This window comes from Centroberyx affinis, unplaced genomic scaffold (assembly GCF_046629955.1).
Source record: "Centroberyx affinis isolate AG114_WGS23_722 - 3 ecotype Tasmania unplaced genomic scaffold, CSIRO-AGI_Caff_v1 ptg000127l_1, whole genome shotgun sequence".
In the NCBI taxonomy this organism is placed as follows: Eukaryota; Metazoa; Chordata; class Actinopteri; order Beryciformes; family Berycidae; genus Centroberyx; species Centroberyx affinis.
Genome location: NW_027278828.1, coordinates 58076 through 130164, shown reverse-complemented (window position 1 = coordinate 130164; position 72089 = coordinate 58076). Strand labels below are relative to the sequence as shown.

Genomic DNA, 72089 nt, shown 5'->3' with positions numbered 1-72089 from the left:
AGAAAGGAATAAAGATGTAAGAGTCTCATTGAGTCAGACCTCTATCTCTCAATCCAGAACATCTTTGTGACAGCTTCAATAGTAGAGGAATATGCATGTGCATGTGCATGTGTGTGTGTGTGTGCATGTGCGTGCATGTGTGTGTGCGTGCATGTGCGTGTGCGTGCGTGTTTGTGACGGTGCAGATGGTGCGTGTGTGCGTGCATCAAGGTGCGCATCTATGAGTGTGAGGGGAAGAGAGACATTGAGTCTCATTGAGTCAGATCTCTGTCTCTCTATCCCGAATATTTTTGTGACAGCTTCAGTGGAAAAGAGTTGGAGAGATAAGAGTGGAAATGACAGACTTGGGTAACTTAGCTAATATGCCAACTCTTGACCCTCTGGTGCATGTGTGTGTGTGCGTGTGTGCGTGTGCATTTGCATGTGAATTCTTGTGGTGCAGTTGTTTTTTTCTGCATTATGCATTCGGGGCTCCTTCAGCTATCTTCCAACAATAAAAAATGTCCATTCAGCTGTTGATGTCTTTCTGAATACAACAGAATCTGATATTACATGGCATTCACTGACAGATACAATGATGTGACAAGAGCCACTATTCATTTCATTACATTATATAATATTACGTCATTTAGCAGATGCTTTTGTCCAAAGCAACTTACAATAAGTTAATTCCCTTACCTCCATAGTGGATAGGCCCTTTAGACCTATAAAGCTGTTGCAAAAGGTGTGTGTGTGTCTGTATGTGTGTGTGTATGTGTGTGTGTAAGTGTGTGTATGTGTGTGTGTAAGTGTGTGTATGTGTGTGAGGGCCTTCTCTATCTGTTCCTTCTGCCTTAAGCATGTACTGGTTCCCTAGGCCTACGACGTGTTCTCTCTCTCTCTTTCTGTCTGCTTCTCTCTCCCTCTCTCCCTCTCTCCATTTCCCTCTGTCTATGTCCCCGCTGCCCCCAGCATGTGCCGGGCAGTAGGCCTGGCAGGATCTTCCTTGCTTTCCGTATCATTGATAATCGACCGGCTCGGGGAATGGAAGAGTGGAACGGCGGAGCGAATGCTACCCTGCCACTGCAGCTGCTCCTGGCTGCCACGGCAACTGGGGCGGAAAATCAGACTCATCGCATTGTCATAATCGCCGATGGATCACCGTTTCTCGCTTCTCGTCCTTTCTCCCTTTCTGCCCTCTTTTTTTGTCTGTCATGTTCTCTACGCTCTGATTTTCTTTTGATGTTTTTATTTGTCTCAGGTATGCTTTTCTCATGCTGAAGTGCCTTGTTTCTCCCCCTCTCTCTCTCTCCCTCTCTCTCTCCCTCTCTGTCTCTTTCCAGTGCGCTCCTATTTACCCTCCAGTGCTATATTAGAAGACCTGAAGGGACATGACCCCTCATCTATCTATTACATTATCATAAAAAAAATTGTAAGTGTAAGCGCATGTGTGGCTACATGTGTGGCTACATGTCTGCCAGTGGCGTACATATCAGCACCATCACATCTGGATTGCTGATTCTCTCCACATCCAGTCTAGCCTGTACCATTCCTACTGGTAGTCTGTCAGGACAATCTGAAGACAAACAGGTTATTTCCCTCTGGACTTGTCCTCCAGGCCACCTCATTCACCTGTAGGTCACATTGCCCCTCGAATGGAGAGTAGGAACTCACAGTCGCCCAGCACAGGGTGGCTCTTTAAAATACACAACCCACTGATTAACAGTGGATTTGTTTTGGGTTCCCCTTTGTGTTCCTCTTTCCATGTCTCTCTCTCTCTGCCCGCTCTCCCTATCTCTCTTCTTTTCCTCTATTTCTGCCTCCTAGGTCCCTCTCTTCCCCCCTCCCTTTCTCTCTCTCATTTTCTCTCTCTCTCTCTCTCTCTCTCTCTCTCTCTGTCTCAGTGGACCAGCCCAGGTGGAACCTCTTCAGCCCAGTAGATGCCAGAGGTTTTCCCTCAGGGAGGCTGCTCCTTATTAGAGATGCTGGTCACTTAGCCACACTGGATTGCTACTAGTGGATGAGGCTTTACACCTGCCTTCTCCTGTCACCCTCTGATTTAGTGAGTGTGTGGGTGTCTGTTTTGTGTGTGCATGTGTGTGTGTGCGTGTGTGTGTGTGTGTGTGTGTGTGTGTGTGTGTGTGTGTGTGTGTGTGTGTGTGCGCGTGCGTGTGTGTTTGTGTGTGTGTTTGTGTGTGTCACCCTGAAGACAAACCCCCTGGAGCAGCATCACAGAGGCTTTCATCATTGTACTTGGTAGGTAGATACATACATACATGCACACACACACACACACACACACACACACACAGCCACAGGCAAATGATCCTATTTCGATCCAGCTGGTTTACCTTTCTCTCACTGTTTGGATTGAAAAGGTCACTGAACACACACTGGAGCATGACTGTAAAATGGTAGTGGGGACAACAACAGGAGTTAGGAAGAGCATGGAGACATTGGTGTGTGTGTGTGTGTCTGTATGTGTGTGCTTGCCTGCATATGCGTCTGTGTGCCTGCATACAGATGTGTTTGCCTTTTGCATAGATAAAGCCATGGTCCGCTATTGTTGGCTGAACGCAATGGCAATTCAACAGTGAATGAGTGGCCCAAAGACACAAAAGACCTTGCATTATCATACACCCACATCCTGAGACAGAAACATGGCAAGTATTCAATGCATCGTAATCAGGAACGATTGCAGTGATTGTGGAAAAGCCCACAGAGGTAAAGTGGATCCCATGCTGTTCTCTGCTCCACTACGGATGGAAATATAAAAGAGGGAGGAAGCAAGGGAAAAAACGGAAGAGAGGGAAAGAGTGAGAGAAAAACAGACAGAGATAATAATAGTAACTTGGGTGTAAAGCAATGGGAGATTGAAAGAGAGAGTTTGGAAACAAAAGAAAAATGAAGACACCAGGAAGGATATCATTAATAGGAGGATGTTCTAAACAGAAAGGGGAGAGGCAAGAAAGAAAGAAAGAAAGAAAGAAAGAAAGAAAGACTTGCAGATACAGTGTATACTAACATCCTTACAAGTCTGTACAACTGTTTAAATTGTTAGTACAAACTCTTGTCTTCTGTTCCACCACCTCTCCCACAGACACAAGAAGTCAGACGATTCCTTCCCAAGACGAGGCTTTTCACACTTTGCACTGTTAATTCAATTTGTGAATTAAAGCACAAATTGCTCTAGCTGACCTCCCTTTACAACTGGTGACCTAAATGTGAACTCATTTTCTAAATTAACTTGGATTGGAAGTGAAATGAGACTACTTAGCAGAGTAGTCTGCAATTTTAAGACAATCCAATATCTACATCTACTCCCAGTGTTGGACAACAGGCGCCGACTGTCAAGTCTGTGTGCGCTGACGCAGGAGCGGTAGCGTTTGTTTGCATGTTAGACGGGCCGAGAGGGTGTGCTTATGTAATGGATGTGTGTGTGTGTGTGTGTGTGTGTGTGTGTGTGTGTGCGTGCGTGTGGATGATCTGTATTTGTTTGTGTGTGACAGAAAAACTGGTTTTCCCCCTGGGTAAGTCTTGGCAGTGGCAGCGCAGTGATCAGGTGCCGGAGTAAGACAGCGTTTGATGAGATACACAAAGGAAAATGGAAAAAAAAACAAAGTGGAAACAGTGGAAAAAGCCTCGCACAGAAGGGCCAAGTGGCAGATTATGCTTGTGACCTGCATGCATGGCATAAATGGGGGTGGAATGTGTGTGTGTGTATGTGTGTGTGAGTGTCGTATGTTTCCATGTTGAGTATGAATGAACTATCCTTGTGTCTGTGTGTGTGTTGTGTGTGGGTGCTGAATGATTCGCCTTGCAGTACTTCTTCCAGCTGCTGTTAGCTCAAACTTAATTAGGAGAGAGAGAGAGAGAGAGAGGGAGAGAGAGAGAGAGAGAGAGAGAGAAAGAGAGAGAGAGAGAGAGAGAGAGAAAACGAGAGTCCATCTCCTCCATCTCCTTCATGAGCTCAGCATGAGTTGTTTACGAGTCAACCAGCCGCTTATTTGATTGCCTGGATAAATGAGACAAAGCAAATGAATCGTAGCTCTCTCTCTCTCTCTTCCCTCTGTCTGACGGACTGAATGTCGACCTTTTGCTCCTCCAGAAATCCATTATTCACACTGGATCTGTTCCCTGCTGGTGTTCTTTTACACCATGACGCACTGTATTTCATCTTTCATTTACGCTAAATAAAATTTACTGTAAAACCTATTGTAGAGTCTAATCAGATTATTGGAAATCATACTGTATATTTTATCATTTATTGCTTGCTCTCTGTTACACCATGATATTCTGTGTTGGCTGGTAATACAAGTGAATGGAACAGGAGAGGAAACATATTGAAAATTTTCCAGCCAGTGTATGGAAACTCTTTTTGAGATCAATAGCTAGATCACCTCATCCGCTCGTAAAGCAGGTAATTAGATAGATTGTGCTACTGTAAGTGCTCATGCTTCCCACTTTACCTACAGTAAAGCCCTTTTATCGGTGAAAGGTGATAGCTTTGGAATTACAACACACACAAATAATTGCACAAACACATCCAATCTTGTGGGTTCACTTGTAAAAGTAGGCTCTAATCACATTGGGGTTCACACACACACACACACACAGTCAATCAATCTCTTGCATTATGGGCTCTATTCAAATTGGGTTTCATGTGGCCAATGTGGCGGAGTAAATCTTTCCTGTGTCATCTGGGATCCTTTTCCCACTTCAGTGCTGAGTAGCCTTACCACACTAGCATAGATTTATTCACCCAAGATTTTTGTGCTTATTGTCCCACCCTTAGTTTCCATTGCAAGAGGGAGATTACAGTATGGTGTGGTGTGGTGCAGCAAGACACAACATGTTATATTATGTTTTATTTTGTTTTGTTTTGTTTTGTTTTGTAGGCGCTAGGCAGGCACACACACACACACACACACACACACACACACACACACATAAACATACAGTACACACACATAAACACACACACACACACTATAGGCAAAACTTGTTTTTTCTGACACTAACCATACAGTACCACCAGTGTGTGTGTATGTGTGTGTGTGTGTGTGTGTGTGTGTGTGTGTGTGTGCGTAGTTGAGTGAGTGATGCATCAAATTACACTCTCTGACCAGTGATTTACGATAATGGGGAGATTCACAGCCCATAAACCTGTGTGATAGGCTTGTGAGAAGAGCCTCATAGGTCACTGCTTCCTGCGAGGCGATCTTTAGCCATTTATCATAAACTTAAGTGCCACAGACATCTTTGAGTGTTACTCATAAAGCAAAGAACTGAGCCTTGTAGCTCAACACATTTTTTTGCTTGTCACGTGAACTGTTGTGCAATAAGTTGAGCTGAACAGTTAATGAAGTCATGGCCGTGATTGATGTTGTTCATCAGGCTGGGTTAGATAGAGCTGTGAGCTTAGAGTCTTGAGTCTCGGTTTGTTTTTTTTCTTCTCTAGGCTTGGCCTGGGGTTTCAATTCAACAAAGGTTATATTGTTGATTGATGACTGACAAGATAATGAAACAAATTGTTACATGTAGCCTACTGCAGGTCACCTAGATGTGGATTGTTTTTAAAGATGGCAAATAAATGTCTAGCCAATTTTTGTTTGGAGTATACTTCATTTTCTCCATACAATGATAACAATACTAGATGAAATCTGGACTCACTTGGGTTATGGTATAGCACGTGTCATACCTTGCCACCCATTTGATAGGCATAGGCATGCCCAACTTTTTAATTTGTCATTAAGGTAGGCTGTTTGTGGATCACTTTAACCGCTTTAATTTGAGGTTCAACTTGTGTAACAGATGATCATGATAAAACGATCGGTGACAAGAATGTAAAACTCACCACTGAAAATCACTGAAATAATTAGGTATCTTAACAATTTGACTTAACAAAATAGTAACATGGTGTGTGCATTCATAATGTGCACTATAGGACACACCCACACACCCAAACACAGTAGGCTCCATACTCTTCTCCAAACTGCTTTTGTAGTCACCACTTTTTTACAGTCACTTTACAGTCTCACATGCACACACACAAACATCACACATGGCCTACACACACAGTCCAATTCTAGCCATTGAAAATTCTTATTGTTGTTTCTCCCTATAGGAGCCACAAAGGCCTACTCACACACACTCATCCTACATATGGAAAAATACATACCGTGTGTACACTTTCAAAATATACAAAAATGGCCAAAAATGCATTTGTACATGGAGATAATATTCATCCATATCAAAATATATTTGTAATTGTCAAGTATATGATGTCATGGGAAGAATGCATTCCATGTCATCTACATGTGTAAATATTTTTCCACCATTTTAAAAAAATATATATATTTCGAGACACTCTTAAGAATATGTGTATTTTCCCCCCCCAGGATGGAGGGCATCATTTCATTCTGTCCTCCACAGTCTCTTCCTCCCTCATTCTCTGACGGGCCAGCCTCCTCCGTCCCACCCTCACCGGCTCCAGCAACATCCATCTCTGCACCGGGACACACGACGGAGAGGCTGTGGGGAAACCGACAGAAGAGGGGGAAGGATAGTCATACAAGCTGTATCACGCGGTAAAAGCGGTCGTTGTTGTACAAAACCACTAACAACCCGCTGTCCTTCATTATTTAAAGTGTAGCCTGCATCACAGCGGATACTCCGGGGGTCCCACTTGGCTGTTAGTAACCTGCCAAGTGATGCATCCTGCAGGACTGTGCGTACAGTAAAATGATTTAATCTTCGTTGTGGACAAACCCATTCGGTCCCGTTGATGCGAACAGGGAGCATGAAGTTTGCGGTTGCGGTGTTGTGGTTCTCCTTGGCTCTCAGCAAGGCTACTATTGAAGGTAAGTGATGGATGGAAAAAACAAACAAACAAAAAAACGCTTTTTATCTTTAAACTGTTGGTGAAGCGATGTGACTGTCTGATTGCAGCTATATGATCAAAGCAAAGGACGATTTATCTTCTTGTTTAAAAATAATCTTATGAGAATGTGGGATTGTGTTGCGCTATGATAACAGCATCCATCACCACGTTACTACAGGCTCATTCATCTAATAGACTAATTGGCACTAGCTGTGCCCTAGGCTATATCCTAGCCTGTAGCCCTTTTAATAAGCTAGGAAATTTGAAAACAAGCGGACATATTACATAATTCAAATGTGATTGTACTTTTATGTACGAGGCAGCGACAAAACGATGGGGTCAAGTGAGCGGAGCACGTTAATGATTTATTAAAGGATGGGTGCGCAGCGCCCCCCTGGGGCTGTGGGACGGTTGGTGTTACCTAAGCATCTAATAAAAAACAAACAATAAAAAGGATTGGAAACGAATTCCCTCACGTGATAAAGCTGTAATTTAAAGTATTTGTTGTCTGTTTTGTCATGAAAAAATAAATACTCCGATTTGATGTTTGCATTTCTGAATAGACCTACAGAAAAGGGGAGATTTTGCCCAGCTCATATGTGAATGTGTGCGTGTGTATGTCTATGTCTGTTTCTCTCTCTCTCTCTCTCTCTCTGTGTGTGTGTGTGTGTGTGTGTGTGTTTGTGTGTGTGCGTGTGTTGACTTCATCTTACTGTAAAGCCTTTACACCACTCTACTCTTGAAATGGAGTGGCTCCTGGCTGCACATAAATCCTACTTGTCTGAGACTCTCCCTGTGTGTGCCCGTGTGTGTAAGAGAGAGAGAGAGAAAGAGAGAGAGAGAGAGAGAGAGAGAGAGAGAGAGAGAGAGAGAGAGAGTGAGGGGGACTGATGTGATGACAAGTTGATGGAAATGATTAATCCACCTCTCAGACCATTTAACTTCCAAGGCTGTCCCAGGATCAGAGCGGTGCCAAGTCCACACTTAAACCCATCAGGAATCAAATTTTAAACTGACACTGAGCTTGCTGCAAGGGGGTTGATATACTGAAGGCTACTGGAAGCAGTTTGGTATGAGATGGTTTGGATATGCACACTGTACATACACTTGTATTGTACACAGAGACACACACTTGCACACATTTGCACTTATACTCAGAGAAGAGGTAAAGGAAAGGATGTATGCTCATCTTTGACTATCACATTATATGACTGTGTGAATCAACTTGATTTTATGTGTGTGCATGCTCACACATACACACACACACACACACACACACACACACTCCTCAAGGGTATGATGAGCGATGGGTTAACCATTGTGAAAACTCTTGCCTCCCCCAGGGGCACCTGTCTTGTTGCATTGTGGGTTAACAAGAGCAGGGCCGCAGTTCAGATTATAAGGGCGGATAGCTGTAAAGCATCTCTCTTTCTCTCTCTCTCTCTCTCTCTCTCTCCCTCTCTCTCTCTCTCTCTCTCTCTCTTTCTATCTCTCTACATTTCATTCTTACATTCAGACCTTTGCCCTTTTTGCCAATGCACTGGAAGGAACCCATTAAGCATTATATTGATTGATAACAAAACTCCACTGAGATAGCAAAACTCCATTGAGAAGCATAAAGTTAAACCATTATTGGTTTACGATAGTGTATAAAGGAAAAATCTATTCTCTCTTTCTCTTCCATCCTATTGCTGTAATTCCCCCTCTCAGTGGTTCATCCCACCATGGCTCCACAGTGAACAGATGGTGGTGGGGTCAAGATGATCGTACCACTGCGTCACCCATGGGGCGTTTTAGATTGAGAAGGAGGTAGGGGTTTGTTTGGAAGCTGGGTCACCCCTGCGTCTGTATCAATCATTGACAAAGGCTTAGTCTCTCTCTCTGTCTCTCTCTCATACACACACACATGCACTGTCCTCTAATGTCCTCGTTATAGCATGCCAAGCAGACACACACTCACTCGCAAGCACACACAAACATACACACACACACACACACACAGACCACTGCATCCCAATTTCATCACAAAGGAGCAACCCCATCCCCCCAGCCAACACACTGCATAATCAATACTCTCCCCTTCACCTCACACACACACACACACACACACACACACACACAAACACAAACACACAGAGTCAATTACAGTCGAATCTAAGAGAAAGAGCAGGCTGTTGTAGAGGAAAAAACACACTTTGTATAGTTTGGTTGCTGTGTTTTTGTTGATGAGGATCTTTAGAAAGAGCTGCTATCTGTAGAGATTGTAGATACGACTCAGCTGAATGTACTGAAACCCATTTCAAGCATTTACAGACTGAGTGCTCTACAGGGGATCTGATGCAATGTGAGGTAATCTGTCTGAGTTAGAACGCATATTGTACTTTAAGTTCACATTCAAACATGGAAGAGGAAACCAAGGGAGAGAGAGAGAGGGACAGACAGAGAGAGAGAGAGAGAGGATGAAGGAGAGGGAGAGGCAAAATGAGGGTACATTCTTATGCATGCACACACACCCTAAAGCACTCTCCTCGTTCTCTCTGTCTCTCATGCACACAGTCACGCACAAGCGCACACAGACATGCACATTTGTCTCACCATACTTGTGAGGACCTACCATTGACTACATTCACACCCCGGTCTCTAATACTAACCCTTCACCCTAATGACAGCATGCCTAACATTAACCCATACCCTGACCAAATCCTAACCATAAACCATTTCTTAACAGGATAGAAGTACGAAATGAATATTCATTTTGGGGAAAAACATTGAAAGTCATCAGGCAATATTTGAAAAACATAAATGATTCTGTCCTCAAATATTAACTATTTTATAAGCAAATGTCTTAAAATGACTCCTAACTTCAATACTAACCCATAATGTACTTAACGTTCATGCCAGTAGTCAATATGGGAGAGTGGGTGTCATTTGTTTTTGGTTTTTTTTATAAATTGTGGATACCTAATTTTGGAACAAAACTCTATATAGAGAGATAGAGATTAAATTCCAGTATGATCTCTATTTATCACTCCATTCTGTCCACTGATTTATTGTTCTGTGTACTATTTATTATGACAGGCATCCTGGCGTCTCAGTTGGCAAAGACGCATATCATGCCATATAACTGTAGTGTCCTGGGATTGAATCCGGCCCAGGACCTTTGCTGCAGGTCTTCCCTAAGGGTTTTGCCCCTTTCTCCCCAATCTTTCCTTTCTCTCTCCACAACTATCAAATGAAGGCAAAACTGCCCCAAATAATAACGTATTATGACAGCAGCACATGGTGTATCATGTGGTGTGTGTCTGTATGTGTAGCATGTAGAATGAGAGGGAGTGGCTTGTACTGTATGGAGTCATGTCTGTGTTAAGAAACAAACAGGCTGGAAATTTGCTCTCTCTCTCTCTCTCTCTCTTCCTCTCTCTGTCGCTTGCTCTCTATCTGCTTTACTGTGTGTTTTCATTCCCCCCTTTCTTTCCTCTCCTCCGTTCCCCTTGCCCCAATTTATTTCTCCTTCCCTACCAACCTCTACCCTGCCTTCTCATTCTCCCTCTCTCAGACACTAGAGGGAATTGCTCTGGGTCACTCTGTCTCACTCTTCCTCTTATCAGCGCTCTCCATTCCTCTCCTCTATTCCCCCTCGCTCTCCGTTGTTTATTTGACAGGCTGTTGATTTTAACCTCTCTTTTTTCTGTATTTCAGCCTCTGCCTCTCTTACAATGTCACCACAGGCAGTGCCAATGCCAAATATCACTCTCTAATGCTGCTGAATGCTCAGAGCAGTGAGCTGATACAGCCGTTGAGTCACTATGGGCAGCTCTCGTGTGTAGCTCAAATACAAATACCACATAATGCTCTCAGCAGCCAGCGAATACCGCTGTCAGTGTTGGTTCTGCGTCTTGCAGAGCGACTGACAGTGAGTAAGAGGGTAGGGGTTCAGCGTCCTGTTCAAGGACAATTCGATGGCACACACAGCTGTCGATGAACACACTGGCTGTTGTGGGGATCGAGCATGTGACCTTTCAGCCACAGAACAGTCTCTCTGACCACTGGGCCGCCCCATTGTGTTTTTACTGAATACAACATGCCCCTTTGTCCGTTCTGGGGTTAAATCTTATGCACTCACACAGATTATGTTTTATTACACCACCTGATTGAATGCGCTTGAATGTTTTTCATTATCTTAAAGCCATTTTGATCTAAAAGCTTATGCTTAAATGCTTGGAATTTTTAGACAAATATAAATGGTGAAGTTGATGCCTATGTATGAATTTCTTTCCAAAGCCTTTGCCTTTCCATCAAGGCAAAGGGCAGCTACTTTAAATAATCTAAAATACAATATAGTTTTGATTTAACACTTTTTTTGGTCACTGCATAATTCCATTTGTTTTGTTTCATAGTTTTGATGTCTTTACTATTATTCTAAAATGTGAAAAATAGTAAAAATAAAGAAAAATGTGTGTCCAAACTTTTGACTGGTAATGCATATTGCTGTATTTTACTGAAATGGTCTATTTTCCACCTAGAAGTGAAGTCTAATTGAATTGAATTCAACATAATACAACTTTAGCTCTATAACTGTGGATAAGATCAGACTGTATTTTCCCTAATTGCCTACCTAAGGGATCAGATATCACCCAGCTGTCTGCACTTAAACAGAGGCTGGTGAAGTGAAAGAACAGTGCTTTTGTGGTACTGTCTACTGCTCAGTGTGAGCGTCACTCTTTAACTGACTACTGTGTCTCCTGCCTGGCTGCACACACCACTCTGAGCTCGGCTCGTCTCCCCTGGCAATTGTTCTGTCTAAGGTGATCATGTCAGCATGATCATTTCGTCAGCCCGCGGAGCCCAGATGCGTTCTCTCGGCTATAGCCAGCTGTCAGTCCAGAGTTGACGGTGTGTGTGTGTGTATCTGTCTAGTCTTTGTATGTGCCCTATTCTTAGGCACTGACTTAGTTTTTCCTCCCACCTGCTTGTGAGACTCTGGGGTGATGGTGAAGTTTACAGTGTGTGTGTGTGCATGTGTTTGTGTGTGTGTGTGTGTGTGTGTGTGTGTGACTGTGTCTTTGTATGCGCTTAAACATGTGACACTTGGAGGAGGGTGAAGTTTGTGTGCACGTCTGTGTGTGTCTGTGTACTTGCATAATACATGTGTGTGTGCTTGCCTAACTATACCTATGATCATATCTATACCTATGATCTCACTCTACCTACCACTCTGTCATTTTCTCTCCCAAACCTGCTCCTTCTCTCTCCTCCCTCATTCACCTCTCTCTCCCTTGTCTCTCCCTCCAGCTCCAGAAGAGTTTGTCTCCCTGGCGGAGATGGAGGATGCCTTGCTGAGGAACCTTTTCAAGGGATACCAGAAGTGGGTGCGGCCTGTCCAGCATGCCAACGATACCATCACTGTACGCTTCGGACTCAAAATCTCACAGCTGGTCGATGTGGTGAGGACACAACACACAGACACACAGGAGGCATATAGTATATGTGCCCCAAGTGTGCACAAATAGTAAATGGGTCTTGAGTCTGGATTTAAATCTGTCTGATGCCAGGAAACAAACAAAAGCTTATACAATGCTCCATCCTCATTGACCTATCAGATATATAACTCCCACAACTACACTACCTCTCCATGGAGAGGTGTACAGGTGGAAAAAAGAGAGAACAAGGGCTTAAGAGACCATGCAAGAGCGAAAGAGAAAGGAAAGGATAGGTGCCAGACAGAAGTGGGAGAGAGGAAATAATGTGAGGGTAGGAGGGAAGAAACGACGTGACTGACAATTGAGTGCTGTCCATGGTGCTGAACATCCTGCTCTATCTCACTGGACTGGTTGGCTGTAGTTTTCATTCACAAGGGAGGGAAGACAATTCAAGAGTGATAGAAGGAAGGTCAGAGAAAAAGTTGGATGGGAAACAGAGCAAATTTCCATTAAAAAGACAACAAAGTACTGCTGAATGAATAGTGATATGGCCACTTTTGTTGTTAATCCTCAGAAAAATCTAAATTTCTCTACAGATCATGAATTGAACACTGTTATTTGTGCGGCATAACTGCATAAAGATTTTTGCGAGGTTTTTGCTTCAGTCTCTGCTACTGCCGATAACAACATTAGATACACGATGGTATCTCTACAGTGACCAAATCCAAAGCGCCCTTGAGCAAAGCAGAGCAAGCCATAGAACCTCTAAATGCCTCCAGAAGCCTTAAACTGCATACAGTCTTGAGTTCTACCTGCTTAGAAGGCTCTCTGCAAAAATTAAAATGGCCTTATGTAACATGGATAATAAAATTCTATTATTTTCTACTGAGGATTGGGGGCTATTTTTAGGAACGACAGGGAAGAGGGAAGAAAATCCCAAGATGGTTGATGGAGATGGCGAAGAAAACATAGAGTACAGCAAGGATTGGTGGTTATTTCGAGAGAACAGGGAGAGACAGAGAGAGAGAGGGAGGGGATAGAATGGGTAGAGGTCTTGAGAGCTGGTTGTTAAGGGCGGTTAGCAGAAGGACTGTGGTAAAGAGGATACAGGGAGGACAGAAGTGTGATGAAGGGAGAGAAGGAGGAGGATGAGGCGCCAAGGGACTTAAAGCGGTGAAGACAGGCAGAGAGAGAGCGTGAGAGAGAGAGAGAGAGAGAGAGAGAGCGGTAAAGAGAGGAAGGAAGAGAGAGAGAGGTCCAAAGTGGTCTTTCTCAGCAGCAGAGGAAGTAATGAGGCCATCAGGCTGAGAGGAGACTGATAGCATTCATTATTTACACTAGGACACACACACACACACATACACACAAAAGACCACGCCCCCCCCAGCCCAACAGAGGACCACATTGTGACTACATCAGCATTTGATGTTCATACTCTTGTAATCTCAGCAATAAGGTATAGGAGAGTGCCATCTTGTGGTCATCTGACTAAACTACAGTGATATTTTCCAAACCCCACCTTGGGTCGCTTCTTATTTAGACAGGCGGGGATGCAATTAGGTTTGCCTAACACAAAATCTATCCCATAGATTTTCCCTCTACTCCAATTTTACTTACATCTCTGCCAGGCTTTCACTGCCCTTCAACTTGAAACCCGCTTTCGGTTTGTGCTGAAAACTTTTCTGACCTCTATGAATAGATACCTTTTGCTGCTCCTGCCCTCCACTCCTTCTCTTCCCCTTCCTCTTTTATTCCTCTCTGCCACCCCCTCTCCATGCCACTCTCATTTCAATATTTCATGTTAAGAGCATTAGGAAATGAGGCAACGGTACTCATGTGGTTAGAAACTAATAGGGAGATTACTTTTTCTACTGAATTTGGGCCCTGAAGAGTTACTTATGCTGCTCCCTCTCATTAATACTGTAGATGTGCCCTAAAGCAAGGCACTTAACCCCCAAGCTGCTCCAGTGTGCTTTATTAGTGGCAAGTAAGTGAAGCAATTAACCTAACCTGAAAAAAAACCTTCCTTTCTCTGTGTGCTTATTTCCTCATCAAGTCTTTGTCTCAAGCTTCTCCTTTCCTCCTCACCTCCTCATTAGCCTCTCTTATCATGCAATGCAAGAAAGCACCAGTAAAATGTAGAAATAGTGAACATCATTTATTCCCTTTCCTGCAGGATGAAAAGAACCAGTTGATGACTACTAATGTCTGGCTATGGCAGGTAAAGATGAACACCACTCGTAACATTTGGGTTTCTGAATTTTTAATCACTGAATTGTGCCCCTTTTTTTGCTCTATGAGTGAATTGGCTGCAATGTGGTATAACACAGTACACTCCAAAACAATATGACACAATGTGATGAGATGCAATATGATACTGTATATTATATGATGCAATGCGATACAATGTGACACATTATGGTACAATATGATTGCAGTGAGGGGCTGTTCAGATAGAGCTCACAAATCCCACAAAACCACAATGAGTCTGTCTTCAAATGCAAATTATTTGTCCATGTCCATTATTTGTCCATGTTCCAACATGTAAGTGTATGTAATAGGTACATTGCAAATTGTTCACAGTTTTTTCCAATACTTAGGTATTTCAAAGAGTGCACTTTCCATGATCAGACAAAAAGCCTAGTCTAAAAATAACATCAAATGGCATCAACAAATTCAAAAAATACAGCGCCATCCAAAAAAATCCACATTAGTCTCTCAGAAAATAAATAATTTTACACCAATTAACAAACTTTAAAAGCAATGAGGCATCATTAAATCATCATTAAATCAGTTTTGCCAATTGGGAGTAAAAATTAGTTTAGACTTAGATTTACGACTGCTTGTTTAAACTTACCAGAAGACATTTCCTTTCCTAGCTGTACAGTCTTTCACAATGTTACTATATGATCATATTACAATGTTATATATACAATGTAATAGAAGATTGGATAACATATCATGTAATGTCATTGTTTTCAAAGGAGTGGGTTGATGTGAAGCTGAAGTGGAACCCAGATGAATATGGAGGCATCACCTCCATCAGAGTGCCTTCAGAGACTATATGGCTGCCCGACATTGTCCTCTATGAAAAGTGAGTTATGCTCATCACGTATACCACTTACAGTATGCTGAGGTGGGGCTTAGTAACTTGTTGTTCAAGTTGTTCAAAACAAAATTTTGTTCTCTTCAACAATTTTCCCTATTCCTGTCTCTTCCACTTGATTCCTCCCCCTCTGTTTTTTTTCCCCCTTACCTTGACCAATAATCACACTTGTACTGGACTGCTCTTTATACCTCTTTCCTTATCATCTCCTCCTTTCCTTCCCGTCTTTTCTCCAGTGCGGACGGTCGCTTCGAAGGCTCCCTTATGACCAAAGCCATTGTGCGGTGGGACGGCACCATAACGTGGACCCCCCCTGCCAGCTACAAGTCCTCCTGCACCATGGACGTCACCTTCTTCCCCTTCGACCGGCAGAACTGCTCCATGAAGTTTGGCTCCTGGACCTACGATGGAAATATGGTGGACCTGGTCCTGGTGGATCACTACGTGGACCGCAAGGACTTCTTCGACAACGGCGAGTGGGAGATCCTCAACGCCACAGGAGTGAAGGGGAGCAGGAGGGACGGGGTGTACTGGTACCCATTTGTCACGTACTCCTTCATCCTCAAGAGGTTGCCCTTGTTCTACACCCTCTTCCTCATCATCCCCTGCCTGGGCCTGTCGTTTCTCACCGTGTTGGTGTTCTATTTACCGTCAGACGAAGGCGAGAAGCTGTCACTTTCCACCTCTGTGCTGGTGTCGCTCACTGTGTTCCTCCTGGTCATAGAGGAGATCATCCCGTCATCCTCCAAGGTGGGTTCGCTTTCAGAGGGATCACGTCAAAACCTACTGTATGTTCAACCCTAAGTTTCTATTAGGGCTGAAAGATATTGACAAAAAATCTAATTGTTTGACAGAATATTGCAATTGTGATTTAAACTATGATTCATATCATCAGTTTTCTTGTCATATTTTTTTTAGAACTTTAAAATTGTTTAAAGAAAAGTGATTTTGTTAAAAAAAAAAATAGATGTCAGTGTGCAGGATTTGCTGATTTTGACAAGAAAGATTGAAGATATGAAAGATTGATGAAAGGTTTTCACCAATATTGTACTTGATTCATGGACCAAAGATTACCTCGAGCTCTAAAATACCTTGTTTAGAAATCCATTTTGTACACCTCACTCTCTTAAGCAATTGATTGCAGCCTCTGCAATTTTGGAAATTGCAGAAGTTCATATTGCAATTTCTTTTTTTTTTAGATTAATTGTTCAACTCTAGTTTCTATATGGTTGTATCTTGTATATCTACTCTGCTTTGCCCTGTATTGATTTACCCTAACTCTAATCTTAACTCACCGCCTCTCTCGCCTTAATTAACAAAGACCATTCACATCCCAACTCCCCAGCCGCGGTTCTCTCATTCTACATGCAACCTACTATTAACTCAATTTAACAAGCTATTGACTGAGATACTTTCAGTTCAACATAGAACTCCACAGAAGGTGCTACGAAAGTCAATGAGTGATTTAGATTATTTTAACTAACTGCCAGAAATTGATCAAGACATTGTAACATCATGATCAATACTTTCTAAAGAGGCAGATGCTATTGACTTTTTACATGTTCGATGTGGAAAAGAAACGCCTCTGTTGCTATATGAGAGAAAACTACAAATATTGGGAAAAAGACAGTGAACTGTTTCTTCCCTGTTTCAGAAACCATTTAATTTTTCCCTCCCAGGTGATACCGCTAATCGGGGAGTACCTGCTCTTCATCATGATTTTCGTCACCTTCTCCATCATCGTCACTGTCTTCGTTATCAACGTCCACCACCGCTCCTCGGCCACATACCACCCCATGGCCCCCTGGGTAAAGAGCCTCTTCCTCCAGAGACTGCCCAGGTTGCTGTGTATGAGGGGGCACACTGACAGGTTGGTAAATATAGAGACAGTACATACAATACAGCTATTTATTGATTATGCATAGAAACTACAATTTAGAATTTTCTGTAGTGTCCAGTCATATCTTTTTTTACCGAATAATTAGATGTGCCCAGTAATAAGTCGTACGTTCAGTAATTCTTAATTTCTTCTTAATTTACTTAAAGTTACTGAAGAGGCAGCATTAGTTTACTGAAGTTGGAAGTACATGGGTGATGTTTTGCAGTTTTTGCAGCAAGAAAAATCCTCCTTGGTCTGACTCATATCATCATATCTTGCTATGTTCCCATTCTAATACCTCTCTTGGCCAGTCCTTTTTTCCAGTTTGCTGCTTTCACCAACTGGAATGAGCTGCAAAAGACTTTGAAACTGGACAATTGTATCTCCCTCGCTGCTTTTAAGGACTCGCAGAGATTTACACACACATATGCAACTGCATCCCAGCCCTTTAACTGCCCAGTCAAATATGTCTGTTCTGCCTGTGTGACTTGTAACTTTATCTGGTTGTTTGTTTGGTCTGTGGTTTAAGACAAGACACTAAATCTCTACCAGCTCCAAACTTCCACCCTGACCTCCCTGTGGAGGGAGGGGGGGTGAGTGGAAAGAGAATTTCCCTACAGGGATCTATAAAATAACACTTTACATTAAACCTGCAATAAGCAATATCAGACCTCATAACCAATCCTGAAACTCATGTGTGCTATGAGACATAATGATATAAACCAATATCCACACAATGGACCAGCTGTGTTGCCGTTTTCACCCCTTCTCTGAAGCTTGTTGTCTGTCTTCTGGTCCGGAACGAAGCTCCCCCCGTCCCATTCAGTAAACTAGCCAGGCACTCCCATTTTAAAACTAGCCAGGCACTTCCCTCGCTGTGTAAAAGCGGCTCGCACCCCCTCCCATTCCTGAAACATTTCTCGCAATAGCAGAATCGATGAAGCGAGGGAATAAACTTAGTAAACTTCACTTGTCATTGTTTGTGGCGACACTTCTCCGTATGTACGGTTAGCTTAGCTATTAGCCTTTATGCATGGTGCTTTGCAATGTTTGTCCTTGGTTGGCCTCTGTAGTGCAGTGGACGTATATGGCTTTTATTTACAAATTGTTGTAGTCTCTGTCACCCTCTAGTGGTTAAACATTTTTGCTTATTGCAGCTTTAATAGGTACAATATTGGTGTCTGCCTCTGAACAGAAGGACCATGCAGGTGTCTGTGAAATTATCTAATGTTTCAGTTTACTGAATACACAAATGTCCAAGAAAAACAGAATGTCCATCATTTATAGATACCACTACCCAGACATTGAGATGCGCAGCCCAGAGCTGAAGCCCCGTGGAGGTCTGGGGAGGAGAGGGGTACCTGGCCATGGTGCCGGCCAGCAGAGGGGACCCATGGGAGGGAAGGAGGATGAGAACCATGCCTGGCTGGCCATGCTGGAGAAAGCCACCAACTCAGTGCGCTACATCAGCCGACACATTAAAAAGGAGCACTTCATCCGAGAGGTAGGGGGAGGCCTTAGGGTGATGGGGAGAAAGAGGGAGGGGTTGGAATGAGAGTGTTTGGGTGGGTGCTGTACTGAATTCTCTTTGTGTATATTCAATTATTTTGATACTTTTACATATTCTTTCTAGTTACATTTTCACTCCCATTTTGTCTCCCATTCTCTCTACGAGCTTTTATCAAGATGTCAGAAAACATTTCTCTGTGCGTGTCCTGATGAGAGATGTTTTTACTTTTCACTTTGGAACAAAAACACTTGAGGCTGACATGGTTTCACAACAACACCTATGGACCTCTCTCTCTCTCTCTCTCTCTCTCTCTCTCTCACTCAGGTGGTTCAGGACTGGAAGTTTGTGGCTCAGGTGTTGGACAGAATCTTCCTGTGGGCCTTCCTCACAGTGTCAGTATTGGGAACCATCCTCATCTTCACTCCTGCCCTGCAGATGTACCTCAGCACACCACCGTGAACACACACAAGCACACAGAACAAGCGACTGACACACACACACACACACACACACATATGCACACGGATGGTCTCCAGCAGTTCTTCCTCAAGTCCAGTTTTTGTCTTTGACTATGATTTATTGATATAGCTGAAACATTTATATGATATATTTCTATCAAAAATACAAGCTCAAGCTCCAAACTCTCACTTACCTTCTTTGCAACATGCACTGACCACTGAAAACTGTAATGTTTTGGATGAAACATGTCACTTATTGTAAGAAACATGCACAGGAGTGCATAGAAGTGGAAGCAATAAGCAGCTTATAGTATGTCAGTATGGCATATGATTTGAATGTCCATATTGATATTTGTGATGATTTATAATTGTATCATTGTAATGATACATGCATATACGGTCAATGTATCCACTGAAGCAAGCCAGCATTATGCACAATATGAATCCATAAATAATCAGTTGTTGTATTGTTTCACATGCACCATATTGTCCGTCCAGCTGTATGTTGTATGTGCTGTAATGAAGATCATAATAAAAATAAATTGATCTAAAAAATCATTCTGCTAGTTCTGTTTTTGTTTTGTGGTTTTCTCAGGAGAATAATTTCTTAATGCTTTGCAAGGCAGTCGCTAGAGGACTAGAGTAGACCTTTTAGAGTAGAGTAGGCCAATAACTTTAATTTAGGGGTTCGGATGTGCTTTTGACTGTAATGTTACAGTATTGCCACTAGGTGGGAGCAAAGATTTTGTGTTTGCGGAGAAAAGCACAGTTCCATTGAAATACCTTATTTTGCTTGAAAACCTGCTTCACAGAAATAATCAAGAAAAAAAAAGTGACTCTCCTATATACTATGCCTATGTGCACAACAGATACAAATTTAAAATGATAAAGAGAGTCTACCTAAAAGAAATGCCATGGTAGATTTAAATATCTGGACAGAGTTACCTTTACTTGACTAGGTAAAATCACTTATGATGCATCCCTTTTCACAGCAGCAGCCTATAGGTAAACAGCTGCAGAAGGAGGGAAGGTTACACTCATTCACATCAGAGAAACAGTACAGATATTTACTGTTGGTCACTGAGCAGCTCCACTCAAGCTTCACTGAGTTATTTCCTTTGCTACAGGGCATATCAATAGTAGTTACAGTATTACGAGAGAAGACAGCAACACATTTGCTTCCTCCACCCACATTTTCCCAGCTGGCCGGCTCTGTGAATCCGAGCCGCCGACCTTCCGATTATTAACTCGCTTGTCTAGCCTTCAGGCTTTTGTCACCCGATCTAAAAAGTGTTACAAGTGGCAGTCCCCAGTGATATCATAGCATTTTCTGCTTTGCCCTAGTTTGGGGGGGGACACAAGTTTGTTCTCTGACTTATTAAAAATAGCTGGCATCCTGAAGTGAAAACCTCCCCACTGCTCCTCACGCACTTGAACAGTCTGACCTCACCCCACTCTTCTATTATTCACAGCTACAGATCTGACTCAGGCAGACAGGTGTGTATGTATGTGTGTGTGTGTGTGTGGAGAGAGAGAGAGTGAAAGACAGAGCGGCAAAGTGTGTGTGTGTGTGTGTGTGTGTGTGTGTGTGTGTGTCTGTGTGTGTGCGAGTGTATGTGTTTGGGTGTGAGTGCATGGGTATATGTGTGAGTGGGAGTCACAGACAGAGAGTGATGGGGTGTGAATGAGAGAGAGAGAGAGAGAGAGAGAGAGAGAGAGAGAGAGAGAGAGAGAGAGAGAGAGAGTCGGCACAAGTGTGTTCAGATGTTTGTGTATGTGTGCATTTACACACCTGCACCCATGCAGTTGCTGAATAGGTGTCCCCCCCATTTAATATTCCAATAAAATAAACAAGCTTTCAGGTCTTGAGTAGAGAAAAGTCCCTGACCAAATGTGTGAACAATTACATGCTTGACACCCCGACTGTTCTTTCCAGCAAAACGCATCTATATTTCATGTGCTTGCTTTCTGTAGTGCTGTCGCATGACCGGGCTGATGCATAAATATGTGAGTGTTTTCCTCTGGATTTGGATTTCAATGCACATGTATCCCAGCTATGGGTACTAGCCAGTAGTAATCTGTATGGAACCCATCTGCTCCACACAGCTGCAGTATTGTTACAATTACAGGGGAACTCCACTTGAATTGCAACATTTTTCTTATGCCACAGGGAAATTCGATTTGTTTTAGTGAACATTCACTGCTATTCCCTACAGATGGACAAATAAAGCTGTGAACTGGAACCAAAAATGTTCTTGAGATGCCATAGAAGAACCATTTTGGGTTCCACAAAGAACCTTTCAAGAACCTTTTAATATCCCAAGGAACCATATATGTTTTTTTGGGGGGGGACATTAAAAGGTTCTTAATTCTTAGTTATTGTGGGTGATGGCATGAATGTGGAAAATAACCAAACCTCCTAATAGTAGCCTATATATTGTGCATTTTGCAAAGGCAGATAAAAAAAACTAAAATGCAGGTGTCTAAGCAAAGAAGTGCAGAAATTATTCTTTAAATAACCTTGGTCTGAAAGGTCCTTTGTGGAACCAGAAATGGTTCTTCTATGGCATCACTCCGAAGAACCATTTTTGGTTCCAGTTCACACCCTTATTTTTTTCTGTGTGTACAGCCTGTATACACCCTGCCCTGCCAGTGAACCTGTCAGCTACCCCAATGTAGAGTCTTGACACGTTACACAGGTAAAGCTGACTGGTGAGCATGATTCAGTGTGTGAGTATTCTTTTGCCAGTGTTCGTTATTGACTTGGGATGTGCATAGTCTGTTTCCTGTCACACCGATGTACAGCTCCACCGTCAATGAACTAGAAAAGATTGAAAAGGTGATTGTGGGAACACTCGGGGGAATTTCTCGGTATATGGGAAGACTCAATTTTCTGGTTCACATCTGTTATCGCTGCTGTGAAACGAAGCTCATTTGGATGGAAAGGCGGAAAGAAACATTCTCCACATGGTCAGGCTCACATTCTTTGTTAATGAAGCAACTCCAGGTTGTATGTCTGGGTGATCTCACAGGGTGGGTGGTGGTTCTGTGGCTTTGGGAGACAGTTGATCATGCTTCTAATTGATCTGCCTGGGACCAGACCAATGTAATTATCTGAACATTGAGTGGGGTTTCCCTTTAAATCATTATATATGTAGGCAGATGCAAACTCATACTAACTCATACCTTGAGCAATAAGAAAAACCTCTGTGTGTGTGTGTGTGTGTGTGTGTGTGTGTTTTCCTCTGATGTAATCTGAGTGTAGTCTTCTAATCTCCCACTCACCATCTCTAAGTATTGTCAACTTGTTAGAGCTGCAATTATTTTCTCTCTCTCTCTCTCTCTCTCTCTCTCTCTCTCTCTCTCACACACACACACATACACACTTTCTCAGTTTGTGTGTTTGAATGGTTGAATGGCCAAGTTCCAATTTCGTAGTACTACTACAGGGGGGCCATCATCTTCGGAAAATAGGGGTTATTCTCAGCTTGAATTGAGATTGTTTATGGTCGTGTGTGTGTGTTCATTGTGTGTGTGCTCATTGTGTGTGTGTGTGTGTGTGTGTGTGTGCACGTTTGTGTGTGCGCGCATGTGTGTAAACATTGTCCCTTCCAGACAACTCATCTCCGACTGGAGCCTGCCTCGCTGCTAGTAGCGCTGTGAAAAGGTCATCGCAGGTCCTGAAAACACACTTTGTTGCTCTCCTGCTCTCCCTCAGTTTCTAAAGGTGTGGTGGACCCCCTTTCCAAAGAAAACCTGGCATGATTTGAACATGACCTTTCATGTTTGCTTTCAAGAGAGTAGACAGTGTAAGTGAAAAGTGTTGGTCAGACATTTAGACAAAAGAAAAAATTAAGAAATATGTGCAGCAGCTGGCACATCTGTGTAAATGGTGATGGATTTTAACACAAGGCTACAGTCCAAGTACTCCACTATTGTGGCAATATAGGGCTGTACTATTAACTGACAGAAAATATTGAATGCAAAGATCATTGCACTTATGGTAGATATGGTACGAAACAGAGTGAATCAAATCAGCAATGAGCAATATATTAGCAAAAAAAAAAAAAGGCTAATAATAACTTTAACGTTTTATCTTTTTACATCAGAAGAGCACCATTGTAGCTCCTCCAGGTGCTTGAATCAAAATGAACCAAAGGAACAAAGTCTCTCTTGGCCCATGAGGAGGTGATATAAATTTCATTAGAAAATGAGGAGAGGCCTCTTAAATTTTAATAGTCTTCACCCACATGGAATTAAATATTTTCTTTAAATGTTTTAATGTGCTATAATGTTCTTGACTGTGAGATGTAATTATATGTCCTTAAGGGGTTGACCCCTATGGTGCCTCCTACACCATGGTGATAGCAATTGTTTTGTAAAACTACTGACATCTAATTGTTCTGTAGCCATTTTAGATGCCACTGAATATATTTATTATTGACGTAATCCTGTAAACCTGGCCAAGGCTATTGCAGCAGAAACACATTGGTTTTTAATATTAAAGTTTTGTCAGTAACTGAATTCTTTCATTCTTTTCATAGGATAAAATTTGATTTCACATCATGCAATATGCTGAGGCGTATATAACTAAAGTAATGCAACGCAAGACAAGATAGAACGGTGAAAGCTCCTATGGAATGCATCTGCAATTCTCCATAAATCACATCACGTCCAACCTTAAGCAGAGATGATGTTTATGTGTGTGTATGATATTTATGGCATGGGCTTGAGGCTATTATGATATATGCTGATGTGTGTGTGGGGTGGGAGGGGTGGGGGGTCTCCTCTTGTTAGTTGGGCGAGGAGGACAGCCAAGCTCATCACTACCTCTCCCCAACGGCACTCAGATACACAACGTCCACTGGAACCACCTCACTTTGACTATCAACTGGAGGGTCAGACCTACACACACACATAGACACGTACACACACACACACACACAAACACACACACACACAAACACACATGGACACACAAGTGGCCGCACACATACTGTACACAGATTCGCAGACACAAGCATATGCATTAACACACATGAGCATGAACATGAGCACACACACACACACACACACACAAACAGACAGCATGCACACACACTCCACCAACCCCTTTCCCTGCAGGCCTAGCCAAAGGGACATTTAGTTAATGTGAGCTGATGGCAGCCTACATGTACAAGTCCAGGTCCAGACTAAAGAGTGAGAGAGAGAGAGAGAGAGAGAGAGAGAAGGGTACAGACTGAAGCTGAAGCGAGTGAGAGAAAGAAAAGGATAGATAGAGAGAGCAAGTGATGCAGGCGCTCTTGCAATGGTCAGAGGACATCACTGCATCTGATGCTCACAGACAGTCCTGCACGAGTACAGAACAGAGAACTAGGAAGAGAAAGGGAACAGAGAGAGAGAGAGAGAAGGGAAGAAAGACGTAGGGTAGAAGAAGGGGAAATACCAAAAGAGGACAAGACTGGAGGGAAGAACATCTGAGGATGAGTGTAGTGTAGTAGGTAGGGGCAGAAAGGTGGGAGGGGAAAAAAGAGGAGAAATGTACTGTAAGAGGAAGTGAATAAGTGACTGAGAGGGAGAGAGCGAGAGAGAGGGAGAGAGAGAGAGAGAGAGAGAGAGAGAGAGAGAGGGACAATGAGGAGATGTGTTGGAAAAGATAAAGGGATAGCAAGTGTAAGTCAGCTGGAACAGGTAAGGGAACGACGCGTCCCACCAACCAACAACTTGAAACATCACTTCCAATGCTGTCTCCACCAGAACATACACACACACACACACACACAGACACACACACACAAACACAGAGTAAAATTCCATCCCATCCCTTCCCAAGGTGTACTTCTCGTGTGCCCTGCAGACGTTTTTCCCTGAATCCCGCTGACTGCAGGAGCCACACTGAAGAGCAGCACAGGCTGGCTTGTTAGAGGTAATTATATTATGCAATATGCTTTAACAACTGGCCACACAGACCAAAATTTACCACACTGGAAGCATGCCATGCTAATTAAACATGAATTCGGTGGTGCGAGATAACATGAAATTGTGTTCATCTACCTTAGTTCATCTTCCGTGTAGTTGCCGTGAAGAATTGCTCATAACTAAAAATAGCAGTGTGTATGGATGATGTCCTTGGTTTTCAACGTTGGCCCGACCGATTGATGTCTTTTGCTGTTCTGAGATCAAGTTTGAACGTATCAAAATCATGAGTGGGACTCCAAGTTTCCCAGGAAAAACTAGCATTCTCAATCTCATGTAGAGGAGATCAATTCTATCAATTATGTTGCAATTCCTACTGATCACTGACAGAGGTCAACAGAGTTCATAGTTTACTTAATGCATCTTTAAAGCTACAATATGGAACTTTTCGACATTAAATTAACAGTAGCCTACATAAATAAACTCATGTGTGACCAGGTATGTAGGCCTACATGCGTAAATCCCACGCTTTCCCAAAACTGGCCTTTCAATGATGTTCGGGATGTTTTTGTGCGTATAGAGTTTTTAAACAGGCATCACTAACACTGATCACCTGAGGGGCTATAAGCTAAAAAGGGCAGATAACCAGTCTGGCCAGTTATCATTTAATGCAATGTTTTCATTCTCTCCATAAAATCATGAGACAATTGGCTCCTTCTCTTATCCAATGTTCTTCAAATGAAAAAAACAAAACAAAAATAAACTATTAGGGCTGGGCTGTAAACAGTTTTAAACCTAAGTCTACATCTATTTCACTTTTTATAACATCAACTGTATGCCACCTTTGGTCTCAATATGGGCCATATTGATAAAATAGCATGCCAAACTATCAATAAAGTGATTTGCAAAATGTCTCTTCATTTCAGCAACCTAGTGTTTCACCTGGAATTCTTACAGGCAAGAAGAGTTTAGTATGTACATTGACTATTATTGATTTAACAGTGAACTTCTGGATGAAGCTGGGAATTTCAATTACTGAATACCAACACCAACTATATTATATAAACCAAGTCACAATCTAGCGGAAAATGGAAAGATTTAATTGGAAAGACTTTCTTTCTAAACATGGAAACTACTCTGGCGGGGTCCTATTTAAAATTTCAAAGTTGTTTAATTTCATATTGCATTTCATTTTCCACCTGTAGTTTTTAGATTAGATTAAATATTAATCTCACTGAGAGGTGAGAAAACCAAGTATATTGCATATTCTCCCTTGAAAGGGTTTGTACATGCCACTGTGCAAACTCACCAGTAATGAGCTTTTTAAAGCAGATTTTGAAAGATTTGTCACCGAGGGGAGCATCATGGCTCCTAGCATTTGTGGGGAAATTCATGTTAAAGATCATGTTATGCATTTATTAAACAGTTTACATTTAAAAGAGAAAAGATGAAAGAGAGGGGATGTAATAAGCAACAGTTTCAGATCGATTTCAAGCCCAAGACATTTCATGTAAAAGGCCAGCTGAGCCACGAGGATGGTCCAGAAGTTAGCCTTTTAGTGAATTTTGCCCCAGTCCCTTTCAGTCTGTGCACGCCACTGGGAAAAGGAGTTGATGAGATGGAGGAAAAGAAAAGGAGGTGCCAGAGGAAGAAATCATACTATCATCACCCTGTACCCATTCCAAAAACTACTGTTTCCTGCACCATGTAGCATTACTTTTACCAATGTTACATCCAGTGAGGTGCCAAACACGCCCACAATACTCTGTACTATGGTTGACAAGTTTAGAAATTACTTTTTTAGTTAGAAATGTCTTTATCGTCTCTGCTTCATATTTTACTAATGCTGGAAGTTGGTTCCCAGTATTTCAACAAACCCAGGGGCGTCTCTCTGTCCCACCAATATCCTATCTTTACCATTAATTAAGTGCGCTACTGAGCATGCGCAAAATTAGCAAGCCTCTATAGAGTCCGATCATTGATGGAGGGACGTGGATTTAACTCGACGGTGCCCCTGGGCAGGAAGTAAGGGAGCAGAACTAGGACAGGGACAGTTTGGGGATAACAAAATAACAAGTCAAGGAATTATTAATTCACATTTTTTATTGTACGCCATGGTAGCCTACTGAATAAACATAATTGGGTTTTTTTCTAAAGTTATGTTTAGAAAAAAAATAAAATAAATCAATGTAAGTCGATGGTCGCGCCCTCTGTTGGCCAGCCACCTTGGGTGTTTCTGCGTGTGTGTGCGTGTGTGTGCGTGTGTGTTCGGGGTTGGGGACGAGCGGTGGCACTTCCATCTCTCCTCACTCATCACCGAGGCAGATGACAGAAGCCTGGCATGATGACTGAAGAGATAGACAGCGACAAAGTTTGACGGTCAAGCGGACAGGTGGTTGTCATCATCACACAACCTTACGACAGAAAACACATAGAGGACAAATGACCTTATGATGTTTGAAATAAAAATATCAGCGAACAGCAGACAGAGTCAGAAAGAAACAGAGGGCAAGCCAATGCGACTTGTGGGGTGACAGCGACAATCGACTTGAACACAAGCAGACAGATTTCGGGTGTCTGTGCGCCTCCAGCAACATCCAACAACGAGAGAAAGAAAGAGAGTTAGAGAGAGAGAGAGAGAGAGAGAGAGAGAGAGAGAGACGCGCGCTAACAGTCCTGCCACTGACAAAGCGTATAGTTTTTTACGCAGCGCACAAGTTTGACATCTCCAACGGGCTACAGAGGGATTTCTGTCTGCAGCTGCTATGGAGCCTCGAAAGTACACTGGATCTGTATTCATTGGAATTTACCTGTGGACGACATTCTGCTGTCAAGGTGGGTCATTTTGATAAGAGCCTCGAGCCACATGTACCTCACATGAAACCTCTGTCAGATGATGGACGAGGAAAACGAAAAAGACGCGGTTAGGCATGATTTAAACAAAAAAAAGAATTAATATATTCTTTGAGGTGTATGTATTATGCTATGTTTGTGTAAACATTTTTTAGATTAAAAAAAAAAAAAAAGATGAGGCAAATCCTTACCTCAGAGTTGCATTTAATCCATACTTAGTCCAGTTTATAGACCACACATCTGGAAGTGAGAGGAGCATCTGCCTTTGTATCCACCACAACTGTGTCCATATGAAAAAGACACAGGAGCTGTCCGTAGATCTAAATCCTTTCAAGCTGGAAGAGAAATCCCTAACAAAACCATTGTTATATTTCTGTAAGGACTTATAGTCGGTCTGTTGTACTTAATAGTGAGTTTATAGCGACCTTATATCTCCTAGGTTACTGCAGTTTATAGTTTTGTTGTAATATTTTATATGATTACTGGCTATATCCTTTTTAAAATTACATAGGATTACTGTCGTTCTTTTTCAAGCATGGTGTGTGTGTGTGTGTGTGTGTGTCAGAGAGAGTGAGAGAGAGAGAGGGGGAGAGAGGGAGAGAGACTGAGAGTGTGTGTCAGTGTGGTCCAGAAGAGAGAGTGAGAGAGAAAGCGTGGCGAGAGCGTGTGTGTTTGTGTCTGTGTGTGTGCGTGCGTGTGTGTGTGTGTGTGTGTGTGTGTGAGCCCCCCAGCTCCCTGACCTCTTTAAAAGACCGACAAACATCTGGCCCAGTATAAGGAGGGCGCCCCGGCGGTGACGCAGCCAGCCCTTTGGGGCCGGCGCTAAAACAGATAGGCCCATACCGATATCTGCTCATCTCTTCTGGGTAATCTGGAGCTAAGGGATTGACAAATACGTGACTAGTGTGGAACTGGGATATTTGAGAGGGCCTTCAGAAGAGGTTAAAGCGCTGTGATATGTTTGACTTGCTACTTTACAATCCATATCTCCAGAAAGGAAGGAGAGAAAAGGAGAGAGAGAGAGAGAGAGAGAGAGAGGTGTCACTCAACCACAAAGATATGAACCACCAATGCCAGAGGTCTGCTTGTTTTAAATGGGAGATTTGAGATAGAGGAAAGAGGATGTGTAAATAGAAAACATTTCATAATGAGTTTTGTTAAATGGACTAAGACTGATATCCTTTGGCTCCGTATCCTCCCACACTGCAACATGCACCCAGGTTATGGTAAAAGTAAGGAGGCTGATATCCTTATGCATGGAAGTCCTCACAGTCACATACACTATCAGCCATCTCATAATTATGGATCTCACAACTTTGGACAGTATCGTAGAATAACATACAGAGGGTGGACGTGATAATGAAACACCAGATAAAAGAGGACTTAAAGTTTGAAGTAATTACATCACATTTAAATAGGCAGCTACACAGGCAAGTCATATCAAGTTGGATGGATAATTGCTATGTGTCAGCTTTAAAGAGAGTTTCAGAGAGGCCAAGTAGTTGGTGCCTGGTTACAGGAGTGTCAGTCACAAAAAATGCAAAATTATTTAATGTACTACAGAGAACAGTCTAGAAAATCTTGACAACATGCCAAACATGGACAAACTGTATCAGCAAAGAGGAAAGGTGGTTGCAAGTCGAAGGTCACGGACAGGGTAAGATGGATACTTGGTAGACAGGATAGTTGCTAAACACCTTTTGGAAACCACTTGTCTCCAAGGCCAACAAAGCCTGGTGTAAAGAGTGCAAAACCTGGACCCTTGAGCAATGGATAAACATGAAGTGATCTGATGAGCTGTCTGTCACCCTGTTTACTACTTCCAGATAGGTTTACATTTGGAGAAAGACAAACTATGCCTTCAACCCACAATGTCTGTTGCCAGCTATTAAACATGTCTGTGGATCTCTAATTATATGGTGGTTACTCTACATTGTAATATAACAGCTAGAGAATATGAGGGCATTTTAGAGAACCAGGTGCAATCTATGATGCAAACACTATTCCCTCATAATAATAATTCCCCATACACACTGCTAAACAAAAAAATCCAAGAGTGGTTTAATGAACACCAGCATGCAGTCAAATGTCTTTCACAATCTCCCTGACCACCAGATTTAAGCGTCATTGAACCTTTATGGGAAGTTCTGAGTCCCAGTTAGGATGAAGTTCGAGTAAAACTCTTTGCCTAGGTTGAAAATTTTCATATCGCTGGTACAACAACAAGGAACTCAAGAAAGCAGCTCCAAAGACAGTTATCCACTACTGTAACTGAATTCACATGGTCACATGGTTATTAAGCAAATGTGAATGAAATTCAGTGATTCATAGGTCTGCATCCAGGGTCCCTCCAATGAATGTCCTTTTCTGTGGTTAATTATTAATTGCCATTCACTTTTCACTGTCAGTTGGGATGCTATGTGTGTCCACCTCACTCACCCTGAAGACAAGTTGACGGACTGATGGAAGACTCCCTTTTAATATGCTCTGTCTGAGTTTGGCCTTTTAAATCACCCTCAACATATCAAGCTCCCACAGTCAGTGTTGCAGGACGTAGCCAAACTCCCTGTGGGCGCTCAGTAAGACGGTCACTAGGGGGTTCAGATTGATACCTGTTTTTGATCAAGGTCAAAACTGGTGGAGGTGCATTTTTCCTTAGAAACATTGTTTTTTTATACAACGGAACATTTAAGAAAGTGTTGAAAAATTTATGCTGCATGTCACAGCATCTCTAATATGTCTTTTATTGATCCTACTTGCAAATGTGAAGCAAATTTGAAATCCGTTATGCGTTGATGCATAAGATGACTTGCTTTCTGCATTTATTCATCATGTTTCTGTGTGCGATTTGGTCTGAGGAAGGGCTCCTTGAACTCTATTTCCATCAAGCTGTAGCGGTCTTGCTTGATATTTGGAGAAACAGAAGTTGACCTTACCAGATTCCGTTCCACTGTCCCTCTTTGCCTCTCGGATTCTGGATATGTATTGATCTTCTACTGATATTTGTGATCCGACTGCTTTAATTTGATTCGATTTTAAACTTGGCCAAGTCTCCTAGATGTTCAGAGTGCCAGAGGCCAATCAATATCTAATCTGTTTCTCTGGTGGGATAGCTGTTATGAATGTTGTCATGCTACTCTTTCTTTGGTCGAATGGTATCTTATTTCCGGAAATTTACAGCACTTCCTATCCTAACAGGTGCTTACTGACACTGTTCATATAGTAATGCATATCTTGAATGGAGAGCTGTTTGAGTTAAACACTATTACAACCAATTACATATGAAAAATAAAATGAACATCCATTAAGGGAAAAATTAAAATAGATTAGTAAGTTGACCAAATTCAGAGCAACACATAGATGTGCAATAACTAAGACTATCTGAATAAAATACAGAAAAAATACAGTACAAACCAAAAATGTAAAAAAATGTATAAAATGAAAACACAGTGCCTTACTTTCTAGGTCAGCCTGTCTTTGCCCCAGTATCCTTGAACATCTCTCTTAGTGTGTTGTTCATGTTGCCGTGAGCAACAAGCTGTCAGGAGTTGCCTTCTGGCCCCTGAAAGCTCCAATATGGTGTCCATTAAGGCGGGAAGAGCCCATCTTAGTATTTGGCTCACAGGCATTGATTGTATATAATTCTCCACAGCTGCTCTTTACTGTACTGAAAAGTTTTCCAAAACATGAAATACAGAGGCAGCTGTATCACAAGGCTGAGATACTGCACATTAAATATGAATGGATCATGCTACACTGTATGGCTTCAGATCATGCTTCGTGATGTATGTGCATGTCAGCCAAGTAAAGAGCTAATTTTTATTCAAACCTCATTTTAGTTGCATGTTAGGAATTGACTTGACTTACCTGCATCTTTAGGTGCTGTTTAAGTGCTGGAAGAGTGACTGCTTCCAAACTCATGGCAGCTCATGTTGTTGAATTCATAGTGTGCTGACGTTTACACGTGGCCAACACACACATTACAAATTACCACATTACAAAATTATTACGTACGTTACCTATAATGACCTAGTAATTTTTGTTGAGACACATACAGTGTTGAGACACATACAGTATAGGTCTTTGCAAAGGCAGTGTTGTAGTCGAGTCACCAAACCTCGAGTCCAAGTCGGGTCTTAAGTCCGCAATGTTCAAGCTTGAGTCCAAGTCCGAGTCACCAAGGTCATGTCCGAGTCGAGTCTCAAGTCCTCAGTACTCAAGTCCGACTGCGAGTCTGTGCGAGTAATTAGTTTGAGTTCAACACATATACATTTACATCTGTCACATTAAAAGCTAGGTTAATCGTTAGAATTGTGCCTCTTAAGTTGTGGGTTTCATTCGTTTCGTTTGTTTTTTGATTTGTGTTTCTAAATTATCCAAAAATGAGCAGCAAAGCAGGAACAAACAGCAAATTAAAAAATTAAAAAATTGTAGCGTAAACTACTAAAACTACTGATTTTCCCATATAGAATCATGTGTGGCAGCCGACAACAAATAGATTTCCAAAACTGATACAATAACACCTGAACAATAGGCTACTTCTTGTATTCAGTATTTTCCACTGCTCATTCCATCTTCATTCATCACTTGACTAGCGAACTTCTCACTCCCAGGCACAGTGCTTGTGTTGTTAGATACATTTTTATAGCCACTGTCCACATGTAGGACAATATTGTTAATCAACCGGATGATCAGGTACAAGTTTAGGGTAACACTGAAAAGATGTGTATGACTCCCAAGTTAAAGTTCAAGTACTTGCAAGAACAAGTGAGTAAATCAATATTCAAGTCAGTCATCAAAATTGGGATAAAATATGTTAAGACTAAAACATAAAACATTGTTTGCTAGAGAGAGAAAAAACAGAGAGGGAAAGAGAGAGGGAGAGACATAAAGGTCCACAGGTGTTTTTGTGAAATTGTTTCAGCCTTAAGTGTTTTTTGTTCCATTGTGAAAATTGAAAACAGCTTTTGTTTAGGACACACATCAAGATATATCTTCTGACATCTGGATGAGCGCTTGGGAAAAATGAGTATGATTATTTACAACGCTCTTTCAGTCAACAAACCATAAGGCAAAGGCAATATATAATAATAACTTCAAGGTATCCCTCTTGAAGAATTTCAGAATTTCCTTTGAGATTTGATTTTGTTTGGCTTCATATCTGGGATTGATAGTTTATGTAAAACCTGTAAAAGCGGCAGTAGATTGTGCTAAATAATTTGTGACACCCTTTAGAGTCAGTGTCTGTGACTGAAAGAATAGGAACATCATGGAAGCCAAGTTTACCTGATCATTATTCATCATCACATAACATTTGGATTTGAAGGCAGTAGTGTGTTCAAGAGTGCACCATGCATAAACTGTATTGCCTGAATGTATACTACTGCAGCATTTCAGCAATGGATTTCCCCATAAAGCAAACCCTTTTTTATTTCAGTATGATACAACTGAGCTCTATTGATTGAAGACGTTACGTAGATAGGCCTCCAGTGGCTTCTGAATTGTAAATACGAGGGGTCGCTAATGCAGTGAGAGAGATATATGGGAGCCATTTGTTGGAACTTGATTCGTGGCCTTTGGCTATACTAGGGCTCTAACTGCATTGGTATGTTCATAAAATGTATCCACTGAGGCTATGGGTCATGTAGCTATCACTGAGCATTGGGTTTATTGCTTAATACAGGAAACAGCGCTTTGGAAAGTATGGAGAAATGGAGGATGAGAGCAGAAATTTGGGAGATGCCTGAGAAAATAGAACGAGCTATGGTCGGGCCGAGGATAAGTGGGGCAGAGTAAGAGGTCAGAGTGAAGCACAGAGGTGAATATTAAGTGGATGAGGTTAAATGTATGTATGGAAAAGGGGAAGGATAAGGCCTCCCATAGGGCTTGAAAAGTATTGAGAGTTTGTTAAATTTAATCAAATTAAACAAGAGAAAGCAGATGGATGTCTATGTCAAAAGTGCTGCAATTACTAATTATTGATAATAATTAATGACATTCAAAACTGCATCATTACTGTTTAAGATAGGAAAAGTACTTTGGCCCAGACAGAGCCTGTCTCTTCTGCTACAGCATGTCACATCTTCTGTGAATAACCTTAGTGACATGATAACTCTTAAAATCCACTTGCACTGAGAAACTAGCTGTGTTGACTGTTAGAATTGATGTTTTTCCTTGTTTTCTGAATTGACAAGATCATGTGGCACAGAAAGTTCAATTTGTACCTTTTATTTATCCAGTGCAGATTCCGTGAGCAGCATGCTTATTTTCAGCACTGACCTGCTTCATATTCATACAGTTACACACCTGGCAGCTGCCCTATACAAACAGTCTAATACTGTTGGCCACTAAGCCTCCTCCTTTGGAGCAATTACAGGTTAAGGGCACCTTGATGACAGTTGTTGAGGGAGGGAAGCGAGTTTCCCATTCACTTTCCTCACTCAGATTTTCCCAGCCAGTCAGGAATTCAAACCAGCTTCTCAAATCATGGCTAATGTTGACCAATATAATGTTTATCCCCAAAACTAATTTTGAATCCTTGAAATGACTGAAGAAGACGGTCACAGTCATGGGAAAGTGACGATGACGATGTCTGAGTAAGTGTGAAAATCCTGAATGCAGTGGTAGAGAGCGTAAAAAAAGGTGAGGAGGAGATAGGCGGATTTTGTTTATTTATTCATTTCCCCATTAGCCGCTACTAAGATGAGGGGAGGAGGTGTGAAAAAGGGGATGAGGAGAAAGAGAGAGAGAGAAAGCAGAGTGAATACGTTTTTTTTTTTGTTTTTTGTTTTTTTACATTTTTACATTTACATTTTCCACTTTATTCTACAGTAGTTGCCTTCGGGGCTACACAAAATTATGAGCCAGTAATCCGGTCTTCCTTAAAACCCCTGTGACCTGCTTTAGCATGACAGGGCACTTCATCAGCCACACATCAAAGATGCCCAAAACAAATCATGTTAGGTGATTTAATGTTGAACAAGAGATAGAATAGATTACCCACACCAATCTAGAGCAATCAGCACATGTGTAATCCATACCAATACAAACATAAACAGCTCTTTTATAGCAGGTTTTCAAGAGAACAGACGCTTTGAGGCAGTGATGTTAAACTCTGAAGTTATTCTATTCCTTCATTCATTAGGTTAATGATTTAACCATCTATCCATCCACCCATCATCCATCTGTCCGTCCATCCATCCATTATTTTAATACTATGTAAACCACTATAATGCAGCAGCCAGGATTCTATTAAATCTATGTCTGGTGGATGTCACTGCAACATCTATTGTTTGTAAAATGTTTATCTTGGTTTGGAAATGTCCCTTCCTTATCAGAGCAGAGAAGGTAGCCCCATAGAAAGGATTGTCAGTCTAGCCTTCATTCCCCATAAGATGTTGATGTAACTAAACAAGAGAGAGAGACAGAAGCTTGATCATCTCAGTCCAGACCATACAGTAGCTTATTTAAGTCTAAATTTGCAAGTCTGTCAAGTTGGCAGAAGCATAAGACTGTATGATGTTATAAAGAGATAATTTCTGGAGCTGCTCCACTGACAGTGATTGGACCAATTTGCATAGACAAATGACGGAACCGTGTACAATACAGGGTGATTTTATGGTGACATGAGCGCATATTCTAGTTAGCACCAATATATAAGACTCATTTGGATGTAAAAAGCTTGAACAGACCTTTCGTGAGTCCATCAAGTTTCTCCCCCAATAGTGAATGGAGTGTTCTGCCATTCAAAACTAAAGGGCAGAAACTGCGTAAGAGCAAGATGGAGTGAAACTGAGAAAAAATACTTTTATCTTCATCCTCTCCTGAAGTCGACAATATATATTGTTCAGTAGCACCTATGGGTCTAATGTTTGTTAAAATGCCATCTAAACTTGAGTCATGATGTCTGACCTTTGAAAAACAAAAATAGTTACTGCTGTTCACCTTTGTAGGGCAGTGTTGATGGCATCATTGATTTGAGCCACTCAATTCTGAGTTCTCTTTCCAAAATATGTGGGGTTTGTTTGGGTGTATATTCACCTTAGCCCTGTATGATGCGCACAACGGTGACCTTGAATGTAAGCTCCATAAGTTATCTTGGTTTGTGCCCTTTCAGGCAAAGCAAATCAATAAATACAGTTTGACCAATATGGGGTTTTGAGGGCAGGGCAGATACCGATACGGACATTTTTGTATTGAAGCTGCCATCAGCCAATATTTTATGCTGATAGTCAATATCTTCAAATTTCCCTATTTTAATCAAATCACACATTTCCTCAAATGTAATCAAAGATAGTCTGACCTTTATAAATATACGTATATAAGTGCAAGCATAAAGTACATATTCAACAGAGAGAGATGCAAAGAGAGAGAGAGGGAAGTGAGAGAGAGATTACATAACTACTACAATTCACATAAAGCATCACATATGGGACACAGTAAGAATAAACATACAGTCCTCAGAAAGCTGGCCTTCCCCTGCACTGATGCGAACCAAAGCCCAGTCTAATAACAGAACACACAGACACACACTGCCTGGGGATGCACTTGAATAAGTCATTACAGCTAACAAACAACAGGCTGTCCACTGTAGTCTACAGCCCTGTACCTGTTAATAGCTCAGTCTGCCAAAGGAGGTTTTAAAAGATTTCTCTCTGTCCCAGGAGTAGGAAGTAATCTGTGTGTTTCAACCTCTGCTTGACCCTCACAAACAAGGAAAACTAATTGTTCACAGCTTACTGTACTTGACTGTCCATCTCACAGGGAAGAGGCAGAAAGCACTTGGCTTGGAGCGCTATTTTATCATGCTATTTAGAGCGCAAGGGGAAAAGTTCAGTCAGAAACACTTATGTCAAAGGAGTTTGGACCATTTATTGCAACGAATGGTAAATACAGCTGTATTTAGTGAAAAAGGCTCTGCTCTTGGGGAGCAGTGAATGAATCCAAGCAGCATGCGAGAGAGTCTGCGGGGAGTACAATAAAACCCAGAGGCATGATAGACATATATGATTCAATAATATGAAAACCATCACATAAAACCACACATAATTCAGAGGTAGCTTTGCAAAACGTACTGTGTACAGATAATAGCAGGAGGAGGTTGGAGTGGTGGAGGGTGTTTTTTGCAGCGACTTGGGTCAACCGCAGCAGAGGCATGAATGATCCGCAGAGTGAGTGTGAGCTGTCAGATTATAAAGACCGCCTCATTGACTTGTTTGAATGTGATTGGTGATTGTAAGCATCTGATAGATGATCAGCTGATGGCGTGCACGACTTCACTGTGTATACTGAACTAACGCAATGCTCCAATTGGGGAAGACTGTAAAATGGTTGCTGCCATCAGTTTTTGTTGGAAACAAACAGTTCCGGTCATATAGGGAATAGATGGATGAGTTTTATTAAATTTACTGTCTACTATAGATCTACTATATGCAATATTTGCATTTCTTCACCAAACTATTCTTTCCTTGGTAGGTTGCTTTCCATCCTGTTCACCGACTTTATCCATCCAGGCTCGGCTCTGTCCTTTTTGTTGCCCTAGGAGAGATTGTGTACAAGCGCCCCCCCCTACATATTTCCGACAGCACCTTGAAGGGAGCAGAGTGTTCATTTGTTAGGTCGACTCGGTTACAAATTTATGCACAACACAATCAGTCTGTTGTTGTCGGCTCGGTGTATGAAAGGTAGAATGTACCAATACCAATCTACAAAGTAAAGTTGGCAGGGAGAGAAAGATGGACTCATGACATGGTGAACGCATGTTTCCCCCACACACACCCACACACACACACCTGTAGCTGGAGTCAGAGATATCAAATTGCATGAGACTTTTTTTTTTTTTGTAATTTTTTTTGGTGTTGCTGGACTCACCACTGCCATATCACAATGATAAAATGGATTTTGATCAATTTTTTTTTCTCTTGGCCTATCTGGACGGATGACGCCCTAGGGGACCGCTCTTGTCGCCTATGCATAGAACTGGCTATGCATCCATCCATTCATCATCCATCCATCATCCATCCATCATCCATCCATCCAGGAGTGGGATCATCTTGTGTCAGGGGTATTTACTGTTAAGCTCACCTTTGCTCAGCTTGTTTTGGCTCAGCTCATTTCAGTCCGTGAACTCTGTCACTCTTAGCCCCATTATGCAGATTTCCCGTCACGCCAAGATTTAGGGGTGCCCCACCTCACACTCAACAACACAATCACACACAAACACACAGCAAGCTGTCTTTGTTTATTTTCGGCTCATTAGCTAATTAGCCATCCACTCAGTCATTCTGGGTGCGCTCACGTCTTGGCTGTCACTTGGTAATTGCTGGAATGTGTTGAGACAACACCTAATTTGGACGAGGGGCATTGGGGAGATGCAGGCTGAGATCTTTTCAGTTCCGGCTGAGGTGAGATGCTGAAGGATGAGGTGATCTGAAAGTTTCGGGGCTGTTGCGCTGGGGGCAACCGGCGAGTGAGTAGGAGGTGCTCCTCCTGAGTTTCAGGAGTAACTTAAGTGTGAACAATAGTAAGTAGTTATATAATGTTTTTCAATTCATACCGAGTGCTTTGATTCTAAATGTAGAACTGGAAACAAAATCATTCAAGCTTATGTCTCTAATCCTCCTCTGAGCGATTCTGAAGAAGGAAGTGAGGCACCTTAGAGAGATGTCTGTGGCATTATTTTACTGTAACAGCAGTCATTTTCCTGGTATTTCAGCATCATGACAGACAATACAACTGTACTTTCCTTTCAGAATTCCACAATTGACTGTTTCTGCCAGAGAAAATGTGTACACATTTTTCTCAAGCAATTTCATGGTCACTGTATGATTTACACGCCACAAAAGATGCAGAAACCTAAGCATATATTTTATATCTGATAATATCTGAGAGAAGAACTGAGTTTTATTCCAAAATGATTGAAAGGAAAGCTACTGGATTTATAGAATGTTTAGTATACTACTGAATACTATTGAAATTATTAATTGTATTAATATCTTTGCTTACAACATTGTAAGATTTTAGATTACATAAAGTCGTGAGCTTTTAAAACACTGAAAGTGAATATAGGGTAGCATTTTTTTTTCCTAAAATGATTATCTACTCTTTTGGACTACATGGGTTATATACATGGACCAGGGTTTCTAACAACCTCTACAAGTGTTGAAAAAAATAAGTGCAGTGTGAGAGAAAAGTGCCACCTTCACAACTGGCTGGGTTTACTTTTGCATCAGGGGATATATCGTAATATTCATTCACACTTAAGATTGATGTCTCATTGTTGCCACTTGATGAGGCCTAATGAATACAGGAGAGACAAAGCAAATGCATCATCAACATAATTACTGCTCACTGTGTTAATATTATGCTCATAATGGGTTCAGCATATCGTGTCTTAATCGCTTTTGCTTAGGGACTTGGCTCTATATGCGAACATTGTTGGGAATAATCACTGCAGTTATGATGATAGCGTTGATTAAATTATCACAATTTAAATGTCTGGAGAATATCTTGAAAATGTTTTATAAAACTGCCTCTTTAACTGCCTCTTTATAAATGACAGCAGAACTGAGTTGTGACTCTTCCATCTCTCCCCCCTATTCTATCTCCTCGATTCCTTCCTCTTATCGCCTCACCCCCTCCCTTCCCTTCTCCTCTCTTCCTCTCCCCCTTTTCTCTCTTTCTCCCTCTCTGTCTCTCAACCCCATTTTTCTTCATCCCATCTGTTGATCTTTCCTCTGCCTTTTCTCTCCTTGTCTCTCTCCATCCCTCCCTCTCGTCCAACTCGTCCTCTGTGCCTCCTTCCTCCTCCTAACCCTAACCCTGCTTCCCTCTCTATTATCCCTCTCTCTTTCCATCCCATTCCTGCTCCCCTCTCTCTCCTTCCTTCCCTCCCTCCTTCCCTCTATCCTTGACTCCCTCTCCCTTTGCCCTCCTCCAGGTTGTCATGGCGGTGTGCACCAGAGGAAGCTGTACAGTGACCTGATGGTCAACTACAATCGGCTGGAGAGACCCGTCCAAAACGACTCCGCACCCATAGTGGTGGAACTGGGCCTCACACTGCTACAAATCATTGACGTGGTGAGTGTGTGCCTGTGTGTGTGTATGTGTGTTAGAAAGTTAGAGGCATAGAGTGTGTGTGTGAAGACAGAAAGAGGAAGAGAGGCTGTGTGTGTGTGTGTGTGTGTGTGTGTGTGAGTGGAATTTGTTTTGAAATCAACAGAGCGAGCTAGAGATAGAGTTAGTTGAACACTGTCTTTGTGAGAGTTTTTGCACATCGGTATGTGCTGTTTTTGTTTTTTTGAAAGGTATTTCTTTTGAGTTATTTGCACATCGGTACGTGTTGTTTTTTTTTCTTCTTTTGTTTAAGGTATTACTTTTGAGTTATTTGTTGTGACTGTGGTGCACGCTCATGCATATAGTTTGTGGTTAATGCAGATCTACTTCCTCTGAACTGGTATTCAAAGCCATCCTTAACCCACCAGTAGCTGCACCCAACCAAGTGATGTTATTCATCTTTGAAAACCACTGGTCTTTGTTTCTCCTCTCGATATTTTTTCATTTCGAGGCACTACACTCCCTGAGTCCCTCCTTTCATTGGACAAGAAAATTGAATCTCAGTGTTGCGATGTGCCCTCTCTCTCTTTTTGCCTCTATTGTTCTTCTTAGCTGCTCCTCGCCCTTGTTTCTTCTCTCACCTTCTTTTCCATTCCAATCACAACTTTAACTTGGTTTCGTGCGTTTCCAGGCACTGCCATTGTGCTGTCTTCTTAGAGCCTCTTCCCATGTTTCTCCTTCTTTCATGGTTGTGCGCAACAGAGAGAAGCCTCATGCAAAACATCTGTTCTTATCCCTGTGCCCTACATTTTGCACACACAAACACACACAAACACAAACACACACAGACACACAAACACACACAAACTCACAAACCCTATGCAGCCCTGTGCAGCCATAGTGCTCACTGTTTCACTTGTACTTCACTCTTTTTCAACACTTAAATCAACACTACTGTCGTTTTGGTACATTTTCTGTCAGGTCTCATCTTGTATTTTGTTTCTTACATGTTTGCCCTAAGCTTCACTTTGTGTTTCCTGTGTTCCCCCTCTCATGCACCTATCCACCCACAAACCCACACATAACCCCTTGCCGGTTAGCCTGACCACATAGCCAGAGCATTCATCCAAAAAACCCAAGCCGACATCCCGTCACATCTCTGAGCCAAGGTTGTCAGTCCTGTCACAAGATGTGTACGTCTCTTCATGATAACTACATCGTGTTAAGAGCTTTATGGTGCGCTGTTATATATGGTTCCCATTCTATTATTCATCTGGTCTGCCCTCCGACAGCAAATATGAAACATAATTTTCATGTTTTTTCAGAGCTGTCAGAGGGAAGAAGTAGGTGGTGTGTCTGGCTTGCTGGAGACACATAGTCAAGAGGCGAGTCTTTCTCAAGAGAAAACATGGCACTCTTCAAAATGATGTGGCATTTCAACACATCTGTTGAAAGTGAGAGCCAACACATATTTTGTGTTTAGCGAGACATGTTGAAAGAACATTTATTATTAATGTTATTAAAATGCACTGTATTGAAAAGTTACAAAATATGTGCTGTGCTTCAACAGACACACAAAAGTGATATAAATGATAAATAAAGTTAAAGTGTAAAGAAAAAAGTGTGTAGCTGGATTGAGGTGTTTGGTTTGGAAGCCAACCTCACCATACATTAGCCACGGATCTGAAAAAAAAACAACAACAACTAAGGCCTAAACTGAGGCCAAACCTGATGTACATTTACATTTTAATTTCATTTTATTTAATAAATGCTTTTATCCATTTATATTATATTTATATTTTTTATCCATTCTTTTTCCGTGTGCGTAGATATAAGGCTAGAATGAAGATGGATAGAAGATAAACTCACTGATATAAAAGTCCCATCTTAATCTCAATATTAAAATCCCATCTCAATATGATGATAAGATAATAATAAATGAAATGATCATGACGCATAATTATAAATTGTCATCCCTTATGACACTGTAGACGATCAGCACTGCCCAAGCAAGCTGTCTTGGTGGCTTACAGATCAGAATCAGAACGGCTCTGACCCGGGCTCCGAGCGTCTCTGGCTGTGGCTCCAGATGCCCGTGGGCTGGGAGGCTGTAGCTGGGAAGCTGTGAACCTGTGTACACATGACCTCCCCTCCATCAGGTCACAGGCTGAGCCAGCCAGCTGCTGCAGCCTCTCCGCTCATATGCCAGCCTCTCGTGTGTTTGTGTGTGTGCGTGTGTGTGTGACTTTGTATTTGCCTGTGTGCATGCATGTGTGTGTTAAGAGGAAGAGGGTAGGATCCAGTGAAACCCTCAATCTCTCATAATTAACCAACAAAGGGAAACAGTAATTAAGACTCATAATTGGTGTAAGTTGTACAAATCGACAGATAGTTTGCACACTGTCAGATCTCAGTAGTGTCTTATGTTGATGTTCCAGTACGATATTCGCTTATTGTTTAATATTCCGCTCTATGGAGCCACACATTGTTAGCTGTCTAGATTCATAATGGATAAGCTAGCAAGGCCATATGAGTTATTGCTTACTGGGCAGGTGTGAATAATGTAAAGCTCTGTGTGTGTGTGTGTGTGTATGTGTGTGTGTGTCTGTGTGATGTGGCCTTTGGTTGCTGATGAATAATATATCTGGGTAGCGCAGTGTGACCTGAGCCTCCATCTGCTCCTGGGTAACTCTCTATCCAGGGAACTGGGGCAGGTTCTGCCCACAGTCTGGGTTCTTCAGCATGAAGGCTGACGGACAGACAGAAAAACACAAGTCTGGCAGTTACCACCCAATGTGGGAGAGGCCACCATATGCCTTACTTTCACACACACGGACTGAGAGCATCTACTGTAGCTTACGCATTCAAAGAAACCAAGATTCAAGATTCCATATATTAAATTGACAGGTAAGCAAAGTTCATTTTATCAGTGATTTACAAGAGTAAAATGTTAAACTAAGATCAGAAAAAAAAACAGTAAGACGTAAAAACAATAAGACAACACAAAAACAGACAGAATTACATACACAGAGGCTAAACAAAGGCCAGGTCTGAACAGATGAGTTTTTAACTGCTTTTTGAAAGTGTCATTAGAGTCTGCAGATCTTAAGTCCAATGGAAGAATGTTCCACAGTTTAGGAGCCACAGTTTCAAAGGCTTGATCACCTTTAGTTTTGAGTCCAGAGCGAGGGACAACCAGCAAACCCTGGTCAGAAGTCCTGAGCGACCTACTTGTAATGTAGGGATGGAGTATGTCGCAGATGGACTCTATATGTGATTAAAAGAACAAAAGAGTACAGGTCCAGTTCAGTCATTGAAAGAAAGTATGTAAGAAAGAAAGAAAGAAAGTATGTAAGAAAGAAAGATAGAAAGAAAGAAAGAAAGAAAGAAAGAATTGCAAAATCTTTCTGCGATCAGTTTATATGGTGTCAACTGTCGGTGGTGCAAAGCCAGTGATTTCTAGTGTGGAATAAACGAGCCTGCGTCTGACCCTCCTCACCTGATGAAGGCCCACTAGGGCAGAATCATTCGTATTAAAAAACTGTGTTTTGGAGCGTATGTTTTTCAGTTGTCCGCTTGCGTTCACATTTGAGTTCTATCAACCCAGCACCTGAGGCTGGAGGTGCATATAGACTAACACCTTTCATTGTGCTCTTGCTAAACAAGACAGTGATGCCTCCTATCTGCGCGCACTCAGCTGCACTGCATCAGAAGCTCACCCATATGCGTTGAACCTTTTCAAAACATGAAGGCACAGTGTTCACCCGTGATATCGCAGTGCCCTGTCAAACGATCCATTTCTAGGAATTTGATGAAAATCAAAGGTGAATGTAGCAGTATGGCAATTTAGTCCAGGACACAAATATTACAGATTCTGAGATATGATTCAGGATTTAAAGATTTCATTCTTCTTCATTGTTTGATAATTCAACATCTTTGAAACACTCATCATGGTCTCCTGATCTGGATTCAAAGAAAATAGATAAGATGCTATCCCATTGTTCCTAATGGGGATAATACTGAATTCCACAGATGAAATGCTGTTTTTGGAACACTATACATGAAGATTTAAAATAACTCATCACTTGAGATATAAAAGAAAAGCAAACAACATGATTTTGGCCTTGAGCCTATAATGGAGTTACAATAAATTACGTTTAAGGAGCTTTCATTGGGTGCAAGTGTCTATCAATCCCTTGTCAGTCTCTCTAAAACCAATCAGAGCAGATTTATGAGGAGATTAGAGTGTTTGTATTGGGTGCGACGGGGCTGATACCGCCCATTGCAGTTGAGCAAAACCCCAGAAAACACCACAAAGGAGAGGTCAAGCACAAAATACAAAACAACCTCAAACCAAAGCCAAATCTCATGGATTGCGTGCTTGCTCACACACATACACACACACACACACACACACGCACACACACACACACACACACACACACACGCACGCACACACACATACACCAAAGGGACAGAACAGTGTTGTTTTGTGAAGAACACAATGGGAGGCTGTTCTATTTTAGCAGTAGAGAAAGAAGGCTGTTTAAAAGCGGGACAGATCAGAAAGGACAGGTGGAGATAAGATTGGAGCGAGGGGGGAGTTAGGGAGGAGGGAAGGCGGAGAGGAGGGGTGGAAGCTGAATGAGAATCGATTTTCACGGCAATCTTCAAGTAAGATGAGGGAGTTTACGTACCTTTTCATTGGTGAAATAGAGTTTAACCACCGTTTTAAGCTGATATACATCTTAATGATAACGACAGTTTGTAGCATACATCATAGTGTGAGTGTCAGATTCATGCAAGATAGCTACATGAAAGCGTGGTCTGTTCAATAAAATAAAACATAAATATAATAAATATATATATATATATATATATATATATATATATATTCTTTTTCATATAGGTGGTTGTTCAATTAGCAGTGATCACAAATTGGAGTTCATATACTCACCTTCATATTTATTTTCCACTACATCACTGGAAGAGAGAGAGGTCCGAAAGGAAAACCTCACTGTTTGTGTGTGTGTGTGTGTGTGTGTGCGTGTGCGTGTGCGTGTGCGTGTGCGTGTGCGTGTGTGTGTGTGTGTGTGTGTGTGTACGGTGTCTGCTTGCTTTCTAAAACCTTATTTTTACAGTAGTTCAATAAATGGATAACATAATGAGATCTACAGAAACAAACATTATGTTTATATGCTCTGGAACAACTGATCTCTTCAAAAACCTTTATTGTCCACACACACACACACACGGATGGTTTTGCAGTGCTATCAATCTTACTGTGTAGAACATAGGTATACAGTCTGTGCCCTATATACTGCAATATCGATTGGTTGCTGAACAATTTCAGCAACACCATATGTTTTGTGGCAGACATTTTTATTATTTACTGATATTACTGTATCTTTAAGCTATTTCCTTGTTTTTCCTGAGTGTCAAATGGAATCCAACAGCCTTGTGATCTCAGAGTGAAATAGTCTGTTTAAAGTCGGCCCTGTTGGCCCAATACCCATAGCGAGTCATTTACCACCCACAGGCATCATGATTGTCACAATCATCATCATAATCATCATCAAAAATATTTCTTTCTTTCTTTCTTTCTTTCTATTTATGTACGACAGAAGAGTGAAAGCGGTCTTGATATCCATTTGAAAACACATTTGCTTTTCAGAGCGTTCGTCTGTTTCCTGAGTAAAGACCATGTCAGCCTCAGTAATTCAACTAGCTTGTCTACAGTCAAGGCCAAATTTAAGAGCTTTCTTCTATGGCTGTCCTCTTAAAAAAAGTCAACTTTTCCATGTTTTACCTCTGAAATGGTGTCGAGAGAAGCAGAAATACAGAGACAACGAGACTGAGGGTGAAAGTGAGCGATAGAGTGATGAACAGAAGAGATGAAGAGAGATGAGATGGAGTGGGATGAGAAATATAGAGAAATGAATGTGAGTGAATTGGTTTCATGATTTGATTTTAGCACAGTAGAATAAAAAAAAAAAACTGTTTTGAAAGGGTGGAACTGGGGGTGTTCCAGATTTAGCCACAGGTACAAGATAAAACAACTCACATCAATGATTCCATGAATATGAAAGTGAACTAAGTGAAGAGACGCAGAGAGCATGAGCTGGTACTGTTTATCACCCACTATCACTGTTGACAAGCAGGTTGCAGAGTTTCAGAGGTAACACATTGACATGCACAGTCACACTATGTACCGATGTGTAACACGAGGAGTAAAACTTCTCGCTGTCATGTAGAACACTATTCCCTCTTGAGGTGTTTTTTTGTGTTCCCTGTGCCTATTTCTGGCCCCTTGTATCATTTTTTTTTCTCTTGCTATCTCCCTCTCTCTCTGCCTCAACCTCTGTCTGCTCTGCCTCCTTCTCCCTCGATCTCGGCCTCTCTCTCTCTCCCTCCTCATCCCTCTCTTCATTTCTTTCATTCTTTCTCTCTCGCTCTCTCTCTCTCTCTCTGACCATTTGACCGTAAGCTGACCCTGTGCCACCGAAATATTGAATTATACTGAGATGCAACTGGAGCCGCTGAGTCTGTGTGTGTTACTGTTTTCATGACGTTGATAGGAGTTGTACACTCCTCTCTTCGTAAGTGCGCCACATCTTTCCTACTGTGTCTTGTACATCTTTCTTGAATTGCTGTGTTTTCCCAGTTTCATTTGTCTTCTCTTGATTCCAAGGTTGTTTGAAAATCTTAACTTTTTTTTGTCGACATTTTTGGAGGTCATTGCTGTGGGGTTTTAGCTCTGCTCTATCCACAGTGGACTTTCTGTTGATGAAGTTTGAATTTCCTTAAGTACTGGTCTTTTCTTTGTTCAGTCATGGTGGCTATCGCTGCTCATGCTGGTCACCCAGTTCTTCTTCTGTTATATATTATTATGTTATATTCCAAACAAACCGCCGTTGCTGCGGCTGGAAACGTAAAACACATTAATTCCTGTGTGCCAAAAGACCGACCCAACACCAGGTGTTAAATTACTATCAAAGATTTATAACATTTATTTGTATGAAAATGTGCTTTAGTGCTTCAATTGAAAAAAGTGAACGTTTTAGCCTAGCAATAGCAAATGTGCAGGAAACCTGTTTGTACAGTGGCCTCAAATGCATAAACAAGAACTGTTGAATGTACTGAGGGTTTAGGTTGGTGTTGCTTTTATTATGTGATTTATCATCTAATGGGACAGCTCTAACGGATAATTCATACTCATCACAAGTTTTAAAAGCCACTAGTGTGCATTCATATGACTGGTCAGTTGGTCGTTACTGAGGGCAAAGCACTTATGAGTTTGAGTTCTGCAAGACTGGAACAAACAAGGAACTATCAAAAACTAGACTTTGAAAAGTGCTTTATGCTGTAAATAAAGATATTCTATTCCATTCTATTCTATTCTGTCACATTAAATTGGAAAAAAAAACATGTGCCAGAAAAAGGTTGCAGTGCCATTGTTGTCTTTCAGTGAACTTTCCAGCTCTGTGCTGCTGTTGATTTCATGGCCAATCTGTTTCTTAATCTTACCTCAAGTTTTCCAGACATGCTGTATTTATTTCTCTTTCTCTCTCCCGCAGGGGAATATTTTCATTCACTATCTGTCTGAAACCACCTCCACTTGGTACTGATAATGCTTTCTCTCTCCTCTCCCTCTCTTCTGTTTCCCTCCAGGATGAAAAGAACCAAGTTTTGATCACAAATGCCTGGCTGCAGCTGGTATGTCTCTTCTCCAAGCTCTTTTGTGTGATCATTCCGTAATAATAGTCATTTCTGTATGTTTTTGGAAGGTGTGTGTGCGTGTGCCATTTGTATTTCCAACTTCAAAAAGTATTCACATCTGAGTGCATACAAAGGCACAGAGGCAGTTAGATTTGAAATTGCAATCAATAGCCTTTTGTTATGCAACAGAAACTGTTTCTGTGATAAAATTTCCAAAAACGTTTCAGTGAGTCTCTAGGGCCCCGTGCTGACACAGTGAAAAAATACTGTGAAGGCTGAAGTTTAGACTAGACAGTACTGTGAAAATGGTTTGGATGCTGGAAGTTGCATTATGTTTTACAATATCTCTGCTTTACTATAAAGGGAGGTATTGTTAGTTTGGCTTTAGTGCTCATTCTCAGACCTCCACACCATCTCTTGCTTACACCAGCTTGTCTAGTCTTTCATTGCCAGTGGTGGAAAAAGTAATCAAATCCTTTACTTACGTAAAAGTAGCAATACTATAATGGATAAATACTTAATTGAAAGTAAACAAACGTTTACTTAAGTAAAAGTATAGAAGTATTAGCAGTAAAATGTACTTAAGTATCAAAAGTAAACATACTTATTCTGAAGAACGGTCCCTTTCAGAGTGTTAAATTATTAATGCATTAACCTATAAGAAGTATTTTAATGCTGTAGGTCTAAATACTCCATATACTGTGTGGGAGTTCAAATAATGCTCAAACAATGCAACATATTTTATGAGCGTATCATATGTTTTGCATGTAAATCCTTATTCTGCAAAGTAACTAGTAAATACAGCCATCAGATACATATAGTGGAGTAAAAGTATGAAGTCTCACAAAATGGAAATACTTAAGTAAAGTGCCAGTACCTCAAAACTGTACTTAAGTACAGTAGTTGAGTAAATGTACTTAGTTACTTCCCACCTCTGTTCATTGGCATCTATGCATGTGGACACATGCATAGTTGAGCTATTAGAAATCTATCCCATAATAAAAACTTGAAAATGATATAATGGTGCAAGAAAGATGCATAGCTAATGTATATGTTACAATGCATCAGGCGATCCATGGACTGTAGGTGCTACTGCCTCATTACCATGGCAACCGTGATCAGGATATTACAGCCCACACCCCGCAACCCCTGATGCTGTTGGACGTGCCACATCAAGTCAGGTTGACCAGCTCACAGTCAAAGACAGAATCAATTATTCAGGTGGCCACCTCTTTAATACTGGCATCCACTTTGGTGTAATGGCTGAGAGGGCTTTGCTGACACAGCAGGTTTTGAAGGAGAACCTGGGAAGTACATTAACTAGCGTATACAGATAGGCAGGCAAGGGGCAAGTTCAGCGCTGAGTCTTCAGGGATGTGGAGGATTTTAGGATTACGGAGGTTTAGGAGGCAATGAAAGTCCCACTCCAGAATGGATGTAGTTTGATGTGGTCTTTAACTGTGAGAACTATAATGAGCTCCAGTTTTCTGTCTAAGAACTGAGTGTGTTACCTCAGTGCCTTCCTCTACAGCCAGCTCTCATGGTTGATGGGATATTGCTGCAGCCAGCACATTACTGTACGTCAGGGAGCCTAGCAGTTATAGAAGGCGTCCTTTAAGTTTTCAGCCTATACCTGTGCCCTGGATGTGGCTAACCCTAGTTTTAATTCTAGTTTACAGATGGAGAGGGTGTTTTTAATGTATATAATACTGCAATACACTGTGTATGTCATGTATTAGATGTATTATGTGTCATGTATTTTGCATTTTTTTCTAGAATTTACATGTAGTTACACAGACAGTTAAACAGACTGTATCTGTGTGTACTGTAAGTCTTTTTAAGCAATTTATTGTCCACTCAGCAGTCTAATTTGGAGTTTTCTGTCTGGCTCTGGTGGCTGAGGAGACTTTGCAGTGGCAGCAGATTTGTTGGAAAGAGGCTACATGCACATTAGAGAGAAGTGTAGAAGGTCATTACAGTTAACAAACCCTACCTACGCTAGAGACGTGGTGAGTCGTTTAATTTTTTGGTCAACTATTAGCTGATTGGCTTTTTTTTTTCTTAGATATGTGATGTTCACATTTGTTCTTTACATATAAGTAAGAATCCTAAAAGTTCTCAGAGTTCCAGAATCATTCTCAGACTTGTGAATGAATTTCACACTCTTTTAAGAATCTAGTAAGTCTCAAATTAGTGCCGCTTTCCTAAATTTCTATTATATAACTACAAACCTATTCTTAGACAGTTGTTACCTTATGTAGCCCAGTGTCCTCCTCATCTATTCCTGACAGACTACAAAGTTATTGAGGTGTGTTTTTGTTCAGTTGGCTGTTAGTTGCGCTTTCCTAGCCAACTAACATGAAAGAGGAGGCTCTCTAGTACCAAACCGCCGAGGCCCAGAGATGACAAGTGTAGTGATTAAGCAATTAGCTGCATGAGCGGAGACATATGTCAGCAGACCCACTTTAGATGGATGGTATTTCTTTGATGAGAGCGAATCAGCAACTTATGTGACGTTGGGTTGATAATAAGGTCACATATACATGTTCAGAGGCACGGATGTACAGACAGATTTGCATGTGTATGTGCACACATGCACATACACACACAGGGGCAAGTACACACTAGAGCAAGCACAAAAATAGACACTTGGCGATTACACACACACACACACACACACACACACACACACACACACACATGCCCAGTGTACTGGCAATAAACAATCAGTGGCCACATCAGTAATGGGACTGCATTTGCTCTATAGGGAATATGCCCTGTGGCTACAACATCTGAGTGCCAGAATCTATACATACTTATACTAGACACTCACACACACACACACATGCAAACATGCACACAGACGCAGACATAGACACACACAAAAACAGACAGACGCAGAAACACACACAAATAAATGTGCTTACATGCCAAGACACAAAAATATCCATGTACTGCATACCGTTCCACAGATCACACATCATCTATTGTATGCCATGAAAAGACACGGATGCACAGCGGCAGCACAGAACACACCCTCACTCTGTGCTTTTAAATGCTTTGCTGCTGTGCTCAGTTAGCCCTTGCAGCTTATGGGCTCAGGCTCAAATGAGAGTGTAGGGGTCAGTGCCAACAACTGCTGGCAAGGTTTCATTTCATGGCCGGGCTTCATTATCAGAGCTGGAGATCCGGAGTAAGAGCCAACAGCTGTCGGAATATTAGCCCGTGTAATGGGAAAAGATTTGATTTCTGACAGTTAAAGGTTGGTCTGAGCTCTAATGTTCTGATGCGTTTCTGTCGCGCGTGCCATTGTGGGAGGATAATGCTTTGCAGTGTCGGGTAAGTACACTTGTGAACACCTAACACTTCGTCAACACGTTAGGTGAGACACTGTGATGCGCAGATGATGTACGTGGCATTGTACCAACCCTATTTAAGTTGTGAAACGCGTCTCGCTGTCACAGCTTTGAACGTTGCTAACGAGTCGCCGTGCCAAACAAGACATCAACAAATGCATCAACAACAACAAGGACGAGTTGGCTGGGCCACAAAGAGAAACAAACTAGAGAGCCTTAAGTTGATTTGGCACTCATCTCGTTTTTTGCTCACTGCGTTGTTGGAGGGAGTTCAACTGTCTGCCTGAAACTGGTCTGCTCTGTTTATTTCTCAACTTTATCTCTGTCACTTTTCTCCATGTTTTTTCTATCTTCCCTCCTCCTCCTTCTCCCCAATTCTCCTTTTCTTTGCTTTGCTCACTTAACTTTTATCATGTGTCCAAATCTCTCTTTCTTTTTTCCTACTCCCTCCTGTCTATCCTCATCTCTTTCTCTGTTTTTCATCTCATCTCCTTTTTTTCTTATCTCACTCTCTGCCTCTTCTCTATCGTTTCCTCCAGTATTGGACAGACATCTACCTGTCGTGGAACGCAGAGAGTTACCCCGGGGTGCAGAACCTCCGCTTCCCCTCCAGTCAGATATGGGTCCCAGACATCCTCCTCTACAACAGGTAGGCCAGACTCACGCCTCACAGTGTTGCTGTGTTTCTCTTCTCTTCTCTTCTCTTCTCTTCTCTTCTCTTCTCTTCTCTTCTCTTCTCTTCTCTTCTCTTCTCTTCTTCCTCCCTTCAGACATTTCCACTGTAATGCTCTATTGTACAGCATAGTTGGTTACAATAACAATATAATATAGAAGACATCAACAGCTGTTCTCGGTAGTAGGCACACTATTAGGAAGTTGGATGGAGGATGAGAAGCCTTCCTACTCAGCATTGAACACAAGGTGATGCTGAGGAAATTTGAAGGGCTTGAAATTAAGTGACTAACACAAACCAGTAAAGCTACACATTTTTAGCACATTGCAATAAGGACAGAGAGAACTTACAAGCCAGTTCACAGAGACAGCTATTTTCCAACCTCAGGTTCTCAGGCTTTAACTGTCGTAGCCCAACTGCTTGGTTGTTTTTATCACATTGGGTAGGTTTACTATTCAAATTTAGTTTCTACTCCATGGGTTCATAAAATTCCACTACTTTTTTACTGACAGGGCCATTTATTATTTCACCATAGCTGCATTCAGAAGCACTCGTGTAGATGGATTCAAATGGTTATCTAATAGAGATATATTGACATTAAGCAAGGCACAAAGAAAGGCAGACAGAATTGGGGAGAACCTTGTTTTTATTGGCAACTATTGGTGGCCACTGGGCACTGGCCTGACAGGCGCTGTGGCTAATCTGTCATTGCTCTCTTCTCGTCTAATCTCCTCTCCTCTCCTCTCCTCTCCTCTCCTCTCCTCTCCTCTCCTCTCCTCTCCTCTCCTCGCCTCTCCTCGCCTCTCCTCTCCTCTGCTTTGGTTATTTAAGCCAGCAATAGTCATTATATTGGCTTGTGGCTTGTCTTAGAGTATTTTTTCTGTAATACATGGATAGATAATCTAGATTGCATGGATTCTGTTTACCCAATAACACAGTGGGTAGACAAATAAAAACACTCCCTTGCTGAGATTTCATCTTTGGCTACAGCCTCACCTAATGAGATGATTGAGCTGATTGCCTCTGCGAGGAAATAAACCGCAACTCCCAGGGGGCTTTGCATCTGTTGGCCGTAATGGGCAGTAGTAGGGCAGAAGAAGCCAGCTGAAATCACTGTGTGCCAAGTGACTGGAAGTTTCTACAGTTATTGTAAAATTAATGGTATTGCATTTGACATGAGAAGAATAGACAGAACTGGATCTCATCAATATGAAATTTTGTGCAGCTTGTATGCCTTCACTCACAATATTTTACTCATGCATATAAGGTGTAATCATATAATTTCAGCATGTTTATACAATTGGTTTGCTCTCATATCCAACTCTAAAGATCTCAGCTAGATACTGAGCGGAAACATTCGCCTGGCCGAGCTCATTTCCTCTCACACCTTTGTCAGGGAGTGGGACTTTACATGGGAACAAAGAGAGATAATCTGGATTCTGAAGAGCTCACTGTTCTCTCGGATTCATAGGTCATTCTAGCAGAATCTCTTCCCTATTCACCCAGCTAAGCCATTTTGGCTCTCAGACTATTGGGATGGAGATGAGTCGCCTTTGCCAGTTCCACTGCTTGGTTCGATTATTATGTTGCAGATACAAAGAAATGAGTTTGAGGTTTGATCATAACTGTACTGGGTGTTTCTGATTTGATATTCAGTATGTGGCCTGGACCTGATGGGTTTTTCAGTGCGACTGACTTGTAGAACCTCTCAAGTTTGATGATGAGTGATTTGTTGATCCACCAGAGTTCATTTTGTTAACAGCTTTCTGTGTGATCCTTTAAACAAATGAGGGCGGTGTCCATTTTGTGCTGAAACACAAGCTGCATTTAGAAGTTTATTTCAGTCAACTGCTTTCATGGTAATCAAAAAAACATCCAGAGCATTTACCCTCTTGCTACACAGCTGTGGCATGTTGAAAAAAACATCAACAATACTCAGTGTGCCTCTATGTGGTACATCCAATGGGATTACATGATTTAACTTGTCTGGCATGCGAGAGTGATGCAGGTCTCATTCCTATATTCCTGTTTTGCTGTGAGTGGAAGGCTATTAAAGGATTGTAGCTATCGAAAGCTGGAGGAGAGTGGGAGGGGAAGAATGGCAGAAAAAGATGAGTGGAAGGGTAGACGTGATGCAAATGAAGCAAGACAGCCTGCAAAAAACTGTCTATGAGAGTTTGCATCTGTAAGACCACAGAGAAGAGCTTACTTTGCAAGGAATTTTGCTGTTCCTTCTCTGAAGTTTCTTTAGCTCTGGAAGATTCTGGTTTTGACAGTAATATCTGGACTTGCATCACCTTTTTTTTGCCTAAAGGTAAATTTAGAAGTATAATGAAGTATCCCAAAAAACCTAAGAGGGCCTACATTTTGCAGTTTGGAAGAACACACTGAGATGCTTGTTGTCACAACTTCTGTTACATATTGTTAGAGCTACTTATCATTAGTTCCATGATTTTTTTCTGTGTATCAAGTTATTCCTGAGTATGGCTTCAGCACTTGCTATTGAGAGACAGTTTCAGTAACACACTGCAAGCTCAAAAATGAAAGACGGTTGTTACTTTAATGAGGACCAATTCCTTACTAAGCATAAATCATATCAATCTGCAGGGGAATACCACTCTGGGAAACACCGTGGCACTATCATAGATGTCCCTATGTGACTAAAAATGCTTTTTATAGCACTGGATAAACAGTTGACTGTAAAAGGCACTGGGGAGAGGTTGTGTGATTGTTGACCATTATTAAAGTGTCAATCCCTAAGAGAGGCCATTTAACAAGGGAATAAGATGGGTTCAATGCATCAATCCTTCTCACACCCACTCAGAATCACACATTGAATCTCTCGCTCACTCTCTCTCACTCACAGAATCACACTTGTAATGTGGGTAAGACAACACGGTACGAAGCAGAGTTGAAGGTGATTGATGGTGCTGGCTTTTCAGTGTTACCTTCAAGGTGATCGAGGATTCTTTTATGAGGGGGGAGATTGAGATAGATTTCCAGCTTGGCCCATGTGCATATGCGTGTGTGAAGTGTGTGCAAGATGGGAAGAGAGGGAGAGTGAGAGAGAGAGAGAGAGAAAGAGAAAGAGAGACAGAGAGATATTCATAACCAAAGGAGGAGAGGGAAGGGTTTGGCTATCTAATAGGGATGATACAGAACATTAAGCAGCTTACAGTGGGGATCAGCGATCACTAATGATAACAACAATATAGTCCTGACACAGACCCAGATTGAAACTGACATTCCTTGTGCATGCAATATAAATCATGGGCAAAATAATATTTCTATTTTTATAAGGGTTATGACTATTAGTGCCAAGTGATTTTGAAATGAAATGAAAGCAAGAAAAAGAAAAAAAAGAAAGAATTATGAGATAAGATTAAACTTTTGATCCCCCTGGGGAAATTAGGTCATTGCAGCAGCAAATCTAATAGGATTCAGCTGGGGAAAAAGATAAATAGAATATCAGCAATATATGAAATAAGCTATAAAAATTGTAAACGACTAATAAAACAGTGAGCAGTAAAATAGAATGTAAACAGTTGTGTAAATTGTACTGTAAATGTATGCTGATGTCAGTTATGTGCTCTATAAAGTACGTAATAAATAATACAATATAAAGGTATCAGTATGTCTACCATATGAAATTGTGGAACCATTATGAAAACACCATCAATATGTACAGAATATGAGGGAGATATGTGAAAGCGAGTATGTGAATTTACAACAATGTTCATGGTGTGTAAATGTGCATCACACTCACATTAACAAGTCTACAGAAGGTCATATATATGCACATAAAGTGTTGTGGCTTGCAGACTATAGCATAACATAACAACTCTAAACTTTATGAAATCAATATTAACTTAACAGATGTAGACAGCATATGTACAGAATGTGTCTTTTGGATATATGCATTACCAACTGTCCCATGTTACAAAGCTCCAGGATGGAGTGGAATTACCACATGTGCGGAAAAATGACAAAACTGTTCACAGTATCACTATATAACCAGAACATGGAACAGGAAAAGTTTCATATGTGCCATCTCTTGTGTCCACATATAGTCCAGAGTCTAAGAATGCAGAGAGCCAGGAGAGTCTGTGTCTGTGTCTTCCAGCCTCAGCTCCCTCCTACTTGGCTGAGACTGAAGCCATTTGGACATGAAGTCTGATCGGTGTAACTGTATAGCTGTACGTTCTGTATCTGCCCTTCTCTACACAGCAGCAAACCTAAATCCTTTCCAAATGAATAACATAGGAACCATTTGCCGAGTCCCAGGCGTGACTTTGAATAAATAATAATACAAATTCACCATCTGATACACAAAACAGACCTGGGGTAGCAGGGAGCCCAGGGGATTGATCTTTCTGCTTTCCCTGTTTTCTTATGTAAATAATGTAGAGCTATGTAGAGCTGCTTTCTTGACATGCGGATGTGGCTTGGCTTGATATGAAGCTCTTAGGCTGTACCATAACTTAGGGTTGAGATGCGAGGCTTTTCAATAAAACCTCCCCGGCCTTCAGGGCTTATCTTCGTGATGAAGCGTTGATACATACAAATGTTTTCACAGGAATAAAGTGGAAATGCTGATAAAAACTGCCATTCAGTTGAGCCAATGGTTATTGAGGCAATTTACAGTGTATGTATTCTGCTGGGGCTTTAAATGAGAGGAATGGTTTTCTTCAAATTTGCCTACAATTGTATTCTTCAGGGCTTTGTGGATTTCTGTGACTTCACACTTAAAGACTCATCTAAAAGGGAAAACGTGGAGAATTGCATTTTGAAAAACCCACTTGCTCATGGTCTCAGCAGGCTTTTCTCACTTCCGTCCCTAATTTTCTTAAACATTCTCGCTTCACTTCCATGAGTTATTTTCTTTTTGCCTAATTTTAATGCAGTGCTAGGGAAATGGTATGTCACTTTTTCAAATGTGTTATTTCGTTGCAGCTTTTGCTTTTACAAGGAAAACAAAAAAGGGGGGAGAAAGGCAAGGGAACACCATTGGGATTCAACCCCTGCATCATGCCCTTATCCTCTCCCCTTGGCATATGACCTTTAAAAACACGTTCTGCTTACTTTGTGATCTGATTAATTTAAGATTTTATGCATCAAGGATTCTCCCGTGATGATGCATGTGGAGATCATCCTGTGTGATTATTAATTCATTGTTAAGCCATGCCATAAATCTCCACATCTACACAGTTTAGAAAAATCACTTACTCATCCAGCCAATTACTGGAAATTAATTAAAAAGATCAACACTTTCATGCACACCCTATATTAGTGTCTAGATTGATGGATTTGACATTGAGAAAATAAACCAAGTGACTTTTGTCCTTTTTGATCTCAAATGCGAAGGCATCTTAGTTGTGTGTATATTAGTCATGTGCATTCCAAATGCCATTAGAAGGCTAAATGCTAATTTAGTTAATTTATTTTGGGCAATTGACAATGGCTGTTCCATTTCTTTGTTTTTTCCCCTCTACTAAGTGAATAGAGTGATTAGATCTTGATTATTGGCGTAGCGGCTATGAATCTGCATTGTGTAAATTATTATAGGCCTCCTCCTGCTATGTGCCTCTTGGGATCAGTCCCAATGTACTTTGCTAGAATTTATGTTGCACCTGTCCAGCAAAGAGCCTTCTATTCAGGAGGAGTTTAGACTTGCCCTTCACTCTCTCCTTCTGCTTCCTATATTAGTCTCACAAGTGGGTTTTTACCCCCATAGAAATGTAATGTAATGGGTGATAATAGATGATGGTATGAGTCAGGCTATTTTGTCTGTTTTTGGATGAGCATTGTTCAGAAAGAGCTGCATTCACAGACAGTTTCTTCAGGGTCACAACGCATTGTAACCATCATTGTACGCCTGAGTATTGCTGCATGAATTGAATGCAAATGATGTGAATTGCTGTTATTATTGAAAAATATTAATGCAAGGAATGATGTGGCAATTGATTGAGAGACATAATCTTGTGTTAGAACATACAATACATTTACCGACATAGCACTGTTGTTTTTTGGCAGCCTTTACTCTAGGTTGGATTGAATTTGGGATTCATGTCTGCTTGATGGCTTTATCCTTCATGTTCTCCAAGTGTTAACTATGCTATGAGTCAATTAGTGAATTTTTTGTATACTTTGGCATCTCCTTTCAAGTCTCCCCTTCTTTTGAAACAGCCATTAATGAATATTTTTGCATGCAGCAGCTCTTGGGGTCTTTTGAGATCTGTCTCTCTGGAAACTATTGTTAACAGGAATCGGTTTATCAGGATTGATGAATGTGGACTTCTTCTGATCTGCTTTCCTCTCACTGTAATGGCTGTTCATGCTGCAACAAAGCAGAGACAAATACATTTTTCTAACCAGTCAGGAAGAGTTCAAAAGCGTCACACCATCTGTAATTACAGTCCAAGCATGGGCTGGATATGTCGCTGTCTTTGGTTTCACTCTCTGAATTAAAAGACAATATTTCAGGGATGATTTGTGCTTCTGTGTGCATTTCTTTCTGATTCTCGTGTGTGTCTTCTCTATGTGTCTATGTTGGTTTCTGAGTGATGTGTAGATAATTCCAGTCTGTTTGAAGGGCGGCTTGATGGCAGATGGCCATGTTTGATTAAGTCCTTTTGTAAGAGATGATGATCAATAAAATAAAACACTGTCTGTCTGGATCTAAACTAATCCCCCTTGCCTCTTCTTTCTCTTACCTTTCTCTTACGCCTGTCATTTATTCACTCGTTTTCTCTTTTTATGTCTCTCTACCTTTGTGCTTATCTCTCAATCATGTCCCCATTCTTCTCCTTTCTTGCTTTCTCTGTTTCTTTTCCTTGTTTTCTTGTGCATCCCCTGAAATTATTTTCTTGTGTTTCTGTGTGTCTCCTGTTTTTTATATTAAATCCAACCACTCTTCTCTCTCTGCAGTGCGGATGAGCGGTTTGACGCCACGTTCCATACCAATGTGCTGGTCAATGCCTCAGGATCCTGCCAGTACATCCCACCAGGTAAGACATTCAAGATATTCTCCACTGTATTATACATTATTCTCCAATGACAACGTGGTCCAAATGTGACTCATTCAGATGGCCGTTGTCATGGTTGTTAACATTGTTACTCCCCAGGCATCCTGAAGAGTACCTGCTACATCGATGTGCGATGGTTCCCCTTTGATGTGCAGAAGTGTGACCTGAAGTTTGGCTCCTGGACCCACAACGGCTGGCTGCTGGACCTCCAGATGATGGACGTGGACATCTCTACCTACATACCCAACGGGGAGTGGGACCTCGTAGGTGAGAATAAAGGCAAACAGGCAAACACACACTCTAAAGCCGCTTTCACATGTCCACCGGTAAAATCACTTTGTGCCGACTGAGCCATTGTTTTCCTATGGAGAGCGCGCTGACACCCAACCTCGCAGCAGCGTCACATTGGGCGCCATGCACTGGGACTTTCCACCTTGCCACTGTGCTCAAAGTTCAATCAATTTCAACATTGACCCAGTTTGTCGGTGACCTTTCAAACCACAACCAATGAGAAAACAGTTGGATGTGACATAGCCAGAACTCAGACAAGAACAATGGCAATGGACGAAAAGCTCATTCTCTTTACTCTTGGCTTTGCCTCAGCACGCTGCTCTGCGCCTCACTTTGCTCTCGTGAGCAAAGAGCAAATCGCCAATCATGTATTAAGGCATTAATACATACAGTTATATACCTTGTGAAAAATTGGACCTATGAGATAGAGCAAACAGAAATCAGACATCAGTCCCTCCTGGCATTTCTCTCTGATTATTGTCAATAAAAACACTTAATTGCGGATTTTAATCAGTAATTAAAAACAGAGTCTGAATCATTTTAATTAAATGTATAATCATGTACAAACATGAGGTGTGACACTGAAAATCCTTAGAATATTTGTAGTACATGCTAGAGCATAAAATTGGGAATTGCTGCAGGGACTGAAAGACAGTCATGTCATATTCCCTGGAGTTAGACAACCAGTCAATGTCATGCAGCTCTGACAGGAACAGGTGTTTTGGCTCTCTTGACTTCCTTGTAATATGTTTTTCCCGCAGACATTTTTCTATCTATTGATCGTAGTCAACAGGTGCTAGAGACAGCCTGGAGTATGCTGCTGTTGCTGCTGCTGGGCACTCAGTTTCTCGTCTAAATTCCTGTGTGGTAGGAACTTAGAAGAGCTTCCCAACTGGAGTATCACAGCACCTTGGGGTGCCTGCCATTGAGCCTTAAACCTTCGTTCAAACGGAAAGAAAATGAAAGTTGAACAAATGATATGACATGATGTTACCCCTACTTATGGTATAAAGAAAGATCCAGGACCGCACTCCAATTATGTTTTCTTCTATTGCCGCATGGATGTTTCAGGCAATGTGACAAATATGTCACATGTATATGTGAATCTTATATACAGCACAACATAGTGCAACAGGTAGGCTAACACAGCCCCAAATACCCCACTTAGATGACAATAAATGCTTTATGTGACCCTTCCCAAACAATTACTTGATCTGTCATTGGGCCCTGGACTTTTGTACCTGAGCAAAATGTGCCATGACTAATACTGGATAAGCGTGAGAACTATTGGATGAGAGGCTGTGTGGGTTCCATTGTGTAGAGGGAATTATTCCATTGATAGGGATCACATAGCAGCACGAATCAAGCACTTAGTGGATTTATCTCAGGCAGTTGTCAATAGACTTTTAACCTTGCAGTTCTTTGGCTTGCTTAACGACGCCCACGGTTTCCTCTATCTCCAGTCTCTCAATTCATCGCTCTGTCAGTCCTGTAGCCTGTTTTCTTTCTCTGACTCTGTCCTCGCTGTCTCTTTATTTCTCTGTTATTTCTCTGAGAAATAAAGGAACAGAGCAAAGGTCAAAGTCAAGATAAGATAACAATAGCAATAAAGTATATGTTGACTTTTTCTCCCCCCCCCCCCCTCTGTTTCTTTCTCTCTTTTCTCCACCCTTTCTCTCCATGTGGAAATGAGAAGTTCAAATCATCTGTAACCCACGTTTGGGTGTCAGTCACAGCCAAGATTTCACATACACACACACACACACACTCGCCCCATACCCATACACAAAGTGAATGTACCCAGCTGGCTGGAGGAATGGAGGGGGCCATGGGTGTGTGTGGAGACAGCTGGCCCAGGAATGGTTCACTTAATTTGGGCACAGCCGGGCGGCAAGCAGGCCAGGAACACACACTGTCCTGGTGCCTCAGAACATGCCCATGCCAGCACACACGCACACACACACACACACACACACACACACACACACACAGGTGATGTGGAGGATGCAGCCTCTGCAGCGCTGCAATCTATCAAATTAATAGACAGTTAACAATGGCTGTTTCTCTTAAGTTTTGAGTTGACACAATTTAAATTAAATGAAATTGAATCAATTAAATTAAATTGAATCTGTGTCACCACACATAAACCCCACACTAGAATGAGATTGCGTATTTTGAATATGGTGCTGATTGCGGACCTAGAATTTGTTCAGAATCACTAAACACTTGAAACAGCTGCACGACAATGCTCAAGCTGATTGCACTGAGAGCAGTTCAGGTTGATTTTTACTCACAACTGATTGTTGTCTCTCTCTCTTTGTCTTTCACACATACACCTACTCACACACACACACACACACACCTACACACACGTGTGCACACACACACACAGTTTCCAGATTGTTGATTTTTAATCAAGGGAAGAGATAATACTACCTGTGGTCGAGCTTGATGTGATTGTGTGTGTGTGAAATCTATCAAAAGCACGCTTACCAATCATCTGGCCACAGGATAGCTCTCATGCTGAGTTTAAAAGATAGGCACACACACACACACACACACACACACACAAGAGTTTTTTTGTCGTTTTTGACTTTGACCAGTCCAAGGTGATATTGATTTGTGTTGTGGGACTGGGGCATTAGACAGATTAGTCCAGTCGACGTGGATGTGTCAACAAGGCAGAACAGATGAGGCCAGAGCTATGAGCATTATGCTATTAATCAGTGGGTGTATTTAGGATGGTTTTGGGAGGGATGGTGGGGTGATTTTAAGTTACCAAGAAAACTGAAGGTTTTGAAGTAAAGATTGTCTATGTTTGTGCAGTTAGGTTTTAAAGGTGAAATATTTTTACTGTCCCATAGCACAAAATGACCATAATATATTTGTGGGGGGTTTGATAGGGTGGTTGATCAATACCAATGATGATGCCAGCTTCTGAGATTTCTGGCTCTCGAAAAATCACTTTCTGGCCTGTACTGTTTTTCAACCTTGTCCCTCCACAGGAACAGCCAAGAATGCATAGAAAGGTTTAATTGTCTCTTTGTCCACTCCTCCTGGCTCCTTCCTTGCTTGTCACAATAGGTTATGGTCTTTTTCTATGTGTGTGTGTGTGTGTGTGTGTGTGTGTGTGTGTGTGTGTGTCTGTGGTATGAGTATGTAACACTATTCAGTCTAAGGATAGGAGGGACACTAGACATAGAGTAGCCTACTTGTTCAGCCCATTCTTTAACTTCAGCACCAACAATAAACACAAATTTCCCCTTTTGGGGGTAAGTCCAACAGTCAGTATAAATAAATATGCTTTTCAGCTCACCACACAGTCAGTGTACTGATTCCCAGTCAGTAATTACTGAAACTGAGATACAGTTGAGAGGTTAATGAGGCGCAGATGACTGATCCTGACTCTCGTTGTGTCTCTGACTCTCAGTCCCCGCCCCGCTGGCCTCAGTGTACATTGTGTGTATGCATATGTGTATGTGTATGTGGTTTTAAGTAATAAACCACAAGAAACTGCGCTTTTATCAGCTAAGAGGCATTCTCAGCCACAAAGGGAAACAGAGTTGAGTGGCTTAGTGCTTTTATAAAAACAAAGGTCTAACACATCATTGTATTAAGAAAAAACAGCATTTTTCTAACTCATTCAGTCTGTTTCATTCAAGGAAAGTCAACTGAGCATGCTTGCTCTTTTCCAGCAACTCCCTGCTTCACATTCACACAGTTCCCCACATGCACACCTGGGAGCTGCCCAGTACAACCACAGTCCTCTACTGTTGGCTACTGAGCTCTACTGGAGCAGTGCCTTGCTCATTGACACCTTGACAGTAGGTGTTGACGGAGGGGAAAGCATTTCTCAATTACTTTACTCACCTACATTTTCCCAGCCTGTCCCGGGATTTAAACCTCTGACCACAAGCCCGCTTCTCTCTTTTATTTTCAATCAATAATAGTTAAATAAGAATAAGAGGCTATTCTTCCACCAAGCAATACAGTTCTTGAACAGTAGCCAAACAAAGTGGCTGCTAAGCTACGCATGTACCAGTATGAGCGATGATTTTCAGTTAGCATTAACATTTAAATCGACTGTTATGCGGTCACAGGTGTGCATTAATTGGGTATTTTACAACGGCTTTGAAAGTGACTCATCCAATGAGAACTGAGGACTGGAACTATCCATTTTCTAATTCCATGTTTTGACCTAAGACTCCCATCTCCTTCACACCTCTCCATCTCTCCCCCAGGCGTCCCAGCCAAGCGTAATGAGCTGTATTACGACTGCTGTAAAGAGCCGTACCCCGACGTGACGTTCACGGTCACCATGCGCCGCAGGACGCTTTACTACGGACTCAACCTGCTCATCCCCTGCGTGCTCATCTCTGGTCTGGCCCTGCTGGTCTTCCTGCTCCCTGCAGACTCCGGGGAGAAGATCTCACTGGGTACAGGACACACACATAAACACACACCCACACCTGCACACACATACAGCCACACCAAATGCACAGTATACTGCATGGAGGTTCAGTTCAGCTACACACAGAGAAAGACAGATGGGAGACACACACACAGACACACACGTACGCACGCACGCACACACACACATACACACGCACACACACACACACACACACACACATAAACTAACACAGAGGAATAATGAAACACGATTACAGTATGTAGACACAAATTTATCTCTCTTCCCTGCATTGGTGATCTCAGCCCAATAAGTCCCAATGCTATTGCTAACCCATTTATTTTTCATTGTTCTATGCTAATGCTGACATTATGGCTGTGAATTAGCATTTGTGCTAGATTCCATTCATTACGAGATGAATAAAAGCCCTGGTATAAACACAGCAAGATAATCACCTTGACTAGAAAATGCCAGCTTGTTTCAAAATGCCATTCAACGAGACATGGTCGTGGTTAGATATAACAGTATTCCCTTGAGGGGAGGTGACTTTAGCAAGAGGAGTGAATATTCAAAAAAAAAAAAAGTCCACAGCTGCTTTCATGATAACAGTTTTGAAACTATCATCCGCATTTACTTTATGTTCTCTCAAGTCTCTGTTTGAGAGAAAACTTGCCTGTAATGAAAGAATTTCTCCTTTTTCGTCTGTCTTTCTGCCCGTCTCTCCGTCTATCTCTTTCTGCAGGCATCACAGTGCTGCTGTCTCTAACTGTCTTTATGTTGCTGGTAGCAGAGATCATGCCTGCCACTTCAGACTCTGTTCCCCTCATAGGTAAGACACAGGTCTGCTCTCTAATCAGTTGATTGACAGTCTCCAAATGCCTGCCAACTGAGGGAATTATCTCCCACTTTTGACAGACAGGCAGTATTCATTCATGATAATCTGTAAAGCTCGCACCAGAACTTCTACACTGATTAGGTGCATCGGAATGAGACAGTGCATGGGAAATCTTTGTAAGATCCAGTCAAAAATAGTAGGCTAGTTCTCAGCAAAAAAAAATATGACCATGACACTCTGTCATCTCTTTGCAAACATTAACATGCCTTTATTTCACATGGCAAGAACAAATTAAAAACACTGCACCAACGTGTTGTGGTCTAGTCTGGCCTTCACCAGGGAACAATGATTACGTATGTAGGGATGTAGGCCTATCCGAATCCGAATACGTTATTCGGGAAAGCACAACTAATGCGATGGAAACAGATATTTCTTCTACCCAAAGTTGCTCGTTATTATTCGAAAAAAAAAAAAAAAAAAGCCATGATTGACATGTAAATAAAGGACTTGATTTTCCCTTTATCATTTGTAAAATAGAAAATGAAGTAGTGAAACACAAATGAAAAAAGCCCCTTTTGGTACTGTAGCCGCTGTGCGTCTTTCAGCACCAGTGACAGAGCGGAGAGAGAGAGAGAGAGAGAGAGAGAGAGAGAGAGCGAGCGCTCAGCAGAGGGAGGGGGTCTGTGTGTGCCCAGCCTGACACAGAGCTTCAGGAGAAAGCGAGGAGCATAAAACATTGCTTTTTTCCACGCATGAAAAAAAACAAGTGAGTCTGACCCGACCTGAGCCCGAATTATTTATTTAAAAACCAAGCCCGACCCGGCCAATACCCGACATGCAGTCTCGGGTCCCGCAACCTATACATCAAAATGAAGCTTAGAACCTGTAGTTTTTAGCTGTATGTGTTCATTTCCTCCATTTAAAAAAACCCAGTCGAAATATTGAAAAAAACAACGTTTTACCTTGTATTTCAGTCAATATTCATCCGTTTAAGATGTAACATGCTGTATGTATCAGCCATAGGTTTCATGGAATTTAGTTAAAAATAAAAAAAAAGAGAGAGAGATGTAAAGTAGCCTACAGTATGAGGATGTGGAAATATATTTCATAATATATTATATGCCAATATTAAATCAATTTGATGCTTTTAAGGCACAAAAATTGAATTGTCAACGAATATTAGGTTAGAAAATACATTTGCCCGATTTAACGTGAATTCCGGTATAAACCACGCCCAGTTCCGGTCTTCTATCCGAATACAGATACAGATACAGATAATGACGTCTCTGTACACCTGTAGTATTGGGTTGGAATGGCTGGGAAATGCAAGTGCATAGAAGGTCCAGGTTGGTGGGTCAGTATGGGGGTTTTGCCTCAATTAACCTTCAGTATTTTGTGGGAAGGACGATGGATGTAAAGAATCAATTTCCCGGCAGACGGCTGGCTGGGATGGGTTAGAGATCTTATAGAATCTGACTGACTAGGTAGCCACACCTCAGGCAGATTGCAGTTGAATAATCTTTGGGTAGATTGACCTATACATCTGTGTGTGTGTGTGTGTGTGTGTGTGTGTGTGTGTGTGTGTGCCCTCTGGCAAAGATTATTCTCGGTGTAAGGTTTTGCCCGTGGGTTGACCTGTTGAAATGCCTGGACATTAAAAATTATTTTCCAGAGAGAGAGAGAGATAGCAAGACAGAGTGTGTGTGTGTGTGTGTGAGAGAGAGAGAGAGAGAGAGAGAGAGAGAGAGAGAGAGAGAGAGAGAGAGAGAGAGAGAGGGAGAGGGGTTGTGTGAGGCCATTCCGATACAGACCAGAGGAGAAAGAGCAACAGGCAATGAGGAAGGAGAGGGGTTGGGATAGAGATGCTGGTCAGGATCATTTGGCAGCTCACTGATGTAAAACGAAGCCATTAGCAAACTCCCCTTTATTGGAGCCGACACATCAACACAGTGCAGATGGAGCAGAACTGATAGATCAAAGACAAAATTAAATGCTCTTCACAGAGTTTGTTCTGTCACTTTTTCATTCAGCTCTAATCACAGCTTGACATGTAAATGTAAACTGAAATTTGACGATGTTGCCTTTCTGTGGGATTGCTCATGTCACAACCTGAACAAGAGGGAATATCTCTTATGTTTGTGTGTGTGAATGTGCTTGCCTACATGCGTGTGTGTGCATTTTCATGTCTCTGTGGCTTTCAATGCTTGCAATGTTTTGGTTGGTTGGTAAATCAGGAAGTAAAATGTTAGTCACCTTGCTACCAACCCCTCTGTTATGACCTTAGGCTTGTTGACAGTGATGAACTCCCTAATGACTAACTAACCAACCAACCGACTGACTGCCTTCTCCTACTTACCACAGCAGAAATGTCATTTACACCAGTGATTCTCAACCTTTTTCATACCAAGAACCCCTAATTTATTAAACATTAGAGCCATGGACCCCCATTTGATAAGATTTTGTCTCTCTGACCCAAATTTGAGAATATTTTTATTATTTTGTCCAGAATTCCATGACTATCTGTATTGTAGGTAGAGAGATAACAGTGAAGCTATGACCAAAATAGTCATCCTTCTACATTGTCTAATTGTGTTAACTAACTGAAATAATGCTGAAATTCAACAATTCATCAATTTGCTGGGGACCCCCTGGAACCCCCTCAAGGACCCCTGGTGGTCCCCGGACCCCACGTTGAGAACTTCACTGATTTACACCACACTAGTCCTGCCAAAATGCTATTCTCATCCCTCATTTCTCTGTTCTACATGGGCTTTTCTATGCAAACTTCACTGGCAAATGACTGATTTCAGTTTGTCTTCTCTAACCCAAATTAAAAATTCTGTTATATACTTTACTGTACGTGTAATTGATGTCCCTTTTCTTTTCCAGCCCAGTACTTTGCTAGTACCATGATGATCGTGGGCCTGTCTGTGGTGGTGACAGTCCTGGTTCTGCAGTTCCACCACCATGACCCACATGGAGGGAAGATGCCGAAATGGGTATGTTAACACAGTTTTTTTATACCCAACCATTAGTTTGCACTGCAGTCTTAAAGTAGTATAGTACAGTACAGTTTGCATCTTAAACAATTTAGCCTGTTTAATAATAAAATTTTTAAGCACATCTTAAGTCGTTTTAAAACACTTTCCATTACAGAATTGTATGGCTGCTTTTTCTATTTAAAAAGAAAAAAAGTGGCTTTGTTAAAAAATGTGGCTCTCCTCAAATAACATAGTTAACACTGTAGATGCATATCCCATCTAAACAACAACTTAACAATAAAAGTAAACTACATTAAGAATCACATTAAAACCTTAGTGAAGTGGAGGCAATCAGAGTTCTGATCCAGCACAACCTCACACACAGAGTTAATACTTTCTGCTGTACTACTGGTGGACAAATTATGAAGAATGTGAATGCTATCTTTGTCACCTCTGTTGTGTGTCAGCTAAAAAATCTGTATGGGCCCCTCGCCCCAGCCTGAAGTGTGTAAGGATGCATACAAAGGTGCCATGAGGCATAGTGGACAAAAGGGTGCATCGTGTGTTTTGGTGTTAGGTTGGCCCTGGGACACATAAATGAAAAATCTATGAAGGTGTAGCCTGATATCTTCTACAGTCACTATTTGTGGATTAGTACATCATTCTTTTAATATCTGAATCAGGCTTCTGTATGGATGCTCGTCCTGGATTACGGTAAAAGAATTTGTTATATTACATCCTGTCTTTTGGTAAATGTGATGCACAATAAAGCAGAGACGGCCTCAAAAAGAAGGCACACTCACTTGTTCTCTCTCTCTCTCTTATACCCAACCACACACACACACACACACACACACACACACACACCAGACAGGTCTAAACTTACTATGTCTGGCCCCATTAGGAGACCCCCATGTCACAGTGACTGTGTTTTTGTCTGGTGATCTGTCAGAACTGTCACTGTGTGTGTGTCTGAAGCGTTGCAGATGTGTGTGTGAGTCAACGGGGAATTCTAGTCTGTTTCAAATACGACTGGCGAGTCAAGGTTCTCTGTGAGAGACTGTCTTTTTTTGTTTTCCTCTCACCTGTCTTGTTCTCTCTCCCCACGTCCATCCTGATCTCTTTTTTTCACCTTACCATCCTTCTCTTCATCTATATTCCACCTATACCTCCTCCCCTTCTTGCCTGTGTCACCCACTCCCCGCCTCATCATCCAGGTGCGGGTCATCCTCCTCAACTGGTGCGCTTGGTTCCTCCGCATGAAGAAGCCCGGCGAGGAAAGCAAGACCGCCACGGGTGCCAGCAGCCCCCCGAACAACGCCTACAAGTACTCCCACCCTCCGGCTCACCACACCAGCACCAGCAGCATTCAGATGAACACTATACCGGGCCAGGCGTCCACCCAGTCGACCACAACCAACGGGAACATGAACCTGTACTTTGGCTACCATTCGATGGGCACGGACAACCCCGCTTTCCCACCGAGCACCGATTCGGGCGTGGTGGTGTGCGGCGGCGGGGGCGGGGGCAGCCACACCAACGGGTCGTCCCCGCACGACGTCCACTCGGAGCAGGGGCGGACTTTGCTGCTGGAGCAGGTTCCGGAGATTTCCCGGATCCTGGAGGAGGTGCAGTACATCGCCAGGCGCTTCCGGGAGCAGGACGAGGGCGAGGCGATCTGCAGCGAGTGGAAGTTTGCGGCGGCGGTGGTGGATCGGTTGTGCCTGGTGGCCTTCTCCCTCTTCTCCATCATCTGCACCTTCACCATCCTCATGTCGGCTCCCAATTTCATCGAGGCCGTGTCCAAAGACTTCACATAAGACCGACCTCTTCCCTCTCGGAGAGAACGAGAGGCCAAACACTGAAAATCCTAACACGATAAAAAAAAAGAAAACTGTGTCACACAAGCCTCCCCACTACTACTCTATGAAGCCGTACAATGTCCAGTCATTCTGAAATTGTTGTTAGAAGTTATGGCACTTCAAAACCAAACCTTTCCCTTTATTTTGATATAGTTGTCAGTAACGTACAGTATGGTTGTATGGTGATGATGTGGCTTTTCCTTCTCAAGGTGGCTTCCCTAGCTGTAGTTGCTGATAACACCTTAGGCTCAGTAAGCATGTGCTCTATAGGAGGTTGAGGTTACATGCAGTAGTTAATGGTGTAGAAACTCACTGATGCACTTTTCATACGTATCCACATCATTTACCTGCCACCACTTGTGCTTCACATCTCCTCAGTATAGACTCCTCACACTCCCAACTCTTTATTTTCTGCTTCTTTTACAAGTATTCCTTCCTCTCACTAGTGCAAGGGGTCTGCATGTCATGAAATTGTCTTAAAATTTCTTAAGTTAGCTAAAGTCAGGGCCTTCGAACATCTTCAACAGTTACATGCAGTCAATACAGTTAAATATACAGTAGCTTTCATGTCTTCAATATAGATTCAGAGATGTTGAAAGTGTTTTTTCTTTATTTTCCCTCAGTGCACTGCTTTATTCAACTCTGTCATGCAGGCCTGTATTCCAGTAATGCTAGTTTTTGTATTTTACTGCTTAAGTTATTTTTGTGGTGAACTTGGTCTTACATTTTTTACCGAAAGCCGCTGACACCCTGTACTGTATATCTTATTCCACTTTCAACATTTCCCTCTTCCCCTCTTTTATCACTCTCCATTTTTCACATTCGTAATTACTGTATTTTTATCTGCTTTACCCTCACTATCCCTTACTCCGCTCTTTCCCCTTTCATGTCATTCTCATCATTTTCCTTCTTACTGGCCTTTACCTCGTCATTTTTACCACTGGTTTCCTCATTTCTCTCTTGCGCAGCCCAGACCTTAGTCGTATATCTATAAATGTGAGCAGGGAAAGTTTTACTGTTACCAGTAAAAGTAATACTTGACTGTGACATCAAAGACTTTTCATTTCTGGAGAAGATCAGAATATTCCACTTAGTGCTCCACACTTTCCAAGTCAGCTTATTAAACCGCGCAGCAACAAAAGGTGTCTCAGTAGCTCTCTCTGCCTCCATTCCTTGTTCAAATACAGTATATTTACTATGCTTGACATATGATACACTTTGGCTATTTGTAAATCAGTCACATTCATTCAGAATACATCAGTGTTTATCTTTTGAGAGTTATATAATGTTGTGTCTGACGTGTGACTAGCTACAGTAAATAGAATTAGTACTGTATTTTGAGAACAATTCAAAATGAAGAAACAAGATGAAAACAAGCGACAATTGAAAGCCAATATTTATTCTTGTGAGAGAGTTTTTCATGTATTCTGAAGAGAAATCGCCCCAGTGGAGATGCGTTTGGTACTAATCTTTTGTAGTGCTGAGTGGTTTGTGCTGTTGCTCCATATTACACAGTGAAAGGCAAACATTTTCTTCTCTAATCTCCAGCGAACAACATGCAACAAGGATTACTGGGTGACCTTATGTAACTGATGTGTGTTCAACCTTGTCTCTTCTCACCAGTAACTCCACCCAAACGTCCACCCTGATCCTCTTACCCAGTGGTGAAAACATGACTCGTGTGAGCTCCCACTCTTACACATGCAACCGACCTCACAGTCTTTTCTGACCTAGCACTTGTCCATTTTGGTGGAAATACTAAGAGGGACCTAGGGGGGGATGAGAGCGTCAGATGAAACCGCTGCAGCGTGTGTGACTGCACTGCATCATCTGTAGAAATAGTCACTTAAACCACTGAAGTGTAACCCATGCTGTTATGCTTAATCAATGGACCAAGTGCATAAAAATGGTTGCTGCCTGGTGACTACTTTTCATGCCAGTCCCCACACAGTAAAACATTTAAATGTCATCATACACTATGTATGGACAGAGAGGAAAGGGTGAAGCGAAAGCTGGCTGTGCGATATGTGTGACCCTGCTGTCTTTATGCACCTTGTTCCTTCATTTATGAGCCAGTTTTGAATATGTAGGCAATGTTCCATGATCTTGACACAACTTTACAAGTCTAATCAGTGGTGTGATATGTACAAATGGTTTAAACATCATGAATAGGGTTTGGGGTAATGTAATATGCTACTGTTATTATGCTAATACCGGTCAATTTGTCATAGCAAATTGTATTTGTGGATAGCACGTTGCAGAGGTCACAGCAGGCAAGAGGAAACTGAACTCTGTTGGTCTGAGCAAACCAGTAAGGGAATATCAAGGAGGCAGAGAAGAAGAAATGCAAATGTTTTTGGACTCATGCTAGGACTGCCATTTTGCCCGCCGAAGTTCATCTGGACTCAGAGTGGGGAGACGGGGTTTGGCTGGAGCCAATATGTTGTGTAATAGGTCAAGGGATGATGCAAAACTTTGATTACTGACCCAGGTGGGAGGACATGAACACGACCTTTAATGACTCACATGAGACATCAGATGAGGAGTGTCTTCTACGAGTGACTTGGACTGACAACCGATGACAGCCAGTTATGTAGATATTTTGTGAGATAACCCCGCCCATTTCTCTGTGTTACTCGCTTACATTGATAACTATTTGGCATATTTTAGTTTGTCCTGTAAATAGCATTTATCAAATGAAGAATGATGAAAGTTCTAAAATGATACAGTGTATTGAAAATATGTGAAGAGAAATTAAAAATTCAGGGTAAAAGACATTGTGCAATTAAAAACTAAAAGCTAAGTTTAAGCTGTAACCATAATTTGTTTCTAAACATGGTTTCATTTTTATTCCATGGTATCTGAGTAATGTGGTTGA

At 41.7% G+C, this 72089-nt stretch overlaps 2 protein-coding genes across 2 annotated transcripts; both read left to right on the top strand.

Annotated features, from left to right (window-relative positions):
• The first annotated feature begins 6766 nt into the window (after positions 1-6766).
• On the top strand, positions 6767-19236 carry LOC139652604 (neuronal acetylcholine receptor subunit non-alpha-3). Its single transcript, XM_071529708.1, has 8 exons — positions 6767-6842; positions 12155-12306; positions 14459-14503; positions 15267-15376; positions 15625-16138; positions 17068-17258; positions 18555-18771; positions 19102-19236. Exons 1-8 carry the CDS (start codon positions 6767-6769, stop codon positions 19234-19236), a joined length of 1440 nt encoding a protein of 479 aa, XP_071385809.1.
• Positions 19237-37158: 17922 nt separating this feature from the next.
• LOC139652624 (neuronal acetylcholine receptor subunit alpha-7-like) lies at positions 37159-69169 on the top strand. The gene is made up of 10 exons (XM_071529763.1): positions 37159-37174; positions 39943-40082; positions 47730-47774; positions 51673-51782; positions 58734-58813; positions 58931-59098; positions 63364-63558; positions 64276-64362; positions 67258-67367; positions 68567-69169. The coding sequence occupies exons 1-10, from the start codon at positions 37159-37161 to the stop codon at positions 69167-69169; spliced, it is 1554 nt and encodes a 517-aa protein (XP_071385864.1).
• Positions 69170-72089: the final 2920 nt, after the last annotated feature.

Bases quoted from the DNA above. Each gene is read 5' to 3' on its own strand.
- LOC139652604 (XM_071529708.1), top strand. From the start codon at position 6,767: ATGCGAACAGGGAGCATGAAGTTTGCGGTTGCGGTGTTGTGGTTCTCC. The intron at 12,307-14,458 runs GTGAGGACACAA...CCTTTCCTGCAG, and splicing joins TCTCACAGCTGGTCGATGTG to GATGAAAAGAACCAGTTGAT. The intron at 14,504-15,266 runs GTAAAGATGAAC...TTGTTTTCAAAG, and splicing joins CTAATGTCTGGCTATGGCAG to GAGTGGGTTGATGTGAAGCT.
- LOC139652624 (XM_071529763.1), top strand. The intron at 40,083-47,729 runs GTGAGTGTGTGC...GTTTCCCTCCAG, and splicing joins TGCTACAAATCATTGACGTG to GATGAAAAGAACCAAGTTTT. The intron at 63,559-64,275 runs GTACAGGACACA...CTCTTTCTGCAG, and splicing joins CGGGGAGAAGATCTCACTGG to GCATCACAGTGCTGCTGTCT.